Source organism: Podarcis tiliguerta (genome assembly GCF_965153285.1).
Source record: "Podarcis tiliguerta genome assembly, chromosome: 13".
NCBI lineage: Eukaryota > Metazoa > Chordata > Lepidosauria > Squamata > Lacertidae > Podarcis > Podarcis tiliguerta.
This window is the reverse complement of record NC_139546.1, coordinates 32,151,496-32,223,584: the sequence shown is the minus strand read 5'-3', so window position 1 is coordinate 32,223,584 and position 72,089 is coordinate 32,151,496. Positions and strand designations below refer to the sequence as shown.

At 40.2% G+C, this 72,089-nt stretch overlaps 5 protein-coding genes across 5 annotated transcripts in view; all 5 read right to left on the bottom strand.

Moving 5' to 3' along the window:
* Window positions 1–25,109: 25,109 nt before the first annotated feature.
* LOC310662202 (vomeronasal type-2 receptor 26-like) lies at window positions 25,110–31,304 on the bottom strand (the record flags this gene model as incomplete). Its single annotated transcript, XM_083408972.1, has 5 exons — window positions 25,110–26,011; window positions 27,204–27,330; window positions 27,685–27,900; window positions 29,128–29,982; window positions 30,972–31,304. The coding sequence occupies 5 exons, from the start codon at window positions 31,302–31,304 to the stop codon at window positions 25,110–25,112; spliced, it is 2,433 nt and encodes an 810-aa protein (XP_083265098.1).
* Window positions 31,305–45,822: 14,518 nt separating this feature from the next.
* LOC310662586 (vomeronasal type-2 receptor 26-like) lies at window positions 45,823–46,824 on the bottom strand (the record flags this gene model as incomplete). The annotated part of the gene is made up of 1 exon (XM_083409525.1): window positions 45,823–46,824. The coding sequence occupies one exon, from the start codon at window positions 46,822–46,824 to the stop codon at window positions 45,925–45,927; it is 900 nt and encodes a 299-aa protein (XP_083265651.1). The 3' UTR covers window positions 45,823–45,924.
* A 2,553-nt stretch (window positions 46,825–49,377) lies between these two features.
* Window positions 49,378–54,736, bottom strand: LOC310663477 (vomeronasal type-2 receptor 26-like). The gene is made up of 3 exons (XM_083411343.1): window positions 54,719–54,736; window positions 52,882–53,168; window positions 49,378–50,652 (listed from the first exon to the last, which is right to left on the bottom strand). The coding sequence occupies exons 2-3, from the start codon at window positions 53,023–53,025 to the stop codon at window positions 49,753–49,755; spliced, it is 1,044 nt and encodes a 347-aa protein (XP_083267469.1). The 5' UTR covers window positions 53,026–53,168; window positions 54,719–54,736; the 3' UTR covers window positions 49,378–49,752.
* LOC310663470 (vomeronasal type-2 receptor 26-like) lies at window positions 54,717–62,068 on the bottom strand. The gene is made up of 5 exons (XM_083411318.1): window positions 61,804–62,068; window positions 60,480–60,771; window positions 58,191–58,406; window positions 57,588–57,714; window positions 54,717–56,716 (listed from the first exon to the last, which is right to left on the bottom strand). Exons 1-5 carry the CDS (start codon window positions 62,052–62,054, stop codon window positions 55,815–55,817), a joined length of 1,788 nt encoding a protein of 595 aa, XP_083267444.1. The 5' UTR covers window positions 62,055–62,068; the 3' UTR covers window positions 54,717–55,814.
* Window positions 62,069–64,580: 2,512 nt separating this feature from the next.
* LOC310663465 (vomeronasal type-2 receptor 26-like) overlaps window positions 64,581–72,089 on the bottom strand; it is an 11,422-nt gene continuing 3,913 nt past the window's right edge. The window contains exons 3-6 of the mRNA XM_083411303.1: window positions 69,623–70,483; window positions 67,578–67,805; window positions 66,744–66,870; window positions 64,581–65,962 (exon numbers count right to left, since the gene is read on the bottom strand). Coding sequence (XP_083267429.1) covers window positions 65,052–65,962; window positions 66,744–66,870; window positions 67,578–67,805; window positions 69,623–70,483 — 2,127 coding nt within the window. The 3' untranslated portion in view covers window positions 64,581–65,051. The remainder of the gene's footprint in view (window positions 65,963–66,743; window positions 66,871–67,577; window positions 67,806–69,622; window positions 70,484–72,089) is intronic.

The following is a 72,089-nucleotide window of genomic DNA, read 5'->3' as shown; positions in this document are numbered from 1 at the left end:
GGGTGTGTGTTGGTGCTTCAAAAATGTTCCCAGAACCAAAGCTGTGGTGAAGGAAAAAGTAAAAGCAAAGCAAGCTAAACTGATGCCCAGAGGTTCCCCATAGGACAAAAAGGTTGTTTCCTTGGGAATACACATATCGTGATTATTATTTGGATATTTTTCTCTGCTTTTTAATTTGCTATCTAGGTTTGTCATTGCTTTTCTCCCAAGAAGCAGGCGTCTTTTAATTTCATGGCTGCTGTCACCATCTGCAGTGATCATGGAGCCCAAGAAAGTAAAATCTCTCACTGCCTCCATTTCTTCCCCTTCTATTTGCCAGGAGGTGATAGCACCAGTGGCCATGATCTTTGTTTTTTTTGATGTTGAGCTTCAAACCATATTTTGCGCTCTCCTCTTTCACCCTCATTTAAAGGTTCTTTAATTACTCCTCACTTTCTGCCATCAATGTTGTGTCCTCTGCATATCTGAGGTTGTTGATATTTCTTCCGGCAATCTTAATTCCGGCTAGGGATTCATCCAGCCCAGCCTTTCACATGATGAATTCTGCATATAAGTTAAATAAGCAGGAAGACAATATACAGCCTTGTCGTACTCCTTTCCCAATTTTGAACCAAACAGTTATTCCATATCCGGTTCTAACTGTAGCTTCTTATCCCACATAGAGATTTCTCAGGAGAGAGATGAGGTGATCATTTCTTTAAGAACTTGCCATAGTTTGCTGTGGTCGACACAGTCAAAGGCTTTTGAATAGTCAATGAAGCAGAAGTAGATGTATTTCTGGAACTCTCTAGCTTTTTCCATAATCCAGTGCATGTTTGCAATTTTGTCTCTGGTTCCTCTGCCTCTTCTAAATCCAGCTTGCACTTTTGGGAGTTCTCGGTCCACATACTTCTTGAGCCTTCCTTGTAGAATTTTAAGCATAACCTTGTTAGCGTGTGAAATGAGTGCAATTGTGCGGTAGTTGGAGCATTCTTTGGCACTGCCCTTCTTTGGGATTGGGATGTAGACTGATCCTCTCTAGCCCTCTAGCCACTGCTGAGTTTTCCAAACTTGCTGGCATATTGAGTGTAGCACCTTAACAGCATCATCATCATCATCAAGATTATTATTATATTTAAATTTATATACCGCCTTATACCTGGAGGTTTGATCACGTTGTTCCAGTCAGTGTGTGCAGTCATCGTTCGTGATCAATTCCGGCGCGACGGGACATCTGTGTAAAGACAGAAGCCTGCTTATTGAGCTCCAGAAGCTCCAGAATCAATCACGAATGGTGACTGCTCTGTATTTCATTCTCTCCTCACAGGATCATGTGATCCTCTGTTTGCATTACATAACACTGTAAGTGTGGGAACAGAAACTCTGACTTCCATTCCCACACTTACAGTGTTGTGGAACGTAATCAGAGGTTCACATGATCCTGCGTTGAGAGAATGAAATACTGACATCATGCAAGTTGGTTCTGTGCTGCTTCATGATCAACTCTTGCCCCAAGTCCTCAGTGTTTCTTTTGAAGGGTGGGTGCTTTCAGCTTACTTCGTAACAGTAAAATAAATAAATCCTAAGGGGTCCAAAAGGGCTATAGGAAGGAAAGGAATGCAACCCCGAAGTAAATGGGGAGTTGCCTGAATAATAAATGCAGGGGCAGGATACATATATTTTCCCCCTCCCTTTTTGGCTGCAAAATCTTAATTCAATTCTCCAAATAAAATTTAAATGTACAGAAAATGTGGGAGGCTATGGGAAAATTTATGTAGTTCAACATTCTTTTTTTAGCAAGCAAAATAAAGTACACTGAAGGCACTCAGATTCCTTAGGTCTTATTCCTTATTAGATGTTCCCTGTTATTTAGTTCAGGCCGTAACACAATAATATAGCATTTGGGGGCAAAGATGAATCCCAGGAGTCCAGCACCAGAGGCTAAGATAGAAAAGATCTCCACTGCAACCATGTATTTCCCCCTGGTACTGAGGTAGGAGGGAATAAAGGACAGCCAAACACTGCAAAAGACCAACATGCTGAAAGTGATAAACTTGGCTTCATTGAAACTGTCAGGTAACTTCCTGGCAAGGAAAGCCACAGTGAAGCTGACAAGAGCCAGGAAGCCCATGTAGCCCAGGACACAGTAAAACATAGTTACGGATCCCTCATTGCATTCCAGTACAATTTCTTCAACCATTGAGTTCATGTCAACATCTGGGAATGGGGGTGAGGATGCTAACCACACAGTACAGATGCCTCCTTGAATAAAAGAACAGGAAACCATAATGGCAATAGACAGTCTCTTCCCCACCCACTTCCTCATCTTGGATCCTGGCTTGGTGGCCATGAAAGCTAGAACCACTGTCATGGTTTTTGCCAACACGCAAGAAACAGCCACTGAAAAGATGGTGCCAAAAGCAGTTTGTCGGAAGAGGCATGTCACCTTCTCAGGCTTTCCAATGAATAGCAATGCACAAAGGAAGCAGAAGAGAAGGGCAATGAGGAGAGTGTAGGTGAGGTCCCGATTGTTGGCTTTGACAATGGGTGTGTGGTGGTGCTTCAGAAATGTTCCCAGAACCAAAGCTGTGATGAAGGAAGAAGTAAAAGCAAAGCAGGCTAAACTGATGCCCAGAGGTTCTTCATAGGATAAAAAGGTTATTTCCTTGGGAATACACATATCCTGATTACTATTTGGACATTTTTCTTCTGAGCATATATTACACTCATTCATGTCTGAAAAAGAAAATATTTGGTATTAATCAGGGAGAGTGAACACATATTCTGTAGAAATTATGTTTATCTGAACTATGCTTTAACTGTTATTATTTAATATGCAATGGTGTTTGTATTCTAATGAACAACATATTAAATTTGATTATGAATTTTTCCTGTCTTGACTGGTGAAAGCCCTATTAAGTAGTGTGTGTGGAGTTTTAACCGACATCTGCGAGGAACATTGTGTGTTAGTACTATGATCTGTAAGCAAAATAAGGCTAGGAGTTATGGCTATTTTGTGTAGTGTTGGAAAGATTTTTTAAAGCTTGATGTAACAGATAAAAACCTCACATTTTAACTTCTAAACTAGATAGATATTATTTTCATTTTATTAAAATGCAAAGCATAATAATTTTGAAAGTCATCTCCTGGAACAAAAAGTTGCAATCCCTGTTAATAGATAAAAATATAGAGCAAAAACTCTAAACTTTATTTTTTTTAAAATTTTCAATTATTTTTGTCTGTGCTGTTCTATTTAGGTTAGTCATGTATTCCATTAATTTTTCGTTTATTCCTTCTATCTTTGTAAATTTCCATTTTTATCACATAAATGTTTCTGTATCAGCGTGTGTTGTGTCAGATGGATAGATTGTGGAGTCTACCTATCATAAAGAATCAGTCTCCTGCTTTTGCAACAATTGAAGGATCTAAACACTCTTCAAAGACTGGACCAAGTTAAGTTCATTCCTAAAACTTTTTCTTTCAGGCTTATTGCCATTGATGGTAAGTCAGAAAACCATTTTTGATCTCTCTCTCTCTCTCTCTCTCTCTCTCTCTCGTGTGTGTGCGTGTGTGTGCGTGTGTGTTTGAAGCTTGATAATACATTTGGAAGTTATCTTCTCTGATAAACTGTTACTAGTACTGCCCATTATCTAGCTAGTGTACAAAAGCCTTAATACCCAAAATATTTCTGTGACAGGGACTCTGAGGCAAATAATCACAGACACAAACCAGTTTCTTCTTCAGCAACTAACTACAGGCTTAATAAACATTTCAATCACATGCTAAACCTGGTATATAGCCGTTAATTTGTAGGCACATTCCTCTGAATTCCAGCTAAAGCCATTCACTTTTCAACTGTACAGTTTGTGCAGAATACTCACCTTCCTGAGCCGAAATCTTCCCTTCTGGACATGGGATGCAATCATAACAGCAAAATGGCTCCCCATCTTTCACTCTTTTCCTAGTTCCGGGATGGCACCGCTCAGTGCATAAGGAAAGAGGCTGAGACTAATCCATACATGAGAACCCAGAATAGTAATTTTGAGAATTTTGAGATTAGAATATTTAAGGCAACTTTTAGGTGTTCTTAAGTGATGCTTTCTTTCAGTAATGTATCACCAATTTAGCTAATCAACATGATAATTATAGTACAATAGACTGTTAAGAAAATATCTTTTGGAAAGGATGGAACCTGGTTAAGGGTGTAGATTCTGATTTCATGCATACAAGATATAGAGTTTTGCTTTTTATACTTCCCCAAAACAACAACTCAATTAATATAGATAGGAATATCTTTGCCATCCATCCATCCATTGTAGTTTTTCTATTTTCTAAAAAGTTACAAACCAGACCATTGAGACTTACCTGGTTAAAATGGCTGGGCCAAGTTATGGCATCCCCATTGATGGTCAACTGTTGGTTGGGATCAACATTCCCAACCTTCACTCTATGAAATGATTGGTTTGAGGAAACAATCCAGTTGATCACATCAAATCCAGCCACTAACTCTCCATTCTCATCAAAGGAAATCTTGTCCCCACCACTGTTGTTAAAAGAGACGTGTCTGAGAAAATTATGTAGCTGGTTTGAAGGGAAAAAGGGAAGAGTTGAGAAAAGGCTGCAGTTGGACCGTTGATAGTAAAGTCATACCTTGTTTATGGTTTCTGAGTGAGAAAGTATTCATGATAAAGAAGCTCACTCTTTGTAATTCAGAAAAGGAGGTAGAAATTCTAATAAATTGACTTTAAAGCCCGTTAGGTTCTGAAGGTTTGGTTTCTATATTTTTCAGAGTGTTGAAACACGGTTAATGTTTCAATAGTCAATAAGGTTAACACCATTTTAGTTTGGGTTGACGCAGTCAGAGCCGACTTCTGACACCAGAATGTATTTTTTAAAAAATAAATAAAAATGTGATTCAACTGCCTAACCATTAATGTATATGCACCCACTTGCAAGGTAGCATTAACAATACAACAAAAAAATACAAGATGAACATATATAAACCTATACCAACGGTAGTAAATTTTAATAAAGATTGTAATGAAGAGGGAGGGAGAGTTCTTATAAATTGACTTTAAAGCATGTTTCTGAAGTTTCTGAAACTTCTTTTTCTATGTATTATTATTTTTAAATAAAATATGTGACTTCAAGGGGCATACATATTCATGTAGATCTACTCCCAGAAGGCCTGGTTCAGGCTCATTAAGAAGAAGAGTTTGGATTTGATATCCTGCTTTATCACTACCCGAAGGAGTCTCAAAGTGGCTAACATTCTCCTTTCCCTTCCTCCCCCACAACAAACACTCTGTGAGGTGAGTGGGGCTGAGAGACTTCAAAGAAGTGTGACAAGCCCAAAGTCACCCAGCAGCTGCATGTGGAGGAGCGGAGACGCAAACCCGGTTCACCAGATTACGACTACACCACACTGGCTCTTAATTTAACAGAATGAATTAGATCCACCAAATTCATAACAGAATTTCTACCTATTACAAAATATGGAGCAGGACCTTCACTAAAACTGCCATTAACCCCAGTCAATATAGAAAGAGTTCTGGGATGATGGGAGTTGTAGTCAAACAGCATCTGGAGGGCATGACCAGTTGGGTGGATTTGGTGAATTGAGAGAATCAGACAGTAATTTGGAAACCATCTAGGAATTTAAGGATGGAAAGGAAGAAGAGTTATTAAAGCGATATATGTTATATACCATAGGATGGGAAGGAATTGGGGGGACAGTATTTATGCAAATTAAGGACTATTGTAGTACACTTAGGGTGCTCTGTCTCTTGATAATGTTGAGCATGTTACCTGCCACAACTGTTGATTCTGGTACTTCCATCCACCTCTTCTTTCCATTGCTTGATATTTGAATCTAGTTGAAGACATGTAATGTAAAGCATAGGCTACAGCACAGACAGCATTGTAGATGCTGTAGCTGTGGCCATTCATGCTCATCTCAAAGAACGGAGCAGGAAGGCTCTCTAGTTTCTCCTCCCCAGTACAAATATTCCCCATCACATCTTCCATATTTGGATCAGAGAATACACAGTCAAAGGCCTGTTGCCAGAAGTCTCTGATGAAACCATCTCCTTTTGTGCTTAAAGGATTTTTGCTCTCAACAAATGCTTTGAATGCTGGTACGTCATTGGAATGGATTGTGAAGGACAGGACACCATGGAATATTTCTGTGTCCCAATTCTTTTGATAGAGCTGTGAAGTGAGCTCCATTGCAGCTGTTGTTATCCACACTATACCTTTTGGTAGACTTGGTGGATGTTCTGCAAAATATGGAATCCATCTCAAAGTCATCATGGAATAAGAGTCACCATTAAACACAACCACACTGGCTGTACTATTCAGAAGTTCATTATGTATTTTTAATCCATCTTCAAGAATTTTATCCAATTCAGAGGTGGACCTAAACATAGGGATTCTTTTTATAAAGTCAAAGCAGATACCCCTCTGGGAAAATTTTGGCAAAACAGTTTGCAAAAACATTTCACCATGTTCATTATCCATTACTAGTACTCCAATCCATATCCATTTGAAATAAAGAAGCAAAGAGAGAATTCCTCTGTATTGAAGTGCTTGATGAGGAACCATCTGGTAGAAAGAAATTCCTGGGATTCCATCTGTCTTCAATGGAGCAGAGCCATATATGAGCTAAAGGGATTTTAGGGGAGAGAAAGAAAGGCTCTAAAAATAGAATGCATCTTGCATACTGAAGTTTTCAAAACCATTCATGGAAACTGGTAGTCAGTGCTTTCACCTCTGCTGATGGAAGCCAACTATAGAATCTCATAGAATTGTAGAGTTGGAAGGGACCCCAAGAGTCATCTAGTCCAAGCCCCTGGAAAGCAAGAACCTCTGCTAAGGACAGGTAGCCATCCACCAGAGCATGAATTCTCACAATTCCATCTCCAGGAAGAATGAAATATATCTGTTGCAGAGGATTGGGGACAACCCCCTAGCAGATATTTTCAATTTGGGGGCATAAGGAAGCAAGAAAATGCCAAAAACAAACAAACATTCCCCTCTAATTTCCACTGATGAATGGATTTTCTCAGTGAATTCCACCCAAATATTATATTAGCAGCCCTTCGAAATACAACGTCAGGAAACTAAATTTGACTATTCCAATGCTCAAGTTAGGGATTCATACCTGAAAGAATAAATCCATCAAGTGGATTTATGACTGAGAGGAAAATGCACTGAGGTTTTCCTGGCTCAAACTTTGCATCTATAATAGCTAGATTACAGCAACATCTCAGAGCAAAATTCTTAATGCCCAGTTAGGCACGTAATTTGACAAATGACAGCAGTGAAATAAGGAAATATGAAACAAACCCCAACCAAAGGCCAATCAGGTTGAGAGAAAAAAATCATTTCCACCCATGTCAACCAGCAACCCAAAATTGCATATTTAAACTCCTGAAATAAATAAAGTAACACAAAGAAACAGCAGCACTCACAGCATCTTAAAAACCTTATCAGAAACAGGATCGTAAAACTCAGTTTGCATGTGAGATTCATAAAAAAGGAAATCTCAGTATTTTTAAGACGCACATTAATGTCGTTTTGAAATAATAGAATAGGAAATGTGGAGGGTCACATAGAGGGAGGGAGGGAAAGAGAAAGCAGAGTTGACTTACCTGTGGAACCTTATAGTTTTTCAAGAGCGTCGCCACATTAATGGAAATTGGGGCATCCACTCCCCCAATGACTGCTATTAGATTTTTCTGTTGCTCACATATGTAGTTAGGGATAAATCTCTCCTCTGTGGATAAAAGTAGCATTGTAGCATGATAAGTCCTCCTTGCATTGAAATAGCTGTCATAGATGTGGAAGCCCAAAGTGAGATTGGGTAAGAGGTGAGGGTTTTCATTGATCTCTTTGACTGTGAATGCCAAAGCTAAGATGTGCTGGTAATGCTTAGGGACTATGCTGAAAGAAGTGTGAGATTCTTTTTCAGAAGGATATTCCATACTTAGTTTAGTTATTACCACGATGTTCTGTGTCTCCTTTATTAACAATCAATTATTACTGTATTTATATATAAGGTGGGTATATTGATAAGGTGGCCTACATAAATATAAAATATTAACTATGTCAGAAGTGGCATTTACCACAACAACATCATCATCGTCAACTACAACAATTTATTATTCATACCCCGCCCATCTGGCCAGGTTTCCCCAGCCACTCTGGGTGGCTCCCAACAAAATATTAAAAGCACAATAAAACATCAAACAGGGCTGCCTTCAGATGTCTTCTAAAAGTCAGATAGTTGTTTATTTATTTGACATCTGATGGGAGGGATCTTAATTCATTCCAGAGGTTCGTTCTTAACCTTAAACTGTTCTTAATTGGAGGCATGCTTTCACTAATGGGGTGCTTGCTGCCACTGCACTGCGAGCACATGATTTCCATTCTCATCCTCTAGGTAACTCTTCCAGGTTAGTGGAGTTTGTAACCTGAAGCGTTTGTAACCGGAGGCATTTGTAACTCAAGGTACCACTGTATTAAAAGCACAATAAAACATCAAACATTAAAAACCCTAAACAAGGCTGCCTTCAGATGTCTTCTAAAAGTCAGATAGTTGTTTATTTCCTTGACATCAGATGGGAGGGCATTACACAGGATGGGCGCTGCTATAGAAAAGGCCCTCTGTAGCTTCACTTTTCACATTGAGGGAACCTCCAGAAGGCCCTCAGAACTGAACCTCAGTGTCCGGGCTGTAGGATGGGGGTGGAGACCCTCCTTCAGGTATACTGGGCCGAGGCTCTCCAGAAACTTTCCATTCTGGTTTAGGTAAGTTTTTAGAATTTAAAGATTTATTTTATTATAAAGCTTATTTAAAAATAGAGTTAAAATATAACAAAACAGATGGGATGGTGTTTATTTTTTAAAGCTGTCATGGTGAAGATGGAGCAGATTGGTGAGGCAATCCTATGGCAAGATCCACAAGGAGGAGCATTTTAGGATGCACTGGATCTCTGGATCAACCATGCTCCCCAACCCCAGTTCAGCTGAACATATATCAGCAAAACTTGGTCATCTCAACCAAGCTGGCTGTGATGAAGCTGGTTGAGCCAAGTTGGTCTAAGAAAAAAGGAGCATACCAGGGGCAAGGCAGAGATGGAACCAGAGAGCAGAGCCTTTGCTAGATCCTAAGCATGTCCATCTTGGTCATGTGACCTGGTAACCTGGCATAGTACACTATTTTAAAGGCTTGCTTTCCCTCAGCCAGGCATGGACAGAGTAGCAGGAGGAGCCCTGCTGCCGAACATGATTTAAATCTGGAGTAACTTTATGCTGCATTAATTTGCTGTATCTTAATTCACACTAGCTTTTGGTGGATAGGATTTCTCCCTACATTTTTTGTTCTTTAGCTGCAGATCTTGCACAAATTATCTAAGTGGCAATTTTTATTATATAAAACAAATTAATAAATATTTGGAAAGAAAACCAAACTATCTTTTAGGCTTTACGCAAATGGTTCTGTCAATGTTGGCAGGGGTTTTTCCTTGAAGGCTAGTTCACTGGCGATGGCCCCAGCATGATACGCAATTCCACCAATTATGAAGTCTCCTTGTTGATGATATTTGTGAAGTGGAGGCTGTGGGTAACAGATATTGCACTGAACAGTGTGAGTCTGGCATCCCATGGTAGGAAGCAGAGCCAGAAACAAAATGACTACAGCCACCATCCTCAGTACAGAAGTCTGAAGGCTGGAGTATCCAAGAGCAGAGCTGTGAACCCCTGTCCATTTCCAGTGCCACTCCATATCCCTGACTTTCACTGGATATATTTATGACAACCTTCACACTCTTCTGTTCTGCTAACAGCCAAAGGAGTTCCTCAGGGGTTTGGCTGAATATCATAACAAATGACAGTCCTTCTGACTAGCTAATTGTGTAGTTAATTATTACATTAACAACAATTCCTAAATGAAGGATGTGGAGTCCTTTAGGAATTAAAAGTTGTTTGCCACATATTCTGGAGAGAAGATTTCCCTCACGCTTTAGTTACATAGGAAGGCATGGTAAAGTTTGGAATGACCCGCAGCATGAAAAGGACACTAGATTCAAATATTTGTGGTAGTGGTTAGCAACAAGGTATTCATGGATGCCTTATGCCTGTGTCTCCTTCCTACTGCATCGTGAGCGGTCTCAATAAATGTTCCCTCATAAATCCACATTAAACAAGAAGCTGTTGGTCAGGATATGGGGGGGGGCACTTGAGAAGCATTAACTCCCTCAAAACACCCCTTTTACCAGAGAGTTATGAGTTTAAATGCCAACTGTGAGACGCTTAGTAAGATTGACCTGTGATCCATCAAGCTATAGGCACTGACAGACTCCATATGTATTCTGCCTGCTGTCACCTACTGTCACCTGTTGTCACTTGCTGAAGGAAGGAGAACTAGGAGAGAGTCTATCTAAATTCGCTATGGAGGGAGTTCCCAAGTCTGTGTGTAGCCACTGAGAAGGCCCTATCCTCTCCTGCTTTACTCTGAAGCAACTTGAAACAAATAAATTTATATGCAGATAGTTGAATAATGTCTTATACTTGTCCGAGCGTAGCACGCTTGGATTCCAATATATATGTCTTCGAGTGCTAAAATTCCAAACTTTGTCCTTCCTCCATTCCAGTCTCCATTAGCCTGAGCCTCTTTTCTTGGAGAGAGATAAGCAAATGGACTTGTAACACTAGAGGTTTCATGTGATTCTAAGCTAAACACCTTGTGATGGACCCAGATGAGATTTAGCCCCACTTAATCATTAACTGCTAAACTCTTCTCTCAGCTGTTCTTTAGGGTCAATAGAAGCTTCCATGTGATGCTTCAGAATCTAAATACAGACACATTACAGATTTATTTTCCATTGCGGTGTACAATTAAACATTTTTATTTAACACAGGAGCTCACATTATGATAAAGGAAAGAAGATAACATAGCAGAACAAGCCAATTTTAACCTCTTGTCTTGTGAACTCTATGTATGCATTCTATGCACTCAAATTCTTCAGGTCTTATTTCTTATTAGATGTTCCCTTTCATTCAACTCAGGCCGCAACACAATAATGTAGCATTTTGGTGCAAAGATGCAACCCAGCAGGCCAGCACCGGATGCTAAGATAGAAAAGATCTCCACAGCAACCATGTATTTTCCCTTGGTACTGAGGTAGGTTGGAACAAAAGATACCCAAACACTGCAAAAGACCAACATGCTGAAAGTGATGAACTTTGCTTCATTGAAACTGTCAGGTAACTTCCTGGCAAAGAAAGCTACAGTGAAGCTGACAAGAGCCAGGAAGCCCATGTAGCTCAAGACAGAGTAAAACATAGTCACAGAGCCCTCATTACATTCCAGTACAATTTCTTTAGTGATTGAGTGCATGTCAACATCTGGAAATGGGGGTGAAGATGCCAGCCACACAGTACAGATGCCTGCTTGAATAAAGGAACAGGAAACCACAATCGCAATAGCCAGTCTCTTCCCCACCCACTTCCTCATCCTGGATCCTGGCTTGGTGGCCATGAAAGCCAAAACCACTGTCATGGTTTTTGCTAGCACACAAGAAACAGCCACTGAGAAGATAATGACAAAAGCCGTCTGTCGGAGGAGGCATGCCACAATTCCAGGTTTTCCAATGAATAGCAATGCAGACAGGAAGCAGAGCAGGAGAGAAATTAGAAGCATATAAGTGAGGTCTTTGTTGTTTGCTTTGACAATGGGTGTGTGTTGGTGCTTCAAAAATGTTCCCAGGACCAGATTTGTGAGCACAGAAAATGTAAAAGCAAAGCAGGCTAAACTGATGCCCAGAGGTTCCTCATAGGACAAAAAGGTTGTTTCCTTAGGAATACACATATCCTGATTATAATTTGGATATTTTTCTTCTGAGCATATATTACACTCGTTCACGTCTGAAAACGAAAATATGTGGTCTTAATCAGGGAAAGTGAACACATATTCTGTAGAAATCATGTCTACCTGTATTATGTTGCGCCCAAGGCCCCCAAGCCCTTTCCCAGTAAATAACTTTAAACGGACACATCATTTTAGTTTTAAGTTTTTGTACAAAATTTAGGCCACAACTTTATTAAGTGGTATTGTCCTAGGCATTGGCCAGGGACTATAACTGACTCCTGCCTCTCTGGCTGGCAGTCTGTAAGGGTAAACACCAAATGAGGGAGCAACATTGGTGAAGATCGATTGAAGGTCATCCCGGTGTTCCTGTGTTCCTGGCATGGCCCTAGCCCCTCAAGCGGACTTCAGATGAGATCCAGGACCCCCAGATTCCTTTACCAGAATACCCTATTTCTGGAGGGGCAGGTGATGGCCACACCTTCCTTCCCACACATTTCTATAAACCAATGCCTAATCGCCAAACCTTACAAAGTTGTGATGATTGCTAAGGGGATAGGCAAAAACCAAGTGGCTAAAGCCAATCTGCCAAATGGAAAAATTCCTACCCAGCCCCTGCTCCAAAGCAGGCGACCCAATCCAAAGCAAGGCCAAAACAGTAGCACCTAAAATAGGGAGGGAGGGCGGGTGTTCAGCAGCGCGAAGCAAGTGCCCCACCCCCATTGTGCTGCCACATTTATAGGTCCCTGGGATCACGCCACTCGCCCCAATTGGCCCAAACAGCCAAGCGCAATCCTGGGGCGCAACAGACACGGCTTGGGCCACGCCTAGTGTGGCATTTGCCTCCTAGGATGGGTCAAGTAAAGGGTAACATGGGTGTGATGTGATTGGCCAGTGAGAATGCAAGGGGGGAGTAAAAGATTGAGTGGGAGATTTTGAAAGTCAGTTGAGGTTTGGGAGTTGGGAGTTGAGGTTTGTCAGTTGGGAGTTGAAGCTTGGGTGTTGGAGAAGGAAGAGGGTGGAATAGGCACGGGGTTGGTAGAGTTGTTTTCTGAGAGAGTGAGAGGAATTGTTAGGTTGAGTCAGATAGATAGTTGGAATAATCAGTTTGGAGTTGTTAGGAACTAAGATTAGGAAACTAACACGAGAAAAATAAACTGTAACCATATGCTTGTTCCTGCATTTAAAAATAAACTTGATTATTTGTTTATGTTAACAACTGTCTGGACTCCGTGTGTCCCCGTGAGAAACGGGGTGGTGGCTGCGAAGAAAGGAACCGCAGTGGTGGCACAGGGTCAATAGACCGTGAAACGTCCGGAGGCCCTGTATGATCGCCACACCTAGCAACAACACACCCCGTGGGGGTGGCTTAAGGGTCCCAAGCACAACCAGGATCCTCGATTTAGGAGGATCAAATTTGTAACGGCTATTTTTTTCATGTGTAATGATATTTGTATTCTAATGTACAATGTCATACATTTGATATACAAAAGTTTTCTGTCTTGTCTGGCGAAAGCCCTATTAAGTGGTGTTTGGAGTTTTAACTGACATCTGCGAGGAACATTGTATGTTACAATAATCTGCAAGCAAAATAAGGCTAGGAGTTATGCCTATTTTGTGTGGTATTGAAAGTGTTCTTTAAACCTTGGTGTCACAGATAAAAACCTCACGTTTTAACCACTAGACTAGATAGATATTATTTTCACCTTATTAAAATGCTAAAAATTATTCACATAGAAAAATGCAAAGCATAGTAATTTTGAAAGTCCTCCTCTACTGGAACAAAAAGTTGCAATCCCTTTTAAATTTAATGGATTAAAAAAAGCCCTAAATTTTTCTTTTTATGAATTTCCAATTATTTTCGTCTTTACTGCTCTGTTTAGGTTGGTCATGTATTCTGCTCATTCTTCATTTCTTCCTTCCATCTTTGTAAATTTCCATTTTATCATGGAAATCTATCTGTAGCATTGTGTGTTGTGTTAGATGAATAGATTGTGGGATCCAACTATCATAAAGAATTGGCCTCCTGCTTTTGCAACAATTGAAGGATCTAAACACTCTTCAAAGACTGGACCAAGTTAAGTTCATTCCTAAAACATTTCCTTTCAGGTTTATTGCCACTGATGATAAGTCAGAAAACCATTTTTTGATCTCTCTCTCTGTGTGTCTGTGTGTGTTTGAAGCTTGATCAAATATTTGGAAGTTATCTTCTCTGATAAACTGTTACTAGTACTGCCCATTATCTAGCTACTGTACAAATGCCACTGTACTTAATGCCCCACCTTTTCCCCTGACAGGGACTCTGTCAGGGAAGACACAGAGACAAACCAGTTTCTTTTTCAGCAACTACCTACAGGCTTAACAAACATTTCAAGCACATGCTAAACCTGGTATAAAGTTGTTAATGAATAGGCACATTCATCTGAATTCCAGCTAAAGCCATTCACTTTTAAACTGTACAGTTTGTGCAGAATACTCACCCTCCTGAGCTGAAATCTTCCCTTCTGGACATTGGATGCAATCATAACAGCAAAATGGCTCCCCATCTTTCACTCTTTTCCTAGTTCCGGGATGGCACCGCTCAGTGCATAAGGAAAGAGGCTGAGACTAATCCATACATGAGAGCCCAGAATAGTAATTTTGAGAATTATGAGATTAGAATATTGAAGCCAACTTTTAGGTGTACTTAAGTGATACTTCCTTTCAGTAATGTGTCACAAATGCTGCTAGCAAGTGCACCTTTTTTAATTAACATGATAATTATAGTACTACAGATTTTTAAGAAACCATCTTCTGGAAAGGATGGAGCTTGGTTAATGGCATAGATTGTGATTTCATGTATACATAAACCGGTCAAGATGTGGATCTTTTTTTTTAATACTAGCTCCAAACAACTTCCTCATCCATCCAATGTAATTTTTCCATGTTCTAAAAAGTTCCAAATCAGACCCTCAGTATTTTATTGCATTTCCTTATTGTCTGATTTTACTAAATTTACACATCAGGGCAGAGTGCAAGTGCTTACTGAGAACCAGGTGTCTTCTCAAATGGGTGACCATTGAGGCTTACCTGGTTAAAATGGTTACCTGGTTAAAATGGTTGGGCCAAGTTATGGCATCCCCACTGATGGTCAACCCTTGGTTGGGATCAACATTCCCAACCTTCACTCTATGAAATGATTGGTTTGAGGAAACAATCCAGTTGATCACATCAAATCCAGCCACTAACTCCCCATTCTCATCAAAGGAAATCTTGTCCCCACCGCTGTTGTTAAAAGAGACACGTCTGAGAAAATTATGTAGCTGGTTTGAAGAGGAGAAGGGAAGAGTTGAGAAAAGGCTGCAGTTGGATTGTTGATAGTAAAGTCATTCCTTGTTTATGGTTTTTGAGTGAGAAAGTATTCATGATAAAGAAGCTCACTCTTTATAATTCAGAAAAGGAGGAGGAAATTCTAATAAATTGAATTTAAAGCAGGTTAGGTTCTGAAGCTTCTGTTTCTATATTTTTGAGAGTGTTGAAGCACAATGTTTTAATAGTCAATAAGGCCAACACCATTTTAGTTTGTGTTGACTCAGTGAGAAAACAAGCTTGCTTTGGACACCATACAGTATTTCTTTAAAAATTTAATATGTGATTCAAGTGCCATACTTATTCATGCATATGCAGCCACCTGGAAGGTAGCATTGCAAAATACAACACAAAATACAAGATGAGAATATAAAAACCTATACCAAGGGTAATAAATTTTAATAAAGAAGGCAGAGGAAATTATAATAAATTGACTTTAAAGCACTTTATGTTCTAAAGCTTCTGTTTCTATGTTTTCAAGAGAGTTGAACTATATGGTTAGGATTGTTATAGTCTCTAATGCCAACACCATTTCAGTTTGGGCTAACTGAGTCAGCAAACAAGCCTGCTTCTGACACCATAATATGCTATTATTTTTAAATAAAATATGTGACTTCAAGGAACATACATATTCATGTAGATCTGCTCCCAGAAGGCTTGGGACAGGCTCAGTAATTTAACAAAATGAATCAGATGCAGAAAATTCATAACAGAATGGCTACCTATCACAAAATATATGACAGGGCTTTCACTACAAATGCCATTAGCATCAGTCAGCATGGAAAATGGCCTGGAAGATGGGAACTGAAGTCTAACAACATTTGGAGGGCACAACCAGTTGGGTGAACTTGGCTGATTGAGGAAATCAAATAGTAATTTGGAAACCTTCTAGGAATTTAAGGACAGAAAGGGGAAAAGGGTATTAAAGCGATATTTATATAGATTAGGCTGTGAAGGAATTGGGGACACAGTATTTATGCAAATTAATAATGATTGTAGCACACTTATGTTGATCTGCCTCTTGACAATATTTAGTATGTTACCTGCCACAACTGTTGATTGTGATACTTCCACCCACCTCTTCTTTCCATTGCTTGATATTTGAATCTAGTTGAAGACATGTAATGCAAAGCATGGGCTACAGCGCAGACAGCATTGTAGATGCTGTAGCTGTGGCCATTCATGGTCTTCTCAAAGAATGGAGCAGGAAGGCTCTCCAGTTTCTCCTTCCCAGTGCAAATATTCCCCTTCACATCTTCTACATTTGGATCTGAGAATACACAGTTAAAGGCCTGTTCCCAGAAGTCCCTGATGAAACCATCTGCTTTTGTGTTTAAAGGATTTCGGTTCTCAACAAATGCTTGGAATGCTAATAGGTCATTGGAATGGATTGAGAAGGACAGGACACCATGGAATATTTCTGTGTACCAATCCCTTTGATAAACTGAGGAAGTGAGTTCCATTTCAGCTGTTGTTATCCACACTAATCCCTTTGGTAGACTTGGTGGATGTTCTGCAAAATACGGAATCCATCTCAAAATCAACATGGAATAAGATTCACCATAAAACACAACCACACTGGCTGTACTATTCATAAGTTCATTATGTATTTTTAATCCATCTTCAAGAATTCCAGCCAATTCAGAGGTGGACATAAAGATAGGCATTGTTTTTATAAAGTCAAAGCAGACACCTCTCTGGGAAAATTTTGGTAAAGCAGTTTGTAAAAAAATTTCACCATTTTCATTATCCATTACTAGTACTCCAATCCATATCCATTTGAAATAAAGAAGCAAAGAGAGAATTCCTGTGTATTGAAGCGCTTGATTAGGTACCATCTGGTAGAAAGAAATTCCTGGGTTTCCATCTGTCTTCAATGGAGCAGAGCCATATATGAGCTAAGGGGATTTTAGTGGAGAGAAAGAAAGGTTATAATAATAGAATGCATATTGCATATTAAAGTTTTCAAATCCATTCATGGAAATTGGAAACCAGTGCTTCCACCTCTGCTGATGGAAGCCAACTATAGAATCTCATAGAATTGTAGAGTTGGAAGGGACCCCAAGAGTCATTTAGTCCAAGCCCTTGCAAAGCAAGAATCTCTACTAAGGCACCCAGGATAGATAGCGATCCATCATAGAATGAATTCTCACAATTCCATCTCTATGAAGAATGAAATATATCTGTTATAGAGGATTGGGGACTGCCCCCCAGCAGATATTTTCAAGTTTGAGGGCAAAAGGAAGCAAGAAAATTGCAAAAAAACCACACACCCAAAACACCAACACCACCTCACCCCGCTCCAATTTCCACTGATAAATGGATTTTGCTAGTGAATTCCACCCATCTATTATATTAGCAACCCTTAGAAATACAATGTCAGGGAACTGAATTTGACTATTCAAATACTTGAGTTAGGCATTCATGGCTGAAAGAATATACAAAGAATATCAAGTGGATTTATGCACTGAGAGGAAATGCACTATGGATTTCCTTGCTCAAAGTTTGCATCTATAATTGCTTGATTACAGCAACATTCTCAGAGCAAAATTCTTATTGACACATTTTTTGACCAATGAGGCTAGTGAAATAATCAGACTGTACAACGGTTATGGGATAAAATCAGAACAAATTTTGATTAACATCAGCAGGAAGGGTAATATTTGGCATGCCATTAGCGACAGGATCAGTTCATATTCCACAAGCTCCATGACAATGGAACGGATCTGCTGGATTTGAACCAGCCCAAGCCCATCTCATGGCCCCTTATGGGGGCTCCCTATACTATGTTGATCTTGCCTGATGCCATTTCCCCCTTCATACAAACATACAAACAATTTTCTTCCACCTAACAAAAAAGGACACAATTTTACTAAGGAAACATGAAAAAACCCCAACCAAATGCCAATCAAGTTGAGAGAAAAAAATTCATTTCCAGTCCTGTCACCTAGTAACCCCAAATTGCATTTTAAACTCCTCCTGAAATAAATAAAGTAACACAAAAGAAAATTCTTATTGCCCAGTTAGGCACGCTATTTGACCAATGACAGCAGTGAAATAAGGAAATATGAAACAAACCCCAACCAAAGGCCAATCAGGTTGAGAGGAAAGAATCATTTCCAGCCATGTCAACTAGCAACCCAAAATTGCACTTTTAAACTCCTGAAATAAATAAAGTAACACAAAGAAATAGCAACACTCACAGCATCTTAAAAACCATATCAGAAACAGGATCCTAAAACTCAGTTTGCATGTGAGATTCATAAAAAAGGAAGTTTCTGTATTTTTAAGACTCACATTAATGTCTGGAAATAATAGAATAGGAAATGTGGGGGTTACTTAGAGGGAGGGAGGGAAAGAGAAAGGCAGAACTCTCCTACCTGTGGAACTTTATAGTTTTTCAAGAGCATCGCCACATTAATGGAAATTGGGGCATCCACTCCTCCAACAACTGCTATTAGATTTTTCTGTTGCTCACATATGTAGTTAGGGATAAATCTCTCCTCGGTGGATAAAAGTAGCATTGTAGCATGATAAGTCCTCCTTGCATTGCAATAGCTGTCATAGATGTGGAAGCCCAAAGTGAGATTGGGTAAGAGATGAGGGTTTTCATTGATCTCTTTGACTGTGAATGCCAAAGCCAGGATGTGCTGGTAATGCTTAGGGACTATGCTGAAAGAAGTGTGAGATTCTTTTTCAGAAGGATATTCCATACTTAGTTTAGTTATTACCACGATGTTCTGTGTCTCTTTTATTAACAATCAATTATTACAGTATTATACATAAGTTGAATATAAATATAAAAAATTAACTATGTAAGCAGTCACATTTACAATATAAAACTCTCCATTCTGATTAAAATAATTTTTAGATTTTTATCATTTATTTTATTATAAAGCTTTTTTGAAAATAAGCAAAAAAAACCACACACCCCACCATCCCATCTGTTTTGTTATATTTTAACAAAACAGATGGGATGGTGGGGTTTTTTGTTGTTTTTTTTAACTGGTGAAGATGGAGCAGATTGGTGAGGCAATCCTATGGCAAGATCTACCAGGATGAGCATTTTAGAATTCACTGGATCTCTGGCTTAACCTTGCTCAGTTGGTATTAATTCCTCAACCCCAGATCAGCTTAGCATACATGAGCATAACTTAGTCATCATAGAAAATGGAGGGTTCAGATGGCTGTGATGAAGCTGGTTGAGCCAAGCTGGTCTAAGACTGAAAAAACAAGCATGCCAGGGGCAAGGCAGAGGTGGAACCAGAGAGCAGAACTTTTGCTAGATCCTAATCATGTTCAGTTGGTCATGTGACCTGGCAATCTAGCATAGTATGCTTTTTCCCCTCAGCCAGGCATGGACAGAGTAGCAGCAGGAGCCCTGCTGCCAAACAGGGTTTAGATCTGGTGTAACTTTATGCTGCATTAATTTGCAGCATCTCACTTCACACTAGCTTTTGGTGGATAGGATTTATGCCTCCATTTTGTGTTCTTTAGCTGCAGCTCTAGCACAAATTGTCCTAGTGGAATCTTATTATTATATAAAATAAATTAATACAATACTTGGGAAGAAAAGAAAACAATCATTCAGGATTTACACTAATGGTTCTGTCAATGTTGGCAGGGGTTCTTCCCTGAAGGCTAGTTCACTGAGCATGACACCAGCATCATAAGCAATTCCACCAATTATGAAGTCTCCTTCTTGATGATATTTGTGAAGTGGAGGCTGTGGGTAACAGATATTGCACTGAACTGCGTGAATCTGGCATCCCATTGGAGGAAGCAGAGCCAGCAGCAAAATGACTACAACCACCATCCTCAGTACAGAAGTCTGAAGGCTGGAGTATCCAAGAGCACATCTGTGAACCCCTGTGTGTACCCAGCGCCACTCCATATCCCTGACTTTTACTGGATATATTTATGACAACCTTCACACTCTTTGCCCTCTGTTCTGCTAACAGCCAAAGAAGTTCCTCAGGGGTTTGGCTGAATATCATAACAAATGACAGCCCTTCTGACTAGCTAATTGTGTAGTTAATTATTACATTAACAACAATTCCTAAATGGAGGGTGTGGAGTCCTTTAGGAATTAAGAAAAGTTGTTTGTCACGTATTCTGGAGAGAAGATTTCCCTCACGCTTTAGTTAGGTAGGAAGGCATGGTAAAGTTTGGAATGACCCGCAGCATGAAGAGGACACTGGATTCAAATATTTGTGGTAGGGGTTAGCAACAAGGTATTCAGGGATGCGGGTGGCGCTGTGGGTAAAACCTCAGAGCCTAGGTCTTGCCGCTCGTATAGTTGGCGGTTTGAATCCCCGCGGCAGGGTGAGCTCCTGTCGTTCGGTCCCAGCTCCTGCCCACCTAGCAGTTCGAAAGCACTCTTAAGTGCAAGTAGATAAATAGGTACTGCTTTACAGCCGGAAGGTAAATGGCGTTTCCGTGTGCTGCGCTGGTTCAGGCTTGCCAGAGCAGCTTCGTCACACTTGCCACGTGACCCGGAAGTGTCTCTGGACAGCGCTGGCACCCGGCCTCTAAAGTGAGATGGGCGCACAACCCAAGAGTTGGACACGAATGGCCCGTACGGGCAGGGGTACCTTTACCTTTACCTTTATTCATGGATACCTTATGCCTGCCTCTCCTTCTTATTGCACTATGAGCGGTCTCAATAAATTGTTGTTGTTGTTGTTTAGTCGTTCAGTCGTGTCCGACTCTTCGTGACCCCATGGACCAGAGCACGCCAGGCACTCCTGTCTTCCACTGCCACCCGCAGTTTGGTCAGATTCATGTTTGTAGCTTCGAGAACACTGTCTAACCATCTCGTCCTCTGTCGTCCCCTTCTCCTTGTGCCCTCCATCTTTCCCAACATCAGGGTCTTTTCCAGTGAGTCTTCTCTTCTCATGAGGTGGCCAAAGTATTGGAGCCTCAGCTTCACGATCTGTCCTTCCAGTGAGCACTCAGGGCTGATTTCCTTAAGAATGGATGCGTTTGATCTTCTTGCAGTCCATGGGACTCTCAAGAGTCTCCTCCAGCACCATAATTCAAAAGCGTCAATTCTTCGGCGATCAGCCTTCTTTATGGTCCAACTCTCACTTCCATACATCACTACTGGGAAAACAATAGCTTTTACTATACGGACCTTTGTTGGCAAGGTGATGTCTCTACTTTTTAAAATGCTGTCTAGGTTTGTCATTGCTTTCCTCCCATGAAGCAGGCGTCTCTTAATTTTGTGGCTGCTGTCACCATCTGCAGTGATCATGGAGCCCAAGAAAGTAAAATCTCTCACTGCCTCCATTTCCTCCCCTTCTATTTGCCAGGAGGTGATGGGACCAGTGGCCATGATCTTTGTGATCTCAATAAATGTTCCCTCATAAATCCACAATAAACAAGAGGATGTTAGTCAGGATATGGGGGGGGGGGCACTTGAGAAGCATTAACTGCCTCAAAGCACTCCTTTTACCAGAGAGTTATGAGTTTGAACGCCAACTGTGAGACACTTAGTAATATTGACCTGTGATGCATCAAGCTATAGGCACTGACAGACTCCATATGTATTCTGCCTGCTGTCACCTGCTGACACCTGCTGTCACCTGCTGAAGGAAGGACAACCGGGAGAGAGAAATTCTCTATGGAGGAAGTTCCAAAATCTGTATGTAGCCACTGAGAAGGCCCTCTCCTGCTTCGCTACCAAGTGAACCTGTGAGGGTGGCAAGAACAAGAAAAGGACTTCCCCCAAAGATCTCAAAACCCGGGCTATTAAGGCCATTAACAGTGCACATATGGAGGCAAATAATGTGAATAAAAGCTGACTCTTTGAAATAAAAATTATTCAGTGCAAAAATATGGTTCAAAAGATTTACTGCAGAACTTTACTCTGAAGCAACTTGAAACAAATAAAGTTACATTCAGATAGTTGAATAATGTCTTATACTGGTCCAAGCGTAGCACACTTGGATTCCAATATATATATCTTCAAGTGCTAAAATTCCAAGCTTTGTCTTTCCTCCATTCCAGTCTCCATTAGCCTGAATTTCTTTTCTTGGAGAGAGATAAGCAAATGGACTTGTAACACTAGAGGTTTCATGTGATTCTAAGCTAAACACCTTGTGATGGACCCAGATGAGATGTAGCCCCACTTAATCATTAACTGCTAAACTCTTCTCTCAGCTCTTCTTTAGCTTCAATAGAAGTTTCCATGCTATGCTTCACAATCTAAATACAGACACATTACAGATTTATTTTCCATTTCAGTGTACAATTAAACAATTTTATTCAACACAGGAGCATGCAAAACAATGAAGAAAAGAAGATAACATAGCAGAACAAGCCAATTTTAACCCCTTGTCTGGTGATCACTCTTCATATATGCATGCTATGCACTCAAATTCTTCAGGTCTTGTTTCTTATTAGATGTTCCCTTTCATTCATCTCAGGCCGCAACACAATTATGTAGAATTTGGGGGCAAAGATGCAACCCAGCAGACCAGCGCCGGATACTAAGATAGAAAAGATCTCCACAGCAACCATGTATTTTCCCTTGGAACTGAGATAGGTTGGAACAAAAGATACCTAAACACTGCAAAAGACCAACATGCTGAAAGTGATGAACTTCGCTTCATTGAAACTGTCAGGTAACTTCCTGGCAAAGAAAGCTGCAGTGAAGCTGACAAGAGCCAGGAAGCCCATGTAGCTCAAGACAGAGTAAAACATAGTCACAGAGCCCTCATTACATTCCAGTACAATTTCTTTAGTGATTGAGTGCATGTCAACATCTGGAAATGGTGGCGAAGATGCCATCCACACAGTACAGATGCCTGCTTAAATAAAGGAAAAGGAAACTACAATGATAATAGCCAGTCTCTTCCCCACCCACTTCCTCATCCTGGATCCTGGCCTGGTGGCCATGAAAGCCAAAACTACTGTCATGGTTTTTTCTAACACACAAGAAATAGCCACTGAGAAGATAATGCCAAAAGCTGTCTGTCAGAGGAGACATGTCACAATTTGAGGTTGTCCAATGAATAGCAATGCAGACAGGAAGCAGAGCAGGAGAGAAATTAGCAGCATATAAGTGAGGTCTTTGTTGTTTGCTTTGACAATGGGTGTGTGTTGGTGCTTCAAAAATGTTCCCAGAACCAAAGCTGTGGTGAAGGAAAAAGTAAAAGCAAAGCAAGCTAAACTGATGCCCAGAGGTTCCTCATAGGACAAAAAGGTTGTTTCCTTGGAATACACATATCGTGATTATTATTTGGATATTTTTCTCTGCTTTTTAATTTGCTATCTAGGTTTGTCATTGCTTTTCTCCCAAGAAGCAGGCGTCTTTTAATTTCGTGGCTGCTGTCACCATCTGCAGTGATCATGGAGCCCAAGAAAGTAAAATCTCTCACTGCCTCCATTTCTTCCCCTTCTATTTGCCAGGAGGTGATAGCACCAGTGGCCATGATCTTTGTTTTTTTGATGTTGAGCTTCAAACCATATTTTGCGCTCTCCTCTTTCACCCTCATTTAAAGGTTCTTTAATTACTCCTCACTTTCTGCCATCAATGTTGTGTCCTCTGCATATCTGAGGTTGTTGATATTTCTTCCGGCAATCTTAATTCCGGCTAGGGATTCATCCAGCCCAGCCTTTCACATGATGAATTCTGCATATAAGTTAAATAAGCAGGAAGACAATATACAGCCTTGTCGTACTCCTTTCCCAATTTTGAACCAAACAGTTATTCCATATCCGGTTCTAACTGTAGCTTCTTATCCCACATAGAGATTTCTCAGGAGAGAGATGAGGTGATCATTTCTTTAAGAACTTGCCATAGTTTGCTGTGGTCGACACAGTCAAAGGCTTTTGAATAGTCAATGAAGCAGAAGTAGATGTCTTTCTGGAACTCTCTAGCTTTTTCCATAATCCAGTGCATGTTTGCAATTTTGTCTCTGGTTCCTCTGCCTCTTCTAAATCCAGCTTGCACTTTTGGGAGTTCTCAGTCCACATACTTCTTGAGCCTTCCTTGTAGAATTTTAAGAATAACCTTGTTAGCGTGTGAAATGAGTGCAATTGTGCGGTAGTTGGAGCATTCTTTGGCACTGCCCTTCTTTGGGATTGGAATGTAGACTGATCCTCTCTAGCCCTCTAGCCACTGCTGAGTTTTCCAAACTTGCTGGCATATTGAGTGTAGCACCTTAACAGCATCATCATCATCATCATCATCAAGATTATTATTATTATTTAAATTTATATACCGCCTTATACCTGGAGGTTTGATCACGTTGTTCCAGTCAGTGTGCAGTCATCGTTCGTGATCAATTCCGGCGCGACGGGACATCTGTGTAAAGACAGAAGCCTGCTTATTGAGCTCCAGAAGCTCCAGAATCAATCACGAATGGTGACTGCTCTGTATTTCATTCTCTCCTCACAGGATCATGTGATCCTCTGTTTGCATTACATAACACTGTAAGTGTGGGAACAGAAACTCTGACTTCCATTCCCACACTTACAGTGTTGTGGAACGTAATCAGAGGTTCACATGGTCCTGCGTTGAGAGAATGAAATACTGACATCATGCAAGTTGGTTCTGTGCTGCTTCATGATCAACTCTTGCCCCAAGTCCTCAGTGTTTCTTTTGAAGGGTGGGTGCTTTCAGCTTACTTCGTAACAGTAAAATAAATAAATCCTAAGGGGTCCAAAAGGGCTACAGGAAGGAAAGGAATGCAACCCCGAAGTAAATGGGGAGTTGCCTGAATAATGAATGCAGGGGCAGGATACATATATTTTCCCCCTCCCTTTTTGGCTGCAAAATCTTAATTCAATTCTCCAAATAAAATTTAAATGTACAGAAAATGTGGGAGGCTATGGGAAAATTTATGTAGTTCAACATTCTTTTTTTAGCAAGCAAAATAAAGTACACTGAAGGCACTCAGATTCCTTAGGTCTTATTCCTTATTAGATGTTCCCTGTTATTTAGTTCAGGCCGTAACACAATAATATAGCATTTGGGGGCAAAGATGAATCCCAGGAGTCCAGCACCAGAGGCTAAGATAGAAAAGATCTCCACTGCAACCATGTATTTCCCCCTGGTACTGAGGTAGGAGGGAATAAAGGACAGCCAAACACTGCAAAAGACCAACATGCTGAAAGTGATAAACTTGGCTTCATTGAAACTGTCAGGTAACTTCCTGGCAAGGAAAGCCACAGTGAAGCTGACAAGAGCCAGGAAGCCCATGTAGCCCAGGACACAGTAAAACATAGTCACGGATCCCTCATTGCATTCCAGTACAATTTCTTCAACCATTGAGTTCATGTCAACATCTGGGAATGGGGGTGAGGATGCTAACCACACAGTACAGATGCCTCCTTGAATAAAAGAACAGGAAACCATAATGGCAATAGACAGTCTCTTCCCCACCCACTTCCTCATCTTGGATCCTGGCTTGGTGGCCATGAAAGCTAGAACCACTGTCATGGTTTTTGCCAACACGCAAGAAACAGCCACTGAAAAGATGGTGCCAAAAGCAGTTTGTCGGAAGAGGCATGTCACCTTCTCAGGCTTTCCAATGAATAGCAGTGCACAAAGGAAGCAGAAGAGAAGGGCAATGAGGAGAGTGTAGGTGAGGTCCCGATTGTTGGCTTTGACAATGGGTGTGTGGTGGTGCTTCAGAAATGTTCCCAGAACCAAAGCTGTGATGAAGGAAGAAGTAAAAGCAAAGCAGGCTAAACTGATGCCCAGAGGTTCTTCATAGGATAAAAAGGTTATTTCCTTGGGAATACACATATCCTGATTACTATTTGGACATTTTTCTTCTGAGCATATATTACACTCATTCATGTCTGAAAAAGAAAATATTTGGTATTAATCAGGGAGAGTGAACACATATTCTGTAGAAATTATGTTTATCTGAACTATGTTATAATTGTTATTATTTAATATGCAATGGTTTTTGTATTCTAATGAACAACATATTAAATTTGATTATGAATTTTTCCTGTCTTGTCTGGTGAAAGCCCTATTAAGTAGTGTGTGTGGAGTTTTAACCGACATCTGCGAGGAACATTGTGTGTTAGTACTATGATCTGTAAGCAAAATAAGGCTAGGAGTTATGGCTATTTTGTGTAGTGTTGGAAAGATTTTTTAAAGCTTGATGTAACAGATAAAAACCTCACATTTTAACTTCTAAACTAGATAGATATTATTTTCATTTTATTAAAATGCAAAGCATAGTAATTTTGAAAGTCATCTCCTGGAACAAAAAGTTGCAATCCCTGTTAATAGATAAAAATATAGAGCAAAAACTCTAAACTTTATTTTTTAAAAAATTTTCAATTATTTTTGTCTGTGCTGTTCTATTTAGGTTGGTCATGTATTCCATTAATTTTTCGTTTATTCCTTCTATCTTTGTAAATTTCCATTTTTATCACGTAAATGTATCTGTATCAGCGTGTGTTGTGTCAGATGGATAGATTGTGGAGTCTACCTATCATAAAGAATCAGACTCCTGCTTTTGCAACAATTGAAGGATCTAAACACTCTTCAAAGACTGGACCAAGTTAAGTTCATTCCTAAAACTTTTTCTTTCAGGCTTATTGCCATTGATGGTAAGTCAGAAAACCATTTTTGATCTCTCTCTCTCTCTCTCTCTCTCTCTCTCTCTCTCTCTCTCTCTCATGTGTGTGTGTGTGTGTGTGCGCGCGCGTGCGTGTGCGTGCGTGTGTGTGTGTTTGAAGCTTGATAATACATTTGGAAGTTATCTTCTCTGATAAACTGTTACTAGTACTGCCCATTATCTAGCTAGTGTACAAAAGCCACTGTACTTAATACCCAAAATATTTCTGTGACAGGGACTCTGAGGCAAATAATCACAGACACAAACCAGTTTCTTCTTCAGCAACTAACTACAGGCTTAATAAACATTTCAATCACATGCTAAACCTGGTATATAGCCATTAATTTGTAGGCACATTCCTCTGAATTCCAGCTAAAGCCATTCACTTTTCAACTGTACAGTTTGTGCAGAATACTCACCTTCCTGAGCCGAAATCTTCCCTTCTGGACATGGGATGCAATCATAACAGCAAAATGGCTCCCCATCTTTCACTCTTTTCCTAGTTCCGGGATGGCACCGCTCAGTGCATAAGGAAAGAGGCTGAGACTAATCCAAACATGAGAACCCAGAATAGTAATTTTGAGAATTTTGAGATTGGAATATTTAAGGCAACTTTTAGGTGTTCTTAAGTGATGCTTTCTTTCAGTAATGTATCACCAATTTAGCTAATCAACATGATAATTATAGTACAATAGACTGTTAAGAAAATATCTTTTGGAAAGGATGGAACCTGGTTAAGGGTGTAGATTCTGATTTCATGCATACAAGATATAGAGTTTTGCTTTTTTATACTTCCCCAAAACAACAACTCAATTAATATAGATAGGAATATCTTTGCCATCCATCCATTGTAGTTTTTCTATTTTCTAAAAAGTTACAAACCAGACCATTGAGGATTACCTGGTTAAAATGGTTGGGCCAAGTTATGGCATCCCCATTGATGGTCAACTGTTGGTTGGGATCAACATTCCCAACCTTCACTCTATGAAATGATTGGTTTGAGGAAACAATCCAGTTGATCACATCAAATCCAGCCACTAACTCTCCATTCTCATCAAAGGAAATCTTGTCCCCACCACTGTTGTTAAAAGAGACGTGTCTGAGAAAATTATGTAGCTGGTTTGAAGGGAAAAAGGGAAGATTTGAGAAAAGGCTGCAGTTCGATCGTTGATAGTAAAGTCATACCTTGTTTATGGTTTCTGAGTGAGAAAGTATTCATGATAAAGAAGCTCACTCTTTGTAATTCAGAAAAGGAGGTAGAAATTCTAATAAATTGACTTTAAAGCCCGTTAGGTTCTGAAGGTTTGGTTTCTATATTTTTCAGAGTGTTGAAACACGGTTAATGTTTCAATAGTCAATAAGGTTAACACCATTTTAGTTTGGGTTGACGCAGTCAGAGCCGACTTCTGACACCAGAATGTATTTTTTAAAAAATAAATAAAAATGTGATTCAACTGCCTAACCATTAATGTATATGCACCCACTTGCAAGGTAGCATTAACAATACAACAAAAAAATACAAGATGAACATATATAAACCTATACCAACGGTAGTAAATTTTAATAAAGATGGTAATGAAGAGGGAGGGAGAGTTCTTATATATTGACTTTAAAGCATGTTTCTGAAGTTTCTGAAACTTCTTTTTCTATGTATTATTATTTTTAAATAAAATATGTGACTTCAAGGGGCATACATATTCATGTAGATCTACTCCCAGAAGGCCTGGTTCAGGCTCATTAAGAAGAAGAGTTTGGATTTGATATCCTGCTTTATCACTACCCGAAGGAGTCTCAAAGTGGCTAACATTCTCCTTTCCCTTCCTCCCCCACAACAAACACTCTGTGAGGTGAGTGGGGCTGAGAGACTTCAAAGAAGTGTGACAAGCCCAAAGTCACCCAGCAGCTGCATGTGGAGGAGCGGAGACGCAAACCCGGTTCACCAGATCACGACTACACCACACTGGCTTTTAATTTAACAGAATGAATTAGATCCACCAAATTCATAACAGAATTTCTACCTATTACAAAATATGGAGCAGGACCTTCACTAAAACTGCCATTAACCCCAGTCAATATAGAAAGAGTTCTGGGATGATGGGAGTTGTAGTCAAACAGCATCTGGAGGGCATGACCAGTTGGGTGGATTTGGTGAATTGAGAGAATCAGACAGTAATTTGGAAACCATCTAGGAATTTAAGGATGGAAAGGAAGAAGAGTTATTAAAGCGATATATGTTATATACCATAGGATGGGAAGGAATTGGGGGGACAGTATTTATGCAAGTTAAGGACTATTGTAGTACACTTAGGGTGCTCTGTCTCTTGATAATGTTGAGCATGCTACCTGCCACAACTGTTGATTCTGGTACTTCCATCCACCTCTTCTTTCCATTGCTTGATATTTGAATCTAGTTGAAGACATGTAATGTAAAGCATAGGCTACAGCACAGACAGCATTGTAGATGCTGTAGCTGTGGCCATTCATGCTCATCTCAAAGAACGGAGCAGGAAGGCTCTCTAGTTTCTCCTCCCCAGTACAAATATTCCCCATCACATCTTCCATATTTGGATCAGAGAATACACAGTCAAAGGCCTGTTGCCAGAAGTCTCTGATGAAACCATCTCCTTTTGTGCTTAAAGGATTTTTGCTCTCAACAAATGCTTTGAATGCTGGTACGTCATTGGAATGGATTGTGAAGGACAGGACACCATGGAATATTTCTGTGTCCCAATTCTTTTGATAGAGCTGTGAAGTGAGCTCCATTGCAGCTGTTGTTATCCACACTATACCTTTTGGTAGACTTGGTGGATGTTCTGCAAAATATGGAATCCATCTCAAAGTCATCATGGAATAAGAGTCACCATTAAACACAACCACACTGGCTGTACTATTCATAAGTTCATTATGTATTTTTAATCCATCTTCAAGAATTTTATCCAATTCAGAGGTGGACCTAAACATAGGGATTCTTTTTATAAAGTCAAAGCAGATACCCCTCTGGGAAAATTTTGGCAAAACAGTTTGCAAAAACATTTCACCATGTTCATTATCCATTACTAGTACTCCAATCCATATCCATTTGAAATAAAGAAGCAAAGAGAGAATTCCTCTGTATTGAAGTGCTTGATGAGGAACCATCTGGTAGAAAGAAATTCCTGGGTTTCCATCTGCCTTCAATGGAGCAGAGCCATATATGAGCTAAAGGGATTTTAGGGGAGAGAAAGAAAGGCTCTAAAAATAGAATGCATCTTGCATACTGAAGTTTTCAAATCCATTCATGGAAATTGGAAACCAGTGCTTTCACCTCTGCTGATGGAAGCCAACTATAGAATCTCATAGAATTGTAGAGTTGGAAGGGACCCCAAGAGTCATCTAGTCCAAGCCCCTGCAAAGCAAGAACCTCTGCTAAGGACAGGTAGCCATCCACCAGAGCATGAATTCTCACAATTCCATCTCCAGGAAGAATGAAATATATCTGTTGCAGAGGATTGGGGACAACCCCCTAGCAGATATTTTCAATTTGGGGGCATAAGGAAGCAAGAAAATGCCAAAAACAAACAAACATTCCCCTCTAATTTCCACTGATGAATGGATTTTGTCAGTGAATTCCACCCAAATATTATATTAGCAGCCCTTCGAAATACAACTTCAGGAAACTAAATTTGACTATTCCAATGCTCAAGTTAGGGATTCATACCTGAAAGAATAAATCCATCAAGTGGATTTATGACTGAGAGGAAAATGCACTGAGGTTTTCCTGGCTCAAACTTTGCATCTATAATAGCTAGATTACAGCAACATCTCAGAGCAAAATTCTTAATGCCCAGTTAGGCACGTAATTTGACAAATGACAGCAGTGAAATAAGGAAATATGAAACAAACCCCAACCAAAGGCCAATCAGGTTGAGAGAAAAAAATCATTTCCATCCATGTCAACTAGCAACCCAAAATTGCATATTTAAACTCCTGAAATAAATAAAGTAACACAAAGAAACAGCAGCACTCACAGCATCTTAAAAACCTTATCAGAAACGGGATCGTAAAACTCAGTTTGCATGTGAGAATCATAAAAAAGGAAGTCTCAGTATTTTTAAGACGCACATTAATGTCGTTTTGAAATAATAGAATAGGAAATGTGGAGGGTCACATAGAGGGAGGGAGGGAAAGAGAAAGCAGAGTTGACTTACCTGTGGAACCTTATAGTTTTTCAAGAGCGTCGCCACATTCATGGAAATTGGGGCATCCACTCCCCCAATGACTGCTATTAGATTTTTCTGTTGCTCACATATGTAGTTAGGGATAAATCTCTCCTCTGTGGATAAAAGTAGCATTGTAGCATGATAAGTCCTCCTTGCATTGAAATAGCTGTCATAGATGTGGAAGCCCAAAGTGAGATTGGGTAAGAGGTGAGGGTTTTCATTGATCTCTTTGACTGTGAATGCCAAAGCTAAGATGTGCTGGTAATGCTTAGGGACTATGCTGAAAGAAGTGTGAGATTCTTTTTCAGAAGGATATTCCATACTTAGTTTAGTTATTACCACGATGTTCTGTGTCTCCTTTATTAACAATCAATTATTACTGTATTTATATATAAGGTGGGTATATTGATAAGGTGGCCTACATAAATATAAAATATTAACTATGTCAGAAGTGGCATTTACCACAACAACATCATCATCGTCAACTACAACAATTTATTATTCATACCCCACCCATCTGGCCAGGTTTCCCCAGCCACTCTGGGTGGCTCCCAACAAAATATTAAAAGCACAATAAAACATCAAACATTAAAAACCTTTCCTAAACAGGGCTGCCTTCAGATGTCTTCTAAAAGTCAGATAGTTGTTTATTTATTTGACATCTGATGGGAGGGATCTTAATTCATTCCAGAGGTTCGTTCTTAACCTTAAACTGTTCTTAATTGGAGGCATGCTTTCACTAATGGGGTGCTTGCTGCCACTGCACTGCGAGCACATGATTTCCATTCTCATCCTCTAGGTAACTCTTCCAGGTTAGTGGAGTTTGTAACCTGAAGCGTTTGTAACCGGAGGCATTTGTAACTCAAGGTACCACTGTATTAAAAGCACAATAAAACATCAAGCATTAAAAACCCTAAACAAGGCTGCCTTCAGATGTCTTCTAAAAGTCAGATAGTTGTTTATTTCCTTGACATCAGATGGGAGGGCATTACACAGGATGGGCGCTGCTACAGAAAAGGCCCTCTGTAGCTTCACTTTTCACATTGAGGGAACCTCCATAAGGCCCTCAGAACTGAACCTCAGTGTCCGGGCTGAAGGATGGGGGTGGAGACCTCCTTCAGGTATACTGGGCCGAGGCTCTCCAGAAACTTTCCATTCTGGTTTAGGTAAGTTTTTAGAATTTAAAGATTTATTTTATTATAAAGCTTATTTAAAAATAGAGTTAAAATATAACAAAACAGATGGGATGGTGTTTATTTTTTAAAGCTGTCATGGTGAAGATGGAGCAGATTGGTGAGGCAATCCTATGGCAAGATCCACAAGGAGGAGCATTTTAGGATGCACTGGATCTCTGGATCAACCATGCTCCCCAACCAACCTCATCTCAACCAAGCTGGCTGTGATGAAGCTGGTTGAGCCAAGTTGGTCTAAGAAAAAAGGAGCATACCAGGGGCAAGGCAGAGATGGAACCAGAGAGCAGAGCCTTTGCTAGATCCTAAGCATGTCCATCTTGGTCATGTGACCTGGTAACCTGGCATAGTACACTATTTTAAAGGCTTGCTTTCCCTCAGCCAGGCATGGACAGAGTAGCAGGAGGAGCCCTGCTGCCGAACATGGTTTAAATCTGGAGTAACTTTATGCTGCATTAATTTGCAGCATCTCACTTCACACTAGCTTTTGGTGGATAGGATTTCTCCCTACATTTTTTGTTCTTTAGCTGCAGATCTTGCACAAATTATCTAAGTGGCAATTTTTATTATATAAAACAAATTAATAAATATTTGGAAAGAAAACCAAACTATCTTTTAGGCTTTACGCAAATGGTTCTGTCAGTGTTGGCAGGGGTTCTTCCTTGAAGGCTAGTTCACTGGCGATGGCCCCAGCATGATATGCAATTCCACCAATTATGAAGTCTCCTTGTTGATGATATTTGTGAAGTGGAGGCTGTGGGTAACAGATATTGCACTGAACAGTGTGAGTCTGGCATCCCATGGTAGGAAGCAGAGCCAGAAACAAAATGACTACAGCCACCATCCTCAGTACAGAAGTCTGAAGGCTGGAGTATCCAAGAGCAGAGCTGTGAACCCCTGTCCATTTCCAGTGCCACTCCATATCCCTGACTTTCACTGGATATATTTATGACAACCTTCACACTCTTCTGTTCTGCTAACAGCCAAAGGAGTTCCTCAGGGGTTTGGCTGAATATCATAACAAATGACAGTCCTTCTGACTAGCTAATTGTGCAGTTAATTATTACATTAACAACAATTCCTAAATGAAGGATGTGGAGTCCTTTAGGAATTAAAAGTTGTTTGCCACATATTCTGGAGAGAAGATTTCCCTCACGCTTTAGTTAGATAGGAAGGCATGGTAAAGTTTGGAATGACCCGCAGCATGAAAAGGACACTAGATTCAAATATTTGTGGTAGTGGTTAGCAACAAGGTATTCATGGATGCCTTATGCCTGTGTCTCCTTCCTACTGCATCGTGAGCGGTCTCAATAAATGTTCCCTCATAAATCCACATTAAACAAGAAGCTGTTGGTCAGGATATGGGGGGGGGGGGCACTTGAGAAGCATTAACTCCCTCAAAACACCCCTTTTACCAGAGAGTTATGAGTTTAAATGCCAACTGTGAGACGCTTAGTAAGATTGACCTGTGATCCATCAAGCTATAGGCACTGACAGACTCCATATGTATTCTGCCTGCTGTCACCTACTGTCACCTGTTGTCACTTGCTGAAGGAAGGAGAACTAGGAGAGAGTCTATCTAAATTCGCTATGGAGGGAGTTCCCAAGTCTGTGTGTAGCCACTGAGAAGGCCCTATCCTCTCCTGCTTTACTCTGAAGCAACTTGAAACAAATAAATTTATATGCAGATAGTTGAATAATGTCTTATACTTGTCCAAGTGTAGCACACTTGGATTCCAATATATATGTCTTCGAGTGCTAAAATTCCAAACTTTGTCCTTCCTCCATTCCAGTCTCCATTAGCCTGAGCCTCTTTTCTTGGAGAGAGATAAGCAAATGGACTTGTAACACTAGAGGTTTCATGTGATTCTAAGCTAAACACCTTGTGATGGACCCAGATGAGATTTAGCCCCACTTAATCATTAACTGCTAAACTCTTCTCTCAGCTGTTCTTTAGGGTCAATAGAAGCTTCCATGTGATGCTTCAGAATCTAAATACAGACACATTACAGATTTATTTTCCATTGCGGTGTACAATTAAACATTTTTATTTAACACAGGAGCTCACATTATGATAAAGGAAAGAAGATAACATAGCAGAACAAGCCAATTTTAACCTCTTGTCTTGTGAACTCTATGTATGCATTCTATGCACTCAAATTCTTCAGGTCTTATTTCTTATTAGATGTTCCCTTTCATTCAACTCAGGCCGCAACACAATAATGTAGCATTTTGGTGCAAAGATGCAACCCAGCAGGCCAGCACCGGATGCTAAGATAGAAAAGATCTCCACAGCAACCATGTATTTTCCCTTGGTACTGAGGTAGGTTGGAACAAAAGATACCCAAACACTGCAAAAGACCAACATGCTGAAAGTGATGAACTTTGCTTCATTGAAACTGTCAGGTAACTTCCTGGCAAAGAAAGCTACAGTGAAGCTGACAAGAGCCAGGAAGCCCATGTAGCTCAAGACAGAGTAAAACATAGTCACAGAGCCCTCATTACATTCCAGTACAATTTCTTTAGTGATTGAGTGCATGTCAACATCTGGAAATGGGGGTGAAGATGCCAGCCACACAGTACAGATGCCTGCTTGAATAAAGGAACAGGAAACCACAATGGCAATAGCCAGTCTCTTCCCCACCCACTTCCTCATCCTGGATCCTGGCTTGGTGGCCATGAAAGCCAAAACCACTGTCATGGTTTTTGCTAGCACACAAGAAACAGCCACTGAGAAGATAATGCCAAAAGCCGTCTGTCGGAGGAGGCATGCCACAATTCCAGGTTTTCCAATGAATAGCAATGCAGACAGGAAGCAGAGCAGGAGAGAAATTAGAAGCATATAAGTGAGGTCTTTGTTGTTTGCTTTGACAATGGGTGTGTGTTGGTGCTTCAAAAATGTTCCCAGAACCAGATTTGTGAGCACAGAAAAAGTAAAAGCAAAGCAGGCTAAACTGATGCCCAGAGGTTCCTCATAGGACAAAAAGGTTGTTTCCTTGGGAATACACATATCCTGATTATTATTTGGATATTTTTCTTCTGAGCATATATTACAATCGTTCACATCTGAAAATGAAAATACGTGGTCTTAATCAGAGAAATGAACACATATTCCGTAGAAATCATGTCTACCTGAATTATGTTGCGCCCAAGGCCCCCAAGCCCTTTCCCAGTAAATAACTTTAAACGGACACATCATTTTAGTTTTAAGTTGTTGTACAAAATTTAGGCCACAACTTTATTAAGTGGTATTGTCCTAGGCATTGGCCAGGGACTATAACTGACTCCTGCCTCTCTGGCTGGCAGTCTGTAAGGGTAAACACCAAATGAGGGAGCAACATTGGTGAAGATCGATTGAAGGTCATCCCGGTGTTCCTGTGTTCCTGGCATGGCCCTAGCCCCTCAAGCGGACTTCAGATGAGATCCAGGACCCCCAGATTCCTTTACCAGAATACCCTATTTCTGGAGGGGCAGGTGATGGCCACACCTTCCTTCCCACACATTTCTATAAACCAATGCCTAATCGCCAAACCTTACAAAGTTGTGATGATTGCTAAGGGGATAGGCAAAAACCAAGTGGCTAAAGCCAATCTGCCAAATGGAAAAATTCCTACCCAGCCCCTGCTCCAAAGCAGGCAACCCAATCCAAAGCAAGGCCAAAACAGTAGCACCTAAAATAGGGAGGGAGGGCGGGTGTTCAGCAGCGCGAAGCAAGTGCCCCACCCCCATTGTGCTGCCACATTTATAGGTCCCTGGGATCATGCCACTTGCCCCAATTGGCCCAAACAGCCAAGCGCAATCCTGGGGCCCAACAGACACGGCTTGGGCCACGCCTAGTGTGGCATTTGCCTCCTAGGATGGGTCAAGTAAAGGGTAACATGGGTGTGATGTGATTGGCCAGTGAGAATGCAAGGGGGGAGTAAAAGATTGAGTGGGAGATTTTGAAAGTCAGTTGAGGTTTGGGAGTTGGGAGTTGAGGTTTGTCAGTTGGGAGTTGAAGCTTTGGTGTTGGAGAAGGAAGAGGGTGGAATAGGCACGGGGTTGGTAGAGTTGTTTTCTGAGAGAGTGAGAGGAATTGTTAGGTTGAGTCAGATAGATAGTTGGAATAATCAGTTTGGAGTTGTTAGGAACTAAGATTAGGAAACTAACACGAGAAAAATAAACTGTAACCATATGCTTGTTCCTGCATTTAAAAATAAACTTGATTATTTGTTTATGTTAACAACTGTCTGGACTCCGTGTGTCCCCGTGAGAAATGGGGTGGTGGCTGCGAAGAAAGGAACCGCAGTGGTGGCACAGGGTCAATAGACCGTGAAACGTCCGGAGGCCCTGTGTGATCGCCACACCTAGCAACAACACACCCCGTGGGGGTGGCTTAAGGGTCCCAAGCACAACCAGGATCCTCGATTTAGGAGGATCAAATTTGTAACGGCTATTTTTTTCATGTGTAATGATATTTGTATTCTAATGTACAATGTCATACATTTGATATACAAAAGTTTTCTGTCTTGTCTGGCGAAAGCCCTATTAAGTGGTGTTTGGAGTTTTAACTGACATCTGCGAGGAACATTGTATGTTACAATAATCTGCAAGCAAAATAAGGCTAGGAGTTATGCCTATTTTGTGTGGTATTGAAAGTGTTCTTTAAACCTTGGTGTCACAGATAAAAACCTCACGTTTTAACCACTAGACTAGATAGATATTATTTTCACCTTATTAAAATGCTAAAAATTATTCACATAGAAAAATGCAAAGCATAGTAATTTTGAAAGTCCTCCTCTACTGGAACAAAAAGTTGCAATCCCTTTTAAATTTAATGGATTAAAAAAAGCCCTAAATTTTTCTTTTTATGAATTTCCAATTATTTTCGTCTTTACTGCTCTGTTTAGGTTGGTCATGTATTCTGCTCATTCTTCATTTCTTCCTTCCATCTTTGTAAATTTCCATTTTATCATGGAAATCTATCTGTAGCATTGTGTGTTGTGTTAGATGAATAGATTGTGGGATCCAACTATCATAAAGAATTGGCCTCCTGCTTTTGCAACAATCGAAGGATCTAAACACTCTTCAAAGACTGGACCAAGTTAAGTTCATTCCTAAAACATTTCCTTTCAGGTTTATTGCCACTGATGATAAGTCAGAAAACCATTTTTTGATCTCTCTCTCTGTGTGTCTGTGTGTGTTTGAAGCTTGATCAAATATTTGGAAGTTATCTTCTCTGATAAACTGTTACTAGTACTGCCCATTATCTAGCTACTGTACAAATGCCACTGTACTTAATGCCCCACCTTTTCCCCTGACAGGGACTCTGTCAGGGAAGACACAGAGACAAACCAGTTTCTTTTTCAGCAACTACCTACAGGCTTAACAAACATTTCAATCACATGCTAAACCTGGTATAAAGTTGTTAATGAATAGGCACATTCATCTGAATTCCAGCTAAAGCCATTCACTTTTAAACTGCACAGTTTGTGCAGAATACTCACCCTCCTGAGCTGAAATCTTCCCTTCTGGACATTGGATGCAATCATAACAGCAAAATGGCTCCCCATCTTTCACTCTTTTCCTAGTTCCGGGATGGCACCGCTCAGTGCATAAGGAAAGAGGCTGAGACTAATCCATACATGAGAGCCCAGAATAGTAATTTTGAGAATTATGAGATTAGAATATTGAAGCCAACTTTTAGGTGTACTTAAGTGATACTTCCTTTCAGTAATGTGTCACAAATGCTGCTAGCAAGTGCACCTTTTTTAATTAACATGATAATTATAGTACTACAGATTTTTAAGAAACCATCTTCTGGAAAGGATGGAGCTTGCTTAATGGCATAGATTGTGATTTCATGTATACATAAACCGGTCAAGATGTGGATCTTTTTTTTTAATACTAGCTCCAAACAACTTCCTCATCCATCCAATGTAATTTTTCCATGTTCTAAAAAGTTCCAAATCAGACCCTCAGTATTTTATTGCATTTCCTTATTGTCTGATTTTACTAAATTTACACATCAGGGCAGACTGCAAGTGCTTACTGAGAACCAGGTGTCTTCTCAAATGGGTGACCATTGAGGCTTACCTGGTTAAAATGGTTACCTGGTTAAAATGGTTGGGCCAAGTTATGGCATCCCCACTGATGGTCAACCCTTGGTTGGGATCAACATTCCCAACCTTCACTCTATGAAATGATTGGTTTGGGGAAACAATCCAGTTGATCACATCAAATCCAGCCACTAACTCCCCATTCTCATCAAAGGAAATCTTGTCCCCACCGCTGTTGTTAAAAGAGACACGTCTGAGAAAATTATGTAGCTGGTTTGAAGAGGAGAAGGGAAGAGTTGAGAAAAGCCTGCAGTTGGATTGTTGATAGTAAAGTCATTCCTTGTTTATGGTTTTTGAGTGAGAAAGTATTCATGATAAAGAAGCTCACTCTTTATAATTCAGAAAAGGAGGAGGAAATTCTAATAAATTGAATTTAAAGCAGGTTAGGTTCTGAAGCTTCTGTTTCTATATTTTTGAGAGTGTTGAAGCACAGTGTTTTAATAGTCAATAAGGCCAACACCATTTTAGTTTGTGTTGACTCAGTGAGAAAACAAGCTTGCTTTGGACACCATACAGTATTTCTTTAAAAATTTAATATGTGATTCAAGTGACATACTTATTCATGCATATGCAGCCACCTGGAAGGTAGCATTGCAAAATACAACACAAAATACAAGATGAGAATATAAAAACCTATACCAAGGGTAATAAATTTTAATAAAGAAGGCAGAGGAAATTATAATAAATTGACTTTAAAGCACTTTAGGTTCTAAAGCTTCTGTTTCTATGTTTTCAAGAGAGTTGAACTATATGGTTAGGATTTTTATAGTCTCTAATGCCAACACCATTTCAGTTTGGGCTAACTGAGTCAGCAAACAAGCCTGCTTCTGACACCATAATATGCTATTATTTTTAAATAAAATATGTGACTTCAAGGGACATACATATTCATGTAGATCTGCTCCCAGAAGGCTTGGGACAGGCTCAGTAATTTAACAAAATGAATCAGATGCAGAAAATTCATAACAGAATGGCTACCTATCACAAAATATATGACAGGGCTTTCACTACAAATGCCATTAGCATCAGTCAGCATGGAAAATGGCCTGGAAGATGGGAACTGAAGTCTAACAACATTTGGAGGGCACAACCAGTTGGGTGAACTTGGCTGATTGAGGAAATCAAATAGTAATTTGGAAACCTTCTAGGAATTTAAGGACAGAAAGGGGAAAAGGGTATTAAAGCGATATTTATATAGATTAGGCTGTGAAGGAATTGGGGACACAGTATTTATGCAAATTAATAATGATTGTAGCACACTTATGTTGATCTGCCTCTTGACAATATTTAGTATGTTACCTGCCACAACTGTTGATTGTGATACTTCCACCCACCTCTTCTTTCCATTGCTTGATATTTGAATCTAGTTGAAGACATGTAATGCAAAGCATGGGCTACAGCACAGACAGCATTGTAGATGCTGTAGCTGTGGCCATTCATGGTCTTCTCAAAGAATGGAGCAGGAAGGCTCTCCAGTTTCTCCTTCCCAGTGCAAATATTCCCCTTCACATCTTCCACATTTGGATCTGAGAATACACAGTTAAAGGCCTGTTCCCAGAAGTCCCTGATGAAACCATCTGCTTTTGTGTTTAAAGGATTTCGGTTCTCAACAAATGCTTGGAATGCAAATAGGTCATTGGAATGGATTGAGGAGGACAGGACACCATGGAATATTTCTGTGTCCCAATCCCTTTGATAAACTGAGGAAGTGAGTTCCATTTCAGCTGTTGTTATCCACACTAATCCCTTTGGTAGAGTTGGTGGATGTTCTGCAAAATACGGAATCCATCTCAAAATCAACATGGAATAAGATTCACCATAAAACACAACCACACTGGCTGTACTATTCATAAGTTCATTATGTATTTTTAATCCATCTTCAAGAATTCCAGCCAATTCAGAGGTGGACATAAAGATAGGCATTGTTTTTATAAAGTCAAAGCAGACACCTCTCTGGGAAAATTTTGGTAAAGCAGTTTGTAAAAAAATTTCACCATTTTCATTATCCATTACTAGTACTCCAATCCATATCCATTTGAAATAAAGAAGCAAAGAGAGAATTCCTGTGTATTGAAGTGCTTGATTAGGTACCATCTGGTAGAAAGAAATTCCTGGGTTTCCATCTGTCTTCAATGGAGCAGAGCCATATATGAGCTAAGGGGATTTTAGTGGAGAGAAAGAAAGGTTATAATAATAGAATGCATATTGCATTTTAAAGTTTTCAAATCCATTCATGGAAATTGGAAACCAGTGCTTTCACCTCTGCTGATGGAAGCCAACTATAGAATCTCATAGAATTGTAGAGTTGGAAGGGACCCCAAGAGTCATTTAGTCCAAGCCCTTGCAAAGCAAGAATCTCTACTAAGGCACCCAGGATAGATAGCGATCCATCATAGAATGAATTCTCACAATTCCATCTCTATGAAGAATGAAATATATCTGTTATAGAGGATTGGGGACTGCACCCCAGCAGATATTTTCAAGTTTGAGGGCAAAAGGAAGCAAGAAAATTGCAAAAAAAATCCACACCCAAAACACCAACACCACCTCACCCCGCTCCAATTTCCACTGATAAATGGATTTTGCCAGTGATTTCCACCCATATATTGTATTAGCAACCCTTAGAAATACAACGTCAGGTACTGAATTTGACTATTCAAATGCTTGAGTTAGGCATTCATGGCTGAAAGAATATATAATGATCAATAGCCATCAAGTGGATTTATGCACTGAGAGGAAATGCACTGTGGATTTCCTTGCTCAAAGTTTGCATCTATAATTGCTTGATTACAGCAACATTCTCAGGGCAAAATTCTTATTGACACATTTTTTGACCAATGAGAGAAGCGAAATAATCAGACTGTACAACGGTTATGGGATAAAATCAGAACAAATTTTGATTAACATCAGCAGGAAGGGTAATATTTGGCATGCCATTAGCGACAGGATCAGTTCATATTCCACAAGCTCCATGATGATGGAACGGATCTGCTGGATTTGAACCAGCCCAAGCCCATCTCATGGCCCCTTATGGGGGCTCCCTATACTATGTTGATCTTGCCTGATGCCATTTCCCCCTTTATACAAACATACAAACATACAAACAATTTTCTTCCACCTAACAAAAAAGGACACAATTTTACTAAGGAAACATGAAAAAAACCCCAACCAAATGCCAATCAAGTTGAGAGAAAAAAATTCATTTCCAGTCCTGTCACCTAGTAACCCCAAATTGCATTTTAAACTCCTCCTGAAATAAATACAGTAACACAAAATAAAATTCTTATTGCCCAGTTAGGCACGTTATTTGACAAATGACAGCAGTGAAATAAGGAAATATGAAACAAACCCCAACCAAATGCCAATCAGGTTGAGAGGAAAAAATCATTTCCAGCCATGTCAACTAGCAACCCAAAATTGCACATTTAAACTCCTGAAATAAATAAAGTAACACAAAGAACAGCAATACTCACAACATCTTAAAAACCTTTTCAGAAACAGGATCCTAAAACTCAGTTTGCATGTGAGATTCATAAAAAAGGAAGTCTCCGTATTTTTAAGACTCACATTAATGTCTGGAAATAATAGAATAGGAAATGTGGGAGGACACATAGAGGGAGGGAGGGAAAGAGAAAGCAGAGCTCTCCTACCTGTGGAACTTTATAGTTTTTCAAGAGCGTCGCCACATTAATGGAAATTGGGGCATCCACTCCTCCAACAACTGCTATTAGATTTTTCTGTTGCTCACATATGTAGTTAGGGATAAATCTCTCCTCTGTGGATAAAAGTAGCATTGTAGCATGATAAGTCCTCCTTGCATTGCAATAGCTGTCATAGATGTGGAAGCCCAAAGTGAGATTGGGTAAGAGATGAGGGTTTTCATTGATCTCTTTGACTGTGAATGCCAAAGCCAGGATGTGCTGGTAATGCTTAGGGACTATGCTGAAAGAAGTGTGAGATTCTTTTTCAGAAGGATATTCCATACTTTGTTTAGTTATTACCAATGTTTTCTGGCGCCTCTTTTATTAACAATCAATTATTACAGTATTTATATATAAGTTGGATATAATTATAAGGTGGCCTACACAAATATAAAAAATTAACTATGTAAGCAGTCACATTTACAATATAAAACTCTCCATTCTGATTAAAATAAGTTTTTAGATTTTTATCATTTATTTTATTATAAAGCTTTTTTGAAAATAAGCAAAAAATAAAAACCCACCATCCCATCTGTTTTGTTATATTTTAACAAAACAGATGGGATGGTGGTTTTTTTGTTTTGGTTTTTTTTTTAACTGGTGAAGATGGAGCAGATTGGGGAGGCAATCCTATGGCAAGATCTACCAGGATGAGCATTTTAGAATTCACTGGATCTCTGGCTTAACCTTGCTCAGTTGGTATTAATTCCTCAACTCCAGTTCAGCTTAGCATACATGAGCATAACTTAGTCATCATAGAAAATGGAGGGTTCAGATGGCTGTGATGAAGCTGGTTGAGCCAAGCTGGTCTAAGACTGAAAAAACGAGCATGCCAGGGGCAAGGCTGAGGTGGAACCCGAGAACTTTTGCTAGATCCTATGCATGTTCAATTGGTCATGTGACCTGGCAATCTAGTATAGTATGCTTTTCCCCCTCAGCCAGGCATGGACAGAGTAGCAGCAGGAGCCCTGCTGCCGAACAGGGTTTAGATCTGGTGTAACTTTATGCTGCATTAATTTGCAGCATCTCACTTCACACTAGCTTTTGGTGGATAGGATTTATGCCTCCATTTTGTGTTCTTTAGCTGCAGCTCTAATTGTCCTAGTGGAATTATTATTATATAAAATAAATTAATACAATACTTGGGAAGAAAAGAAAACAATCATTCAGGATTTACACTAATGGTTCTGTCAATGTTGGCAGAGGTTCTTCCCTGAAGGCTAGTTCACTGAGCATGACACCAGCATCATAAGCAATTCCACCAATTATGAAATCTCCTTGTTGATGATATTTGTGAAGTGGAGGCTGTGGGTAACAGATATTGCACTGAACTGTGTGAGTCTGGCATCCCATTGGAGGAAGCAGAGCCAGCAGCAAAATGACTACAACCACCATCCTCAGTACAGAAGTCTGAAGGCTGGAGTATCCAAGAGCAGAGCTGTGAACCCCTGTGTGTACCCAGCGCCACTCCATATCCCTGACTTTTACTGGATATATTTATGACAACCTTCACACTCTTTGCCCTCTGTTCTGCTAACAGCCAAAGAAGTTCCTCAGGGGTTTGGCTGAATATCATAACAAATGACAGCCCTTCTGACTAGCTAATTGTGTAGTTAATTATTACATTAACAACAATTCCTAAATGGAGGGCGTGGAGTCCTTTAGGAATTAAGAAAAGTTGTTTGTCACGTATTCTGGAGAGAAGATTTCCCTCACGCTTTAGTTAGGTAGGAAGGCATGGTAAAGTTTGGAATGACCCGCAGCATGAAGAGGACACTGGATTCAAATATTTGTGGTAGGGGTTAGCAACAAGGTATTCAGGGATGCGGGTGGCGCTGTGGGTAAAATCTCAGAGCCTAGGTCTTGCCGCTTGTATAGTTGGCGGTTTGAATCCCCGCGGTGGGGTGAGCTCCTGTCGTTCGGTCCCAGCTCCTGCCCACCTAGCAGTTCGAAAGCACTCTTAAGTGCAAGTAGATAAATAGGTACTGCTTTACAGCCGGAAGGTAAATGGCGTTTCCGTGTGCTGCGCTGGTTCAGGCTTGCCAGAGCAGCTTCGTCACACTTGCCACGTGACCCGGAAGTGTCTCTGGACAGCGCTGGCACCCGGCCTCTTAAGTGAGATGGGCGCACAACCCTAGAGTTGGACACGAATGGCCCGTACGGGCAGGGGTACCTTTACCTTTACCTTTATTCATGGATACCTTATGCCTGTGTCTCCTTCTTATTGCACTATGAGCGGTCTCAATAAATTGTTGTTGTTGTTGTTTAGTCGTGTCCAACTCTTCGTGACCCCGTGGACCAGAGCACGCCAGGCACTCCTGTCTTCCACTGCCACCCACAGTTTGGTCAGATTCATGTTTGTAGCTTCGAGAACACTGTCTAACCATCTCGTCCTCTGTTTCCCCTTCTCCTTGTGCCCTCCATCTTTCCCAACATCAGGGTCTTTTCCAGTGAGTCTTCTCTTCTCATGAGGTGGCCAAAGTATTGGAGCCTCAGCTTCACGATCTGTCCTTCCAGTGAGCACTCAGGGCTGATTTCCTTAAGAATGGATGCGTTTGATCTTCTTGCAGTCCATGGGACTCTCAAGAGTCTCCTCCAGCACCATAATTCAAAAGCGTCAATTCTTCGGTGATCAGCCTTCTTTATGGTCCAGCTCTCACTTCCATACATCACTACTGGGAAAACCATAGCTTTTACTATACGGATCTTTGTTGGCAAGGTGATGTCTCTACTTTTTAAAATGCTGTCTAGGTTTGTCATTGCTTTCCTCCCAAGAAGCAGGCGTCTCTTAATTTCGTGGCTGCTGTCACCATCTGCAGTGATCATGGAGCCCAAGAAAGTAAAATCTCTCACTGCCTCCATTTCCTCCCCTTCTATTTGCCAGGAGGTGATGGGCCCAGTGGCCATGATCTTTGTGATCTCAATAAATGCTCCCTCATAAATCCACATTAAACAAGAGGATGTTAGTCAGGATATGGGGGGGGGGGGCACTTGAGAAGCATTAACTGCCTCAAAGCACCCGTTTTACCAGAGAGTTATGAGTTTGAACGCCAACTGTGAGACACTTAGTAATATTGACCTGTGATGCATCAAGCTATAGGCACTGACAGACTCCATATGTATTCTGCCTGCTGTCACCTGCTGACACCTGCTGTCACCTGCTGAAGGAAGGACAACCGGGAGAGAGAAATTCTCTATGGAGGAAGTTCCCAAATCTGTATGTAGCCACTGAGAAGGCCCTCTCCTGCTTCGCTACCAAGTGAACCTGTGAGGGTGGCAAGAACAAGAAAAGGACTTCCCCCAAAGATCTCAAAACCCGGGCTATTAAGGCCATTAACAGTGCACATATGGAGGCAAATAATGTGAATAAAAGCTGACTCTTTGAAATAAAAATTATTCAGTGCAAAAATATGGTTCAAAAGATTTACTGCAGAACTTTACTTTGAAGCAACTTGAAACAAATAAAGTTACATTCAGATAGTTGAATAATGTCTTATACTGGTCCAAGCGTAGCACGCTTGGATTCCAATATATAAATCTTCAAGTGCTAAAATTCCAAGCTTTGTCTTTCCTCCATTCCAGTCTCCATTAGCCTGAGTTTCTTTTCTTGGAGAGAGATAAGCAAATGGACTTGTAACACTAGAGGTTTCATGTGATTCTAAGCTAAACACCTTGTGATGGACCCAGATGAGATGTAGCCCCACTTAATCATTAACTGCTAAACTCTTCTCTCAGCTCTTCTTTAGCTTCAATAGAAGTTTCCATGCTATGCTTCACAATCTAAATACAGACACATTACAGATTTATTTTCCATTTCAGTGTACAATTAAACAATTTTATTCAACACAGGAACATGCAAAACAATGAAGAAAAGAAGATAACAGAACAAGACAATTTTAACTCCTTGTCTGGTGATCACTCTTCATACATGCATGCTATGCACTCAAATTCTTCAGGTCTTGTTTCTTATTAGATGTTCCCTTTCATTCAGCTCAGGCCGCAACACAATTATGTAGCATTTGGGGGCAAAGATGCAACCCAGCAGACCAGCGCCGGATGCTAAGATAGAAAAGATCTCCACAGCAACCATGTATTTTCCCTTGGTACTGAGATAGGTTGGAACAAAAGATACCCAAACACTGCAAAAGACCAGCATACTGAAAGTGATGAACTTCGCTTCATTGAAACTGTCAGGTAACTTCCTGGCAAAGAAAGCTACAGTAAAGCTGACAAAAGCCAGGAATCCCATGTAGCTCAAGACAGAGCAAAACATAGTCACAGAGCCCTCATTACATTCCAGAACAATTTCTTTAGTGACTGAGTGCAAGTCGACATCTGGAAATGGAGGCGAAGATGCCATCCACACAGTACAGATGCCTGCTTGAATAAAGGAACAGGAAACCACAATGGCAATAGCCAGTCTCTTCCCCACCCACTTCCTCATCCTGGATCCTGGCTTGGTGGCCATGAAAGCCAAAACCACTGTCATGGTTTTTGCTAGCACACAAGAAACAGCCACTGAGAAGATAATGCCAAAAGCTGTCTGTCGGAGGAGGCATGCCACAATTCCAGGTTTTCCAATGAATAGCAATGCAGACAGGAAGCAGAGCAGGAGAGAAATTAGCAGCATATAAGTGAGGTCTTTGTTGTTTGCTTTGACAATGGGTGTGTGTTGGTGCTTCAAAAATGTTCCCAGGACCAGAACTGTGATCACAAAAAAAGTAATAGCAAAGCAGGCTAAACTGATGCCCAGAGGTTCCTCATAGGACAAAAAGGTTGTTTCCTTGGGAATACACATATCCTGATTATTATTTGGATATTTTTCTTCTGAGCATATATTACACTCGTTCATGTCTGAAAATGAAAATATTTGAAATAAAATATGAAAATAAGTGGTCTTAATCAGAGAAAGTGAACACATATTCTGTAGAAATCATGTCTACCTGTATTATGTTTTAATGGCTATTGTTTAATCTTTAAAGATGTTTGATTACGGAAGTTTTCTGTCTTGTCTGGTGAATGCCTATTAAGTGGTGTTTGGAGTTTTAACTGACATCTGTCAAGAACATTGTGTGTTAGAATAATCTGTAAGCAAAATAAGGCTAGGAGTTAAGGCTAAACTGATGGCCAGAATTTCCTCATAGGACAAAAATCTTATTTTCTTGGGAATACACATATTGTGATTATTGTTTTGTCAGCCTTCTTCTGGGCATTTTTTTACAGTCATTCATGTCTGGGGGGGGGGGGGAGTCTGATTTTGAAAAAAACAACAATAAACATATTGAACAGAAATCCTGTAATTTAATGGCTTTAAAAAACATGTTCTGATATTCATATTATAATATATGTTGTATCCCTTTCAGACAATTGCAGTGCCTGGAAACCAGCAGTCAGGTTGCCCATCCATAGCAGTAACCAATGGAGGAAGGACTGCTGGGAGGAGCACGCAATGGTGCATTTGCAGCAGCACAACTGGATGCCTTCAGCTGCCCCAGCTGCAACAAAACATGTCTCTTCCATATTGGTCGCTACAGTCACAGCAGGCATTGTAACCTTCCAACAGTTTGACTCCACTCCCAAAGGCACACTCCGCTATTGTCTCCCAAGACAGAGAAATGTCTGTATCACATTTCAAACATGCAAGAAAATTAATTCTGATATCACTCACTCCTCTGACTTTCAGCCTTTGCTCTGTATGGTATATGTATAATTCTTACCCTCCTGAACTGAAATCTCTCCTTCTGAGCATGGGATACAATCATAGCAGCAAAATGGCCTTCCCTCTTTCACTTTCTTCCTAGAGCCAGGATGGCATTGCTCAGTACATAAAGAAACAGGCCGAGACTAATCCACAAGTGAGATAAAATTGAGAATAATGAGATTAGAATATTTGGGGAATTTTTTTCTTATTTTCCTAAGTAACGCCTCCATCCAGTAAGGTATGATCAATGCTACGAGCAAGTGTTCATTCCCTATATTTGCACAACTGTGGTACCACAGACTTTTAAGAAACCATCTACTTGAATGAATGGAGCTTGGTTGAATGTTAAATGACATTGATTGTGATTTCATGTATACTTAAACTAGTGTCAATATAATTAATTGTACTTCCCCCCTCCAAACAACTTCTAAATTAATACAGTAGTACCTCGGGTTACAGACGCTTCAGGTTACAGACGCTTCAGGTTACAGCCTCCGCTAACCCAGAAATAGTACCTCGGGTTAAGATCTTTGCTTCAGGATGAGAACAGAAATCGTGCTCTGGCGGCACTGCGGCAGTGGGAGGCCCTATTAGCTAAAGTGGTACCTCAGGTTAAGAACAGTTTCAGGTTAAGAAAGGACCTCCAGAATGAATTAGGTTCTTAACCTGAGGTACCACTGTATAGACAAGAATACAGCAACCAAAAGAATCCTATTTTTTCAATCCATTTATTGTGCTTCTTACATTTTTTTTATGTTGTATTTATTGGACATCCTCATTGTCTAATGAAATTGATTTCTGACATCAAGACAGATAGATAGTGACCACTGAGGCTTACCTGGTTAAAATGGTTGGGCCATGTTATGGCATCCCCATTGATGGTCAACCATTGGTTGGGATCAACATTCCCAACCTTCACTCTATGAAATGATTGGTTTGGGGAAACAATCCAGTTGATCACATCAAATCCAGCCTTTAACATCCCATTCTGGTCAAAGGAAATCTTGTCCCCACCACTGTTGTTAAAGGAGACACTTCTGAGAAAGTGATGGAGCTCAATAAGAAAGGAAAAGGCAAAAGTTAAGAAAAGTCTGCAGTTGGATCTTCTGTATTAAGGTCTGATATTGTTTATGGTGTTGTATTCATTACAGATGTGCTGTGTGATTCAGGGACAGGAGAAATTATTAGCTGCAATTCCTAGAGATTTCAAAGTGATTTCCAAAATTCAATATACAAACAAAATATTTTCATACCAGTACAAAGGCTGATAAAATATTTTTATTCACTTTCATATAGAAAGTTCTTGGACCATAAAGGAAAAGCAGAGGTGGTAGTTAAAATACCCCTCATTTGTGTTTCGTTGGCAGTAGTAGCTCGCCCCCATTTGCCAGTGACACACCTACTGGGAAGCTAGAATTCTGGCTCCCCACATCTCTCAGGTGCTGCCCTCCACTCCACCACCACCCAAACTCAACGTGCTTGTACTTTGGGTTTACACAGTGTGAAAAAGCCTACTTCTTACACCACGCAATGTGGTTTTTGTTTGTTTTGTTTTTTAGAAAAGTGATTTCATAGGCATGCATGCTCATGTATATCCACTCCCAGAAAGGCTGTCCTTGGGATCATAAATTAGTCAGATGCATTAAAGTCTTAATCAGATGGCAACCATAATGCACAATATAGAATAGAACTAGCCAATGTGGAACTTAACAGATGTCTTTTTATTAGAAAAGATGCCAGCCCTAAACAGCATGGACAATAGTCTGGGTTGATGGGAACTGTAGTTTAACAATATCTGGAGGACACTGTCCATTGGCTGGACCTGGCTGATTAAAAGGATCAGTCAGATGGAGACCACTCAAGAAGATAAGGAAGGATAAGAAGAAGAGTTCCTAAAGCGATAACTGCATACCATTTCAATAACCTAAAGAACACTTAAAGATAGCCTACATAGATCAGGAACATAATAAAAATGCATACTGTTAATGTGCTCAAAATGAGAGAAGCCTGGTGGTCTGGGATGGGAAATGAAGGGGAGTTGAAAATATGAGGATGGTCAGAGTTTGGGAGACAGTTTTATTACATATATTTGGGTCTATTGCAGCAGAGTTGTAGTGCTCTGCCATCTGACAATAATGAACCTATTACCTGCCACAACTGATACTTCTGTCCTCTTCTGTCCTCCATTGCTTGTAAGGACATATCTTGCAAAGCATAGACTACAGCATATAGAGCATTGTAGATGCTGTAGCTGTGGCCATTCATGCCCATCTCAAAGAATGGTGCTGGAAGGCTCTCCAGTTTCTCCTCTCCAGTGCATATATTCCCCTCCACATCTACCACATTAGTGTTTGGGAATACACAGCCAAAGGCTTGTTGCCAGAAGTCCCTGATAAAACCATCTTCTTTTGTTCTGAAAGGATTTCGACTCTTAATAAATTGTTTGAAATTTGGTACATCATCAGAGTGAATTGTGAAGGAGAGGACACCATGGAATATTTCTGTTTCCCAGTCCCTTTGATAAAATTGTGAAGTGAGTTCCATTTGGGCTGTTGTTATCCACACTCTACTTTTGGGTAGCTTTGGTGGATATTCTGCAAAATATGGAATCCATCTTAAAAACACCATGGAATTTGATTCACCATAAAACACAACTACATTGGTTGTACTGCTCATTACTGCATTATGTATTGCTGACCCATCTTCTAGCATTTTGTTCAGTTTAGAGACAGATCTTATCAAAGGGACTCTTTTTATGAAGTTAAAACAGACACCTCTCTGGTAAAACATTGGCAAAACAGTTTGTAACAATCTTTCACCACTATCGTTATCTATTACAAGGAACCCAATCCATATCCATCTGAAATGAAGAAGCAAAGAGAGAATCCCTTTGTACTGAAGGGCTTCGTGGGGTACCATCTGGTAGAAAGAAAGTCCTAGATTTCTATCGTTCATCAATGGGACAGAGCCATATATGAGCTGGAGAGAGATTGGGGGAGAAGAAAAAAGATAGTAAAAATAGAATGTATGGTGCATCTTAAAGGCTTCCAAACAATTAAGGTAGGTTAGAATCTAGTGTTGTTCCCCTTTTGGAATCTAGTACTGTTCCCTTTTTCTGTCAGCAAAACGAGGAATCAATTTTGGCTATTTCCCTCCTCCCTCCCCCAAGCAACCATCACTCCTTCAATCTTTTTTGAGAGCATTGAGTAATGTTCCAGAGAAGGAATCTGTGGCATGTGGGGGCTACAGGGTGCAAGAGGAATAGCCAAAAATGGACCCTCTGCATGTTCCACTGATGTAAGCTTTTTGTTAATACAGGGTGGTACAATTGGAACTCCTATAATCAAATTAGCAAGCTTTACAAGTACAGTGGTACCTCAGGTTAAGTACTTAATTCGTTCCGGAGGTCCATACTTAACCTGATATGTTCTTAACCTGAAGCACCACTTTAGCTAATGGGGCCTCCTGCTGCTGCCGCGCCGCCGGAGCATGATTTCTGTTCTCATCCTGAAGCAAAGTTCTTAACCTGAAGCACTATTTCTGGGTTAGCGGAATCTGTAACCTGAAGCGTATGTAACCTGAAGCATATGTAACCCAAGGTAACACTGTAGAATGTAGGAGGACTTTTATTATTCTCATTCTCCAGATAGGGAGTGGTGACTGAAAGTGAACAGATTGAATTAAGGACATTGAGTGTACTAGGTACTTCATGTAAAGTGATGCCTTGATTGCCAAACTTAATCCATTCCAGGAGTCCGTTCGACTCCTGGAGCTGTTCAAAAACCAAGGCGTGGCTTCCGATTGGCTGCAGGAGCTTCCTGCGCTCAATTAGAAGCCACATTGGATGTTCGGCTTCCAAAAAGACGTTCGCAAGCCAGAAAACTTACTTCTGGGTTTGCGGCATTCGGGAGCCAATTTGTTTGGGAGCCAAGCCATTTGAAAGCCAAGGTACCGCTGTACTGTTATTATTTTTCATTCTTCAATTGCTAAATCACATCTTTCTGAGAGCAAGGTTTTCAAAATAATTTGCAGTAATGAGTTTGTATTTGGGAGCTAACTTCTGTCAAAGGTTTTTATACAGTCTACATGAGAAATCATAACTCCAGCTATTTTGGAAATTAAGTAGCTGCCTCATACCAACTCAGACCATCTGCCCATCTATCTCCAGGACAGCAGTGGCTTTGCAGAATTTCAGACAGTCCTACTTGGAGATGCTGGGGATTGAACTTGGAGTCTTCTTCATGCAAAGTGGATGCTCTACCACTCACCTACAGCAATTCTCTTGCCAAAAAAAATATTTTCATAGAAGAGTTTGTAAAAAATAATCATAATCAGGACAGTGAAGGTTCTTGATATTTTACTATAATTCCTATATTCTGTATTTCTACATAACATGCTATAGGTGCACAAAAGAATTATCCCAGGTTTCAGGAGAGGCCAGTCTTCCTCTTGCCCATATCTGGGTGTACACATGCAATATCCCCTTTATCCCCTTTAAACTTTCCCTGTTGCTTGGATATCAGTTACCAAAGTTCAGAGCACTATAGCTTTGCTTCAAATTTTATTCAGCATTCACTTGGCAGTGTGGGGTCCCTTTTTATAAAGGCTATTTTTATATAGTTCTGAACTGTATTCACACTTTTTCTGAATTATGAATGAATCATAAAGTGTATTTTCTTTTGTTTTTCATCTCATCACTTAACTCATCTTTAATTAAATATAATCCTACCAATAAAACAAAAGAAGCAGCAGTGCTCAGAGCATAAAAAATTGGTACAAACAACAGCAGATTAGAATCCCATTTTTCCAGTTTGGAAGTGTGATTTCTAAAAATATGAAGCTTGATTCATTGCTTTCAAGGTGCGCTGTACAGTGGTACCTTGGTTTACAACCATAATCTGTTCTGGAGGTCCGTTTGTAAACCAAAACAGGTTTTAACCCAAGGCACACTTTTGCCAATGGCCCCCCCCCCAAAAAAAATTGTTCATAATCCCCCCCAAGGGTTGTAATCCAATTTTTTTTCGCAAACTGGGACACGCACTTCCGGGTTTGACATGTTTGTAATCCAAAATGTATGCAAACCGGACTGTTTGCAAACCAAGGTACCACTGTAATGTCTTGGCACAATAGAATAGGAAAAATGGTGGGACTAAGAATATGAGTGTTAAATTCCCAACACATACACACAAGCAGGCAGAGCTGTCCTACCTGTGGAATTTTATAGTTATTCAAGAGAGTTCCCACATTAATGGAAATTTGGACATCCAGTCCTCCAACAACTGCTATTAGATTTTTCTGGCTGTCACATAGGTAGTTAGGGATGACTCTTTCCCATGATGATAGAAGTCGCATTGTGGCATCATAAGTCTTCCTTGCATTATTATAGCTGTCATAGATGTGGAAGCCCAATGTGAGATTGGGTAAAATCTGAGGGTTTTCGTTGATCTCTTTTACTGCAAATGCCAAAGCCAGGATATGCTGGTAATGCTTACAGACTGTGCTGGAATAAGAGTGAGATTCTTTATCAGAAGGCTATTCCAGACTTAGTTTAGTTATTGCTGCTGTGTTCTGGGTCTCCTTTACCAATAATTAACCATTACAGTATTTATATATAATGTTTCTTTGTTGGCCTACATAAATATCAAGGCTGAAGTATAGCAGTGGTCACATTTAGAAGATCAAACGCCCTATAATATTTCATCATTAGCTTTTTCTTTTTTTGAAAATACAAAATAAAACTAAAAGCATAACCGAACAGAGGCAAGGGGTGAATATTCACCATAGGCTTAAGAAATCTCTGATAAACATGCTGGTCAACATAATGCTTTCTTTTCCCTTGAAATTTTATTTACTGGCTTTTCTATGCAGGGTTGTTCTTTATAGGGTTTCACTACGCCCATATTGAGCCACCTGAGCTTGAGCTGCCTGAACAGTTTAAATCTGAAACGTGGGCATACTGGGTGCATGGCGGCGTGGGACCAGAGGGAGGGCATTAAACTGGATCATAAGCATGTTCTGCTTAGTCGCATTACCTGGCAACCTGGCATAGAATACCATTTTTAAATTCTTTGTTTTCCCTCTCCCAGGCTTAGGCAGGGCATCAGTAGCTGCTTTTCTGCTGCATTAGGTTTGGATCTGGTGTAACTTTATGCTGCTTTAATTTATACCAGTTTGCTTTACACCAGCTTCTTGCACATAGGATTGCTCCATTAGTTTTGTATTAGCATGCATGTCTCCTTAATAGGGACAAAAGAAGTTTTAAATAAATAACCAATAGAGTAAAAAGGACTAAATAAGCCTTAAGCAAACTTTTTGAGAAGTCCAATTTTGTTAAGGAAGAAAATTTATTAAAAGAAGGAAAGCCAGCCAACTGAGGTAAGATTGGAGAGGAACAGGAAGACACAAGTAGAGAGGAGAGTAACTATGGAGGGAAATGTGCCTTAGCTATCAATGGCAAATACAGATGTACAGTTGACCCTCCCTCTGGGGGTCCATTTGCACCCCAAAAATTATGTAAATAGAGGTGCACTTTATGCACATGCACAGTGTGACTGAGTGCTTCTGCGCACACGGTGGAACCCAGAAGCATACACTTCCAGGTTTGCCGTGGCTGTAACCTGAAGATTACATATCCAAAGGGATATGTAAACAGAGGTATGACTGTATATACACACACCAACACACATACTCATATATTGTAATACATCTGTAGGTTTATATAATATACCCACCCACTAACTCGGGGGTAGCCAATGTGCTGCCCTCCTCCAAATGCTTTTTGTACCACAACTCCCTAACACCTGCCTATTGGACATTCTGGCTGGGGCTGATAAGAACTTCTAGTTCAGTTCAACCACATCTCATGAGCACAATATTGCCTACTGCTGCAGGAAGTGCAGTGATGTTTTCCCTACAGCCCAAGCCAAGTAGCCAGATTTCTAAGGCTGCAGCAATTGCACCCATTCACCCTGTGACAATAGTTTGTTAAATAAAATAAGTGAATAAAACACATAGGAAGAAAAGTAAACAGTCAGTCAGGCCATACACAAATTGTTCTCCCAGTTTTTGCCGGGGTTCTTCCATGAAGTGTATTTCACTGATGATGAATCCAGCGTGATAAACAACCCCACCAATGATGACATCTCCTGGATGGTGAAATGTGTGAAGAGGAGGCTGTGGATAATAGATATTACATTGAACAATATGTGCCTTGCATGTCATGCAAGGAAACAGGACCAGCAGGAAAATGATTAAAATCGCCATCCTCGGTACAAGTCCAAATCTTCCCTCTCAGTATAAAAACCTATATTTTCTTCTACAGTAGAAGCATTAAACCTCTGCCATTAAAACTGCCCACATTGAACATTTTGCATTTCCCTGAGAGGTCTGAAGCCTGGAATAAAGATCACCACTGTAGGCTTTTGCCTGTTCCCAGTCCCTCTCTTTATCTCTGAGTTGTACTGGGATATTTAGGATGACCTTCACAGTCTTTGTTCTTTGTTTTCCTAGTGGCAACTGAAACTCCACAGGGGTTTGGTTGAACATAGTAACTAATTACTGTCCTCCTGACTAGGTAATTGTGTAGTTAATTATTACATTAAAGGCAATTTTTAAGCGAAGGATTTGGAGTCCTTTTGGAATTAAGAAACATCTGCAGCACTTTTCTTCTTAGAAAAACTTGTGCCGGTAGCTCATAACCCTTGAGTACCCCCAGAAAAAAAGGAATGGTTGTTTGTTATATTCTGTATTCTCACACTTTAGCTACATATTAACATTCTCTGGAAAGTATAGAGGATTTTTTTTAACAACGTGACAAGCATTACACACCACCATCAAAAGTTTGGAGACAACATGACGCAGGACACTTTGAGAGTGAGATTGTTTTCAGCTGACTTCTTAACATTCAAAAAGCATCTTGCCGGGGGTGGGGTGGGCAGCAGTGGCAAAAATTACTGAAAAGCAAAAAAATACAGTACAATGGAGGGATGGGATACAGACACAATCCTTTCCCCTAACAAATCATAATTCAGTTTCCCAAATTAAAATTTCATATTAGAAGAATGTGGAAGTCTGTCGGAAAATCTACATATAGCAACTATAGAATTAAAAACTAAAAAGTATGATGAAGAGATGAAAATTCTTCAGGACCTATTTCTTATTAGATGTTCCTTGTTGTTCAGCTCAGGTCGCAACAAAATAATGTAGCATTTAGGAGCAAAAATGCAAGCCAGAAGACCAGCACCAGAGGCTAAGATAGAAAAGATCTCCACAGCTACCATGTATTTTCCCTTGGTGCTGAGGTAGGTTGGAACAAAAGATACCCAGACACTGCAAAAGACCAGCATGCTGAAAGTGATGAACTTGGCTTCGTTGAAACTGTCAGGTAACTTCCTGGCAAAGAAGGCCACAGTGAAGCTGACAAGAGCCAGGAAGCCCATGTAGCACAGAACACAGTAAAACATAGTCACAGATCCCTCATTACACTCTAGAACAACTTCCTTAGCCATTGAGTGCATATCAACATCTGGGAATGGGGGTGAGGATCCCAGCCACACAATACAGATGCCTGCTTGAATAAGAAAACAGGATATAACAACGGAATTGGTCAGTCTCTTTCCCACCCACATCCTGATCCTGGATCCTGGTTTAGTAGCCATGAAAGCCAGAACCACTGTGATGGTTTTTGCCAACACACAAGAAACAGCTACTGAGAAGATGATGCCAAAAGCAGTTTGTCGAAGGAGACAGGTCGCCTTGTCACGTCGGCCAATAAATAGCAATGCACAAAGAAAGCAGAGTAGGAGTGAGATGAGGAGAGTATAGGTGAGGTCTCGGTTGTTGGCTTTGACAAGGGCTGTGTTGTGGTGCTTCATAAATGTTCCCAGCACCAGAGCGGTGATCAAAGAAAAGGAAAGAGCAAAGCAAGCTAAGCTGATGCCCAAAGGTTCTTGATAAGACAAGAAGCTTATATCCTTGGGAATACACATGTCCTGGTTCTTGTTTGGATATTCTTCATCTGAACATTTATTACAGTCATTCATGTCTATAAAAGAAAACATGTAGCCTTAGTCTTAGCAACATGCTGAAATTGTTCTTTCCTGACAGGTAAGATTCTATGTTCATATGATAGAGCAATGTCAGTGTTTTTGTAGCTCTAAAGCTATGCTGAGCATCTCTTGACGCTTCATACCACATTGTGACATTTATTTCAGTTAATACCTGGTCACAATATGATCTAATCTTAGGTCATGACCATAAAATATGTAAGAACCATATATTTAGTAATTGATACATTTTTATTGGTTCTTGTATTCTGTTTATTTCCCCATTCTTCCTTCATTAATTAATTAATTTTTGAGCATTTACGGTTTCCGGCCATGCCAACAAGTCAATGGTGGTTGTTCTTTGTAGCCTTCTAGGGGTTATGAAAAAGTTCAGGCAGGGGAAAGAGAGGTGATGAGGTGGGGGAGGGAGAAGTAAATTAAATATATATAAATACACAGACAAAAGACATGTAGAAAATAAAATGATGAAAACAATGTGGTCCTGGATGATCACAGAGTGATCTCCTTATTTCACATCCATTGAAGGAAGTGAAATTCTTCGAAGGCTGGGCCCCTTAAGCTACATTACAAAAGTTAAGTGTCCATTTCACAAATGCATGAACCAGAACAGCTAAGTTGGGGGTGAGGTGAATCACAAGCTTCAATTTTAAAAAAGCAAAAAAAACAGGTAATGTGCTTGAAACCTCGATGTGTAGGTGATACTAAACACTACCTTTGAAAGTTTTCTTCTCTGCTAAGATATCACCAGAACTACCCATTATATAGATACACAGAAGGCACCATCATTTTTATTGACCAGATCTGTTTTTAATACCCTGATTCAAGTGATCTCATATATCAGATACTTACCCTCCTGATCTGAGATCTTCCCTTCTGGACATGGGATGCAATCATAGCAGCAAAATGGCTTTCCCTCTTTCACTTTCTTCCTAAAACCTGGGTGGCACCTCTCAGTACATAATGAAAGAGGCTGGGACTAATCCATAAAAGAGAGAGCAGAAAAATAATGTTCAGAATAATGAGATTAGAATCCTTTCCTTTGTGTGAACATTTCATTTGTTACTAAAGTCATACCTCTTTTCAAGAGACTCCATCTCTGAATGGAGTCAGAGGCAGCTCATCCTATTTTACCACCTGAGGCAAAACAGGAAATGCTGTCTCATGGCCCCTCCACCATGTCCTGGCTCTCACATAAATTGATGGGAGCCAGGGTGCTCCTCAAAGTGTTGCTGATCATTTTCCCTCTGGGAGAGGTCAATTGACAAAATTGTGTGCAGGAATAACCCGAGTCTCCCAGAATTCAGTGGGAGCTGGGGTGCACTTCAAAGTGTTGCTGTTCACTTAGCTTCCCTGTACAGCGGCTTGGAAGATGAGTGGCAAGCTTGGAAGATGAGTGGCAAGCTTGGAAGATGAGTGGCAATGCTACTCAAATGGCTAACAATTGGGACCTACCTGGTTAAACCAGTCATACCATGTAATAGCATTCGCATTGATACTGAACACTTGGTTGGCATCTACACTCCCAACTTTCACCCTGTGAAATGATTGGTTTGAAGAAACAATCCAGTTGATTATATCAAATCCAGCCACTAACTCCCCATTTTGGTCAAAAGAAATCTTGTCTCCTCCACTGTTGTTAAAGGACACACTTCTGAGAAAGTGATGGATCTAGTTTGAATAAGGAAAAGGCCAGAATTTAGAAGCGGACACAGCTGGGCCTTTCATAATAAAATTGAATGTTGGGTACAACATTCTGAGTGAGAAAATATTCATGATAAATGTGCTCACTCTTTAGGATTCAGAGATAGATTATACAGTTGCAATGCTCTGTCACTTGAACCTATTACCTGCCCAAACTGTTGATTCTGATACTTCTGGCCTCCTCTGCCTTCCTTTGCTCTGAATCTAAAGGAAGACTTGTCATGTAAAGCATGGGCAACAGCATAGACAGCATTGTAGATGCTGTAGCTGTGGCCATTCATTCCCATCTCAAAGAATGGTGCTGGAAGGCTCTCCAGTTTCTCCTCCCCAGTGCAAATATCCCCTTCCACATCTTCCACATGTGGATCTGAGAATACACAACTAAATGTCTGTTGCCAGAAGTCCTTGATAAAACCATCTTCTTTTGTAATGGAAGGATTTCGGCTCTCAAGAAATGGTTTGAAATTGGGGACGTAACTAGAATGAATTGTGAAGGACAGGACACCATGGAATATTTCTGTTTCCCAATTCTTTTGGTAACCCAAGGAAGTGAGCTCCATTTCAGCTGTTGATATCCACACTAAGCCCTTTGGTAGGCTTGGTGGATTTCTCGAATAATAGGGAAGCCATCTCAAAAACACCATGGAATTAGATTCACCATAAAACACAACTACATTGGTTGTACTTTTCATTATTACATTGTGTATCCTTGTCCCATCTTCTAGCATTTCATCCAGTTCAGAGCCAGAAGTTAACATAGGGACTCTTATTTTAAAGTCAAAGCAGATACCTCTCAGGTTAAATACTGGCAAAACAGCTTGCAAAAATCTTTCACCATTTTCATTATCCATTACAAGGACCCCAATCCATGTCCACCTGAAATGCAGAAGCAAAGAAAGAATCCCTTTGTACTGAAGGGCTTCATGGGGTACCATCTGGTAGAAAGAAAGTCCTAGGTTTCTATCGTTCAACAATGGGACAGAGCCATATATGAGCTGAAGAGATGAAGAAGGCAATAATAATCAGATATATATTGTATATTGAAGGTTTTAAAACATATCCATGTAGGTTAGAAGCCAGTGTTGTTCCCTTTTCAGATGAAAGCCATATGTCAACAAGATAGGGAATTACATTTTGTTGATTCCCGCTCCCCTCAAGGGAAACCACTGCTCCCTAAACCTGGAACAGTTATTTGTAGAGTATGGGGGCTAAAGGGGACAAGAGGATTTTTTTTTAAAAAAAAAATCTCAGCTCATCTGTAAGCTCATTATGCAGCTACACTGGTTTCTTTAGGTGCCTCCCCCATTTCTTTCTCTTTGGAATCATCTGCATTTGTGCCTTCCGTATTTCACCTTTAAGAAACTCCCATCCATCTTGGGCTCCCTTCTCTCTGAGTATTTCTGACCATGAGATCTCACCTAGTAGTTCTTTCAGCTTTTTTGAAATCAGCATTCTTACAATCCAGAGTGCATGTCCAACTACACATAGCTTTCCCTTGCCGCTAACTGTGTTTCCTCCTAATTGTGTCTACCTGGATGTCCACATAAATAGTGAATGCTTATCTCCCTTGAACTCTCCTTGTTGCCTTGATATTAGTTACTCAAGTTCTGAGCACTTGATTTTCTTTAAATTACATGCAGAGTTCACCTGGCAAGGTGTGGTTCTTCCATACATTGATGGTTTTTATGTAGTCCTATTTGCACTTAATTTTTTCCTCAATGGTGAATGTACTATGAAGAATATTTTCTTCTACAGTTTAACACCTCTTTTAACCTCCTGAATTTAATACAATCGAAACAATAAAACAAAAGAAACAGCAGAACTGATAGCATCATAAAAACTCTATCAGCAACATCGGACTAAACTTCTTGTTTTTCAAGTTTGGCTCTGAGATGCATGGAAAAAATAAGTCTGTCTCTTTTTTTGCAAGGCACACATTAACGACTTTGAATCATAGAATATGAAATGCAGTATGTCTAAGAATATATGTGTTAACTCCCCATGTTACACCCACTCACCTACAGACAGAGAGATTCCTACCTGTGGAACCTTATAGTTACTCAAGAGAGTTGCCACGTGAATGGAAATTTGGGCATCCAGTCCTCCAACAACTGCTATTAAATTTTTTTGCTTGTCACATAGGTAGTTAGGGATAAATCTCTCCAGTGCTGATAGAAGCAGCATTGTGGCATGATAAGTCCTCCTTGCGTTGTTATAACTGTCATAGATGTGGAAGCCCAGAGTGAGATTGGGTAACATCTGAAGATTTTCATTGATCTCCTTTACTGCAAAAGCCAAAGCCAGGATGTGTTGGTAATGCTTAGAGACTACACTGAAATGAAAGTGAGAGTCTGTTTCAGAAAGTTATTCCACACTTAAAAAAATAGCAATGTCACGGTCTTCTGTATCTACTTTTTTCAAAAAGCAAGTATTACAGCATTTATAAGGTATATATATTTATAAAAAGATAAACAACACCAGTGTTCACACTGAAATTTCAACAATGGACAATTAGCATATTTTGACCAATAGATGTATCATGGTGTACAGTATGCAAAGAGACTGGATAAAAGCACAAAAAAACTTTTCAACATGTCAATGAGCACCATTACTATTGGAATACTCAGAAATTATACATTTTAAATTAGGAGGGTGGTGAGGAGAATGACAACTTATCAAGAGTTATCATGGCTTGAAAATCTTTTGTTTAACAACCCAAAGAAAGCAGTCTCCAAAATATACCGCCAGGCATTGCATTAGCAAAATTAGCCTATCATATTTGGAAAAATAAGCAGCAAATTTACTAAAAGTAATTCTAGGAATGATTGTTTATGGGGGAAGCTCAGTATCTTTATTGTAGCTTCTCTACTGCAGGGAAATTGTTTAAAAGTGAAATATATGGTATCAATCCCTGGTGATAATTTTAAATATGATGAGTGAGATTTTATCTATTGTACATGAATCTGTAAATCTGTTAATGGCTTTTGGAAGCTAAGATAGCAAGTTATTAATGTTATCTTAGAAGAAAGACTGAGGCTAGAACCTATAATATTCTTATTCAGAATTGTAAAACGAATACTGTTTAAAGATCAGGAGGATATTGCCATTTTTCTAAATGGAATTGGGGTGGTTGTTTTTTTTTTTTGTCATTCTATTCTTTCTTTATTTTTATGCTTTTATATTCTGTGTGTGCAATGACTGTAACTTATTTTATAAAGCTACCTTTTCTCACCAGACCCTCAACCCTTGCCTTAAACACTTTAGCTTTTTCCTACAACTCAACTCAAGATGCCAATGTTTCAAGGCTGTAGTTATCCCAGTGTCTGAAAAAGACAAGAAAAGCAAACAGTTATTAAGACCTTACACAATTGGTTCCATCAGCACAGGCAGAGGTTCTTCTTCGAAAGTTAGTAAACTGGTGACGATGCCAGCATGATAAGCCACACCACCGATGATGAGGTCTCCTGACTGATGATATGTGTGAAGTGGAGAGTGTGGATAAACCATACTGCACTGAACAGTGCGAGCCTTGCATACTATGTGAGGAAACAGTGCCAGCAGCAAGAGCACTAAAACTACCATCCTCAATACAATATAAATCTTTCCTCTGCACATAAAGTCTCCCCGCTTTTATACACAATAACTACAGCTTCTGTGGTTAAACGTTTTACATTTTCCTGATAAGCCTGAAGCGTGGAATATCCAAGATCAGAGCTGTGAACCTCCCCCTGTTCCCAGTCCTTCTCCCCAGCTCTGAATTGTATTGGGTATATTTATGACATCCTGCACAGTCTTTGCTCTTTGTTTTGGTAATGGCCATGCAAATTCCACAGAGGTTTGGATGACAATCAGAACTAATTACTGTCCTTTAATTGAGAAGTCAATTGTTAAATTAAATGTAATTGTTGAGTTAAAATTGGAAAGTCCCTGTGCAAATGAACAAAGTTGTTTGTCTCATACTCTGGAAAGTTCTTTTTTGACACAGATTTTCTCTTTCAGTTAGGAAAGGAAGGGGCAAAAAAGTTTGAAATGAGAAAGACGATGACACTATTTTCAAAACAACCACCACAACCACAACAATGTTTCCTGTTGGCATTAGCTCAGCCTCTCCTACATTGAAGCCATTATTCTCCCCCTCCCCACAATGGCTATTTTGTATTATATGATGTCCCCAATATGGCCATTTTGTGATATACCATGTCAGCCATTTAGTGAATGGTGCCCACAGAACTTTAAAAAAAATTCCAGTGTGTCAACTGGCTTCAAAAAGGTGGTGACGGCTGGAAAGGGAAAAGAAAAAATGTGGGGTCAGTAACCAGGCCCTGTAGCAACTATTAAGAGTCCTGGTCAAGGAGGGCTCCCATATTTCAAAAAGTAAAAGCCAGGACACCCCAAAATTGTTGAGCTTGCTGAAGATCCAGGACAGACCTCTGCTTCCTGGAAATCCTCCTGAACGTCATTTCCACCTTTGAAATTCCAGTAATGTCCAGGAAAATCTGGACGTATGGCAGCCTTATGGTCAGATTGCCCTCCGACCTCCGACCAGCACATCCTGGGAAACTTCTAGTGCATCCCACATGATTGCTCCCAGCATTGTCAGCAAAACACTGAGACCTTGGGGTGGGAGGGAGGCTGCACTCACTACAAAGTAACTGGACTGATACTTCTCCTTTGAGTGTCTGGATCTTTACAGTGATTAAAACAAAAACTCAGGAGCCTGCTCTGACAAATTGGCAAGGCATTTTGTGGGTAAAGCTGCTCTTGTTCATACTGAACCACTCTTGATTCAAGTCCTGTGTAGATATCCGGAGCAACATCTAATCATTTTGTGGGGGATCATTTTTCAGATAATGAAGCCTCTGGATGTGGACACAGTGCTTTGGTAGAGAGGATTGGTATGTTACATACATGCTTAAACATTTCCCTTCTTAGTTATTAGAAAGTGTAACCCTGTTATTCTCCCAATTCACTCAAGAACTTTTGATACCACAGACCATGGCATCCAACTGAATTGACTCTGAGATGCAGGAGTCGGGGATATTGTGTTTCCACTCCTAGCCACAAGGTCTGCTCATGTTTGAACAGTTGGTTTCATCTTGTATCCATTCTTTATAATATATGCATGAAGTAAGGGTATAACACAGGATTCACAGGAATCACAAATGCCAGGCTGAATCAATGTGATTTGGAAAGATTAAACAGGATCTCCCCCCCTCTTGAAATTCAACATGAGAGAAGTAGGAAATACCTCCATCAAGGAGGGTATTCCACAGATGGGGTACCCCCATTGAAAAGACTATCATGGGTCAATGCCAACCATTGCTGTACCTTCTGATTGTAGAGTGCAAAATGGTTGATACTGGGGTAGGCACATTTTTAAGTACTTAGATCCCAGGCCATTTAGGACTTCATATGCTAGTACTAACGCCATGAATTAAGCCCAATAGTTCATTGGCTGCCAATGCACTGCTTTCAGGACCAGTGACACATTATCCCATGCTTCCCATCAGGCTTCCCATTTACCAGCCTAGCAGATGCATTCTGTAATAGTTGAGGTCTCTGGACCATCCTCAAGGCAGGTCCCACATAAGCACATTGCAGTAGATGAGACAGGAGGCCACCACAGCACGAACAATTGAAGTCAAGCTTTCCAAATGCAGGGATGGCTGTAGGTGGTGAATCCTTATTTTATTTTTTTCATACACTTCATCCCATTGCAGGGAAACCACTGAAGCTATCCTTCTACAATTGATACATTTTGACAAAAGGGATTTATTTCCACATATCTTGTACTGACTTAGGGTATTAAGAATTGCATGCCAAGGCCCCGTGACCCTGTCGCTCCCAAGACAGCAACTTATAATTTGGTTCAAATAGGCCGCAACTTTATTGATTACAGATGCAAATGGCTATAATCCTCCCCACCTGTCCTCATATTGTCAACATGGAACATGTGAACACTGCCTGACTGTTAAAGGTCTAATAATTTAACATTTGGATAGCTTTCATTCTCCTGTACACACTTATTTCACAAATTATTTTGCAAAATGGTTGAATTTGAAAACACAGAAAATGAGTGAATCTTACTTTTATATATTTATTAAATTTATATACCTTCATCAGACTATCACAGAGTGGTTTACAGTATAAAAATACACTTCTAACATCTGGTATTTTGGTAAGATCAAATAAATATAATATTATAATTTGGGGTTCATCACAGCCTTTTTCTTCCCAAACACTTAATCCCCTTAACAGGGTAGTTTTTTGTTTATACTAGTGATGTGGCTGCAGGAGATGTAGTGGTTATTTGCCTCGTATGATTAGCTTTTCCTTTTTGGCATTTCCAGCCTTCCACAAGGTTTGGTGGGCATAGTATGTAAGTGAATATAAGTTGATGTAATGTACTTTACTCGGTAGATGGTATCCATTTAGGGTACCATCCACTTTTCCATTGGAATTTTTTAATTGGAGGAAATTGATGGGATTTGAGTGAATATTTGTCTAGGTCACATTTTAGGAAAAACCCGCTTAGAAATATTCTGCAGTGTAGACACAATGTATAAGAGGCACACAAAAATAGCAGCTTCTGTGTTATATTTTAATCTATATTCAAATCATTCTGCCTTTCCTCTTCATTAGATGTTCCTTGTTGTTCAGCTCAGGCCTCAACAGAATAATGTAACATTTTGGAAAAAAGATGCAGCCTAGCAATCCAGCACTGGAGGCTAAGATAGCGAAGATCTCCACAGCAACCATATATTTGCCCTTAGAGCTCATATAAGCTGGAACAAAGGATAACCAAACACTGCAAAACACCAGCATGCTGAAAGTGATGAACTTGGCTTCATTGAAACTGTCGGGTAACTTCCTGGCAAAAAAGGCCACAGTGAAGCTGGCAATTGACAGGAAGCCCATGTAGCCCAGTACACTGTAAAACATGGCCACAGACCCTTCATTACATTCCAATACAACTTCTTTACTCACTGAGTACATGTCCACTTCTGGGAAGGGGGGAGAGGTTGCCAACCACAGAGCACAGATACCAGTTTGAATAATAGAGCAGAAAAGCACAATGGAGTTGGCCAGCCTCTTCCCTACCCATTTCCTTATCCTAGATCCAGGTTTGGTGGCTATGAAAGCCAGGACCACTGTGGTAGTTTTGGCCAACACACAAGAAACAGCCACGGAAAAGATGATGCTAAAAGCAGTTTGTCGGAGGAGACACATAATCTTCTGTGGTTTCCCAATGAATAGCAGTGCACAAAGGAAGCAGAGCAGGAGAGAGATTAGGAGAGTATAGGTGAGGTTCTGGTTGTTGGCTTTGACGATGGGAGTGTCATGGTGTTTTATAAATATTCCTAGCACCAGAGCAGTGGTGAAAGAAAAGGCTAGAGCAAAACAAGTTAAGCCAAGTCCTAACAGTCCACCATATGACAAATAGGTTACAGATTTAGGAATACATAAATCCTGACTTTTGCTTGGATACTTTTCATCAGCACATTTAATGCAGTCATTCATGTCTGAAATAGAAAAGCCAAGATCTTTATTTTACAAATACGCCATAACATTTCAACACGGTGCATAAAAATATTTCTTTCATGCAGTCAAATTCATATATGTTCAGTGCTGGTACTCTCAAATGTGGTTTAGAGCCTCAGTGATATTAAGCAGCATTGTTAGTACTAAAAACAATGATTTTTTAAGCAGTTTGAGATTACAGTGCCAACCTAAATGTGGCAGAAGACCCATGATCATTAAAGGGGGAACTTTTGTTCGTCCCCTGCAGAATCCAAGAACAGTTTAAAGAAAGACTGAAGTAAAAGCCTGTTGCAGTGCCGTTCACAAAACATGAATGATAGCTGCTAAAGCAAAATATAGCTGCAAATTTCTCTGTTTATGGGCTTTTCTTTTTAAAAACAAAACATAACATAACAAAAACCAGGCAATTTGTAGTTTATAGCCAAGGAGCAACACTAATTTGAGAATCCCGATTTTGAGGTGTACCTCAATAACATCTTTGAATGGTGCTTTCTTTAGTTAGATATCGGCAGAGCAGCACTAGTAAAAATGCATTGCAATTTTAATTGAATTAATTTCTTTACTATCACCAGGTCCAAATGATACCACATGGACCAGATTCTCCCTAAGCAGCAGCTTCTTCTTAGATCCAATTCACCAAACCATTTAACAAAACCTATCACTCAAAGAACAAAAAAGTAACCTTGAAGCATTCACGGTTATAAGCATACTCCTCTGAATGACACCCCTTCTTTTGATAAACCTTAATAATATATTTCATACCTTCCTGGTTGGAAATCTCTCCTTCTGGGCAAGGGATGCAGTCATAGCAGCAAGATGCCTCCGACTCCCTCCCTTTCTTCCTAAAACCAGGATGGCAACTCTCTGTACAGACAGAAAGAGGCTGTGCCTAATGAGAATACATAGTTTGAAATTATTAACCATATTTAGTTCCCCCCCCACAAGACTCTCTATAGCAAGAAGGCATTTCATTCATGTATGAATCGGTCTGATCTTACAAGTTGCAATTCAAAGCTTGTATATTTTGTAGTATTATGCCTATATTTATAACACATTATTTGTTTATTTTGTTGCTGTTTATTTTTCATGCCAAACTGTATAACAAAAGTAATATTGATTAAGGTATACATGTAAACATAAGCATAAATTACCCCTGTCTGCCCCTTGAACAGTATTTCAGAATTCAAATTATATTTATTTAAAACACAATCTATTTTACAAATAGGATTAAGAACCTTCCGTTTAACATATTCAATATACTCCAATGCATCACATTATTTTTTCCTTTACAAGTTCATTGTTTTCGATAACATTTTTTAATAACAACAACAACAACAACAACAACAACAACAACAACAACAACTCTGTTATTTTTATCCACATTCACTTCTCGGATATTTTACAGATTTTGGAAAACTGATTGGGTGATACCCAATTTGCTTAAATTTATTGTGCAGTACAGAAGGCTAGTTTCTAACATAATTGTTAAAAGAGAGATCGCAATTGTTCACAGAAATTTGCTTTGCACTTCCACACAGAGAGGCAGTACTATTCAAAAATGGGAGATTTCCAAAGCTGCCAACAGTCAGATCCTACCTGATTAAACCACTTGTGCCATGTGATGGCATCTTCATTTATGGTCAGCATTCGGTCTGAAGGTCTGTCAGGATCCACAGTCCCAATTTTCACTCTGTGAAAGGTTTGATTTGAGGAAACTATCCAATTGATAACATCAAATTCTGCTAATAATTCCAAATTATGATCAAAAGATATCCTGTTCCCAGCACTGTTGTTAAACGAGACACTTCTCAAAAATTGATGGAGCTGGATTGCAAAGGAAAAGGCAATAATTTTAGAAAGTCTAGAGATGGATTTTGCAAATTAAGGTCTAATTGAGGAATCGCTATTTGAATCCACAAAATTACATGAATGTAGGCTGAGCATGCTGTAAATTTAGAGACCACAAAGAGGAAAGACAGTCTGAAGATGGTTCAGAAATTTCAGCTAGTGCAGAAATCAGTGGCCAGGTTGCTCAGTGGAGCAAGACAGTTTGCGCATATTACCCCAATCCTGGCCTGACTGTACTGGCTGCCAATTAGTTTCCAGGTCCAATTCAAAGTCTGTTTAATTTCTCAGGATTGCAATACCTCAACAACCCCTTCTCTCCATAGGTAAAAAGGTAAACGTAAAGGACCTCTGGATGGTTAAGTCCAATCAAAGGCAACTATGAGGCTGTGGCACTCATCTCGCTTTTAGGCCAAGGGAGCCGGGGTTTGTAAACAGGCAGCTTTCTGGGTCATGTGGCCAGCATGACTATGCTGCTTCTGACGAACCAGAGCAGAGCACGGAAACGCTGTTTACCTTCCCGCTGGAGCGGTACCTATTTATCTACTTGCACTTTTTGGGGTGCTTGCAAACTGCTAGGTTGGCAAAAGCTGGGACAGAGCAACAGGAGCTCACTCCATTGTGGGAATTCGAACCACCAACCTTCTGATTGGCAAGCCCAAGATTCTCAGTGGCTTAGACCACAGCACCACCTGCGACCCATATGAACCCTGAGAACATCATCTGAGGCCCTTCTTTGTGTTCCTCCTCCACGAGAGGTCCAGAAGATGGCAACATGAGAATGGGCCTTTGCTGCAGTGGTTCCCTGTTTTTGAAATGCTCTTGCCAGGGAGGTTTGGCTTATATACCTTTAGATGCCAGGCAAAAACATTCCTCTTCCACCAGACCTTTGGCTGATTGACACCCAATGCCTTTTTAAATCTTTTATGTGGGGATGTATTTAACGTTTTTTTATATATATATTGAAATTTTATGTTGGGACGTGGGTGGCGCTGTGGGTTAAAGCCTCAGCACCTAGGGCTTGCCGATCGAAAGGTCGGCGGTTCGAATCCCCGCGGCGGGGTGCGCTCCTGTTGTTCGGTCCCAGCGTCTGCCAACCTAGCAGTTCGAAAGCACTCTTGGGTGCAAGTAGATAAATAGGGACCGCTTCTAGCGGGAAGGTAAATGGCGTTTCCGTGTGCAGCTCTGGCTCGCCAGAGCAGCGTTGTCACGCTGGCCACGTGACCCGGAAGTGTCTTCGGACAGCGCTGGCCCCCGGCCTCTTTGAGTGAGATGGGCGCACAACCCTAGAGTCTGTCAAGACTGGCCCGTACGGGCAGGGGTACCTTTACCTTTACCTTTAATTTTATGTTGTGAACTGCCCTGAGATCTACAGGCACAGGAAAGTATACAAATTTAATAAATAATAAATTATAATAATTTGATAGCAGCCAACACCAACTATTTGAGAAAGTCATGTTACGCTATAAATTTTTACAGCTTTTTCTCACGGCTACAGAAAGGTTACTCCTAGCCTAGTTACAGAATGTCATTTGGATTGCCATGCTCTGCAGCAAAGTTGTTATTCCATTTGCAGCTCCAAAAACCTCCCCAAGTATTTGTGCTTCATAAATTGCACATGTTTATAAACGCCCTATACTTTTACTTTTCTATAGCTTTAATATGATTTGGAGAGAAAGAGTGATGATAATGTGAGCACAGGAAGAATATGAGGAATAGGTTTCTACACTGTTTGGGGGCCTTTCGTAAGATCTAAGATACCATGCAAAGTTATATGATGATGTTCATGCCCCTACCTGCCACATCTGGAGATTCTGAAGCTTCAAAACCCTTCCATCCCCGATTGCACTGTGTTTCACTCTAGACAAGGCCATAGCATGCAAAGCATGGGCCACAGCATAGACAGCATTGTAGATGTTGTAACTGTGACCAGTCATGCTCACTTCAAAAAACGTTCCAGGAAGGTTCTGCAGTTTCTCATCGCCAGTACAAATGTATCCATCTCCCCTCTCCAAAACAGAATTTGGGAATACACAGCCAAAAGCCTGCTGCCAGAAGTCTCTGATAAAACTGTCTGCTTTTGTCCTGGAAGGACTGATGCTCTCAACAAATGGCTTGAACGCTGGTAGGTCAGTGGTGTGAATTGTGAAAGAGAGAGCACCAAAGATTATATCTGTATCCCAATTCTTTTGAAAGGCCAATGAAGTGAGCTCCATCTGGGCTGTCAGTATCCACACTTTCCCTCTTGATATATTTGTTTCATGTTCCTCTTTTGACAGATATGGAAACCATCTCAGATACATCATAGCATTAGATTCTCCATAAAACACTATTACATTGGCTTTGCTGTACATGGCTTTAGCGTGTATTTTTGACCCATGTTCTAACTTATCATCAAATTCAGTGAAGGAAATTGAAAAGGGGAGTACTTCTATGAAGGCAAAACAAATACCATTCTGGGAGAACAGTGAAACTGCTATTTGCAGAAATCTCTCTCCATTGTCTGTGTCTATAACAATGACCCCAATCCATATCCAACTGAAATGCAGTAATAGAGAGAGTATCCCTGAATACTGAAGGGTTTCCTTAGGGGTCATCTGGAAGAAAGAAAGTCCTGGGGCTTTATCGTTCATCACTGGAGCAGAACCATACACAAGCTGAACAGAGACAAAGATTTAAGAAGGAGAGATAAGTATAGTAATTTCTAAGCTTTAGTTTCATGTGTAGTGGTCAATTAAATCTGTGGTCTGGAACCTCAGGCCTAGAGACCAAATGCAGCTTTCTAGGCCTCTTTATCTGTTCCTCAGAACTCTCCCCAGGCCATACCAGTATAGGGCTGTCTTTACCCGGGGGTGCAAGGGGTACCTGGGCACCGAATTCTGGGGAGCGCCAAATATATATCTACTACGTACCTGTCCCTCTCGATCGCTTGGCAGTTAAAAGCAATGGAACAAAAATCCCCGCCCCCTGCCTCTGTCGCTCTGTTACTCCATAGTGTCAAATATTCTTGACGAGTCAGGAAAGAAAAGCAGTTTCCCCCCGCTGCATCGTTGTTACAGATGAGCGAGTTCCTCCTTTACAAAAGTCAACAACTTTGGCTTCCCCCTCCTGCCAAAAACTCCATAAAAGTTAGTATGGGGGCGCTGGGTGGATCTTTGCACCTCAGTGGCGCATATGCACCTGTCACTGGTCCTGCTTCTTACAATGAGTGTTTTTGCCAAGCTACAGTGAGTCCTTAATCCATCATTATGCCTCTTATCTTCCTGAATGGAGAATAGAGAAGGGTATGTGAGTTTGTCTCGAACCTAGCCTACAACACAAAGTTAAATTTTATATTCATTGCCCCACCGACTTCTTATTCTTTCCCAGCCCATCACCACCATGTGGCCCTCAGAATGTTGCCTACAAGAAGATAAGGCCCTTTGGCTGAAAAAGGTTCTCCAGCCCTGACATTAAGACACAAAGTGTATGTCAACCTCATAAAGTTAGTGGTTATTATCCCATGCTAAAGATACAGGGCTGACCATGATACAATATAGTCTAACCAAATTCCTTTTATGGTTGGGGAAAGAACTTCTTTCCTCAGAACTCATGCTCTTTCACAAGCAGTCAGAAACAAATATTTTAAAAAAGAAACAAATATGTATGTGTACATGGGTGGTCCAACCCAGAGTTTACTGCAATGTATTATGGTGTACAATGCCTACAAACAGGAGACCTTGCACAATTGTATCCACATATGTCTTATTGCCTAAACAAATGTCCCATTTTATGAAAAATTGGTGTCTGGATTCTGTTGACTGTTCCAGCCAGCCAAAGGCATTGGCTTTGAACCCCAATATTTCCCCAACACTTGGGTAGTGGACCTCCCTTCTTGCTCTGTCCCTGATGTGCTTCCTTTGGACATTGAAATCTTGTTTAGTCCACAAAACATTCAAAAGCATGAAAAAGCAATGCTTTTGGTTCTATGATGAGTTCTAATTCTAATTATTATTTATGTACATCAATTAAATATCCAAACATTAAGCATTATATACATATCTGATATAGATAGATAGATGATAGTGTTACAATTCCTGCTCCATGATTGCAGTCATGGGATTGCTGTCTTTCACATGACAGTGTATGTTTTGACTCCACAGAGTGGGATGTGACGGAGGCAGGATGTTTGTGTTACTGTGTTCCGTGAAGTGGGACTATTGTCCTTTTTCCTTTTTGCTGTCTGATGCTAGAGAGGGAGCCATGTTGCAGTGCTCTCTGTGT

Excerpts from the sequence above, each read along its gene's own strand:
- LOC310663470 (XM_083411318.1), bottom strand. The coding sequence starts at position 62,054 with ATGTGCAGAGGAAAGATTTATATTGTATTGAGGATGGTAGTTTTAGTG. Across the intron at positions 58,407-60,479 it reads GTAACTATAAGGTTCCACAG|ATCCATCACTTTCTCAGAAG; the intron begins GTAGGAATCTCT and ends TATTCAAACTAG. Across the intron at positions 57,715-58,190 it reads GGTATGACTGGTTTAACCAG|TCCCAGCCTCTTTCATTATG; the intron begins GTAGGTCCCAAT and ends TTTATGGATTAG.
- LOC310663477 (XM_083411343.1), bottom strand. The coding sequence starts at position 53,025 with ATGCGACTTCTATCATCATGGGAAAGAGTCATCCCTAACTACCTATGT. Across the intron at positions 50,653-52,881 it reads ATAACTATAAAATTCCACAG|CTCATATATGGCTCTGTCCC; the intron begins GTAGGACAGCTC and ends ATCTCTCTCCAG.